Raw genomic sequence first — 72,089 nt, 5'->3', positions numbered from 1 at the left:
AATTTGGAAAATGCAAAAACAAACAAACTTCATTTCATTTGTTAAAATACATCCATTCTTGCATTTCACACATGTAACATATTCCAAAAAAGAAGGGGCAATTTAGGGCTATGTATATATATTAATAATGATGCAATTTTAATCTGGTGATGTCATAGGTTTCTGTAATCATGATTTACATTTACATTACATTTACGGTTTTTAGCAGACGCCCTTATCCAGAGCGACTTACAACGGTGCTTCAAAGTTACTTCAGATATCCAAAGCTAGTTTGTAGACTAGGATCAAGAGATACACAGAGCTTACTGATGTTTAGAAGCCTAGGAAACTTTTTTTTTTTTTTTGGATTAGTCTAGGAACTCTTTGAAAAGATGTGTCTTCAGTCGACGTTTGAAGACCGCGAGTGACTCTGCTGTTCTGACATCCAGTGGAAGTTCATTCCACCACCTTGGTGCCAGCACAGAGAAGAGTCTGGATGTCTGTTTTCTGTGTGTTTTGAGTGAGGTTCGAGCCGAGCCATACTGGAAGCTCTAAGAGCTCTTGGTGCAGATCTGGCTTTGACCATCGCCATCAAGTATGAAGGTGCTTGTCCGTTTTTTTGCCTTGTAGGCCAGCGTCAGGGTTTTGAATCGGATGCAGGCGGCAACAGGAAGCCAGTGGAGGGAATGCAGCAATGATTTGGCTAAAAAGCAGTATATAAGAAAGCATCCAGTATCCATATAGAGCATGGATGTGCGGATAGTGTCCTGTTTGTCAATAAATGTATAAAATAAATATTTAAATATTTAAAAGCAAAATTCCTTGAAGAAAGACTGCAACAGATTTTCATATTTCGTCCTCTATATTGCATAAAATCATTACATGATTCAAGGAATACGGAGGAATTTCAGTGTGTAAAGGGCAAGAGCACAAAGTCTATGCTGAACACCCGTGATGACCTCAGATACTGCGGAAAAGACTGCATTAACAGAACCACAATGCCAAGAGATTACTGTGGCAAACCTGTGTCAAGCAATGCAAAATATAGTTACATTCACAAATGCCACTTAAATCTAGTGTACAAAACAGAAGAGTTATATTAAACATGTCCAGAAACAGTGTCAAATTCTTTATCTAGGTTGAACCTTCACACAGTTGAAATGTTTATAAACCCTGTTAAGTGCTTTTATGTAACTTTGTGTAAACTAAGAAAACAATATGTTTTATTTTCCATACTGTTCAAATTGTCTGAGCTGTTGATGCACTTTACTATCTGCTGGTGAAACACAGGTTTCCTGACCAACAGGAGGCAGTAGGCATAGCTAAGAAAACAACTGTAAGATATCAGGACCCATAGTACTGGAGTGTCACAAGGCTGTGTGCTTTTGTTTCTGCTTTTCAGTCTCTGAAAACCAACTGAACCCAACTGTTGGTTATCAGAGGTTTGCAGGTGACACTGCTATGGTTGGCCTCATAACCGGTATAGATGAGTCTGCATGCAGAAAGGAAGTTAAGCAGCTGGTGTCCTATTGCAACAGAGTATCTTGAAATCTGGTGGGTTGTTCCTGGAATGCAGTGGTAAGAATCTAATCTCAACTGAGACCCAAGAAAAGGACAATTCTATTCATGAACTATTGACAGGCTCATGGCCCAAACCTATACGATCCATGAAGGCCTTCCTCACAACTAAAACTGGAGTGCCAGTTACCACAGGGCACCTTCAGAGGTCTTGTGTTTAATGTCATATATGTGTGCATCCAGATAGCATTAAAAATCTCCCCAAGGTCAGCTAATGTATGGCATCATCCGCTGAGACACAGCATTGGCCATGCAGAATTGGGCTGAATGTGATTTATACCTGGCAACTAAAAGTGTTGTCTGCAACCACAACGTTGGCACAAGTGGCTTGGGCCGATTGCGCCATTATACTCGGCAATCGAGGTGTTGACACATGAAGCACTTGGCCTGAATGTGATCCAAACATTTGAGCCAGAATCAGACCTAAATTTAAAACAAAGCTGTCCCAATGCATAGGATCTGCTGCTAACGTTTTGGGTGTATGGTAGCACAGGGCACCTTCAGAGGTCTTGTTTTACATGTCATACACGTGTGCACCCAGATAGCGCAAACAAGCAGCCCAAGTTTTGGACCAAATGTGGCTTATACTCTGCTATTGATTAGTTTGGCACATGTGGCTTGCGCTGAATGTCATATTATACTTGGCAACCGGAATTTTGGCAGATGCAGCTCAGCATGATAGCTACTAGAAACTCAGTTGACCATGCAACATCTGTATGCTACTGCATTTTCTACAATTTGGAGCACTTGAAAAGTGCAGGCATTATAACTATCAGACTAACGTGTTACGTGTTGTGGCTAATCCATTGCTGTAGGCGTATTGGGACTTCCTGTCCTCCTAAAAACAATGGGACACAAAGTGGGGGGGGGTTGGGTTCTCTGTACAGCGTCTCCAACAGTGGGCCCTGTTGTCGCCTGCTTTAGGCATGAAGGAGGTCATACAGACACAGGTTTGGTGTGAAGCTAGGGCAGTAACTGACCAGCTCCACTATGAACAATGCCCCTTCAGTGTGGAGATGGTGATCCAGGAGACCAGGCCATCTGAGACCAAAGGTCAAGCAGTGAGCTGTTGGTTAACACACATCGTCAATCTACAGATCCAACTTCCATCCTTTGTAAAGATCTGCTGTATTTTGATACGTTCAAAATTTACAGGGTTGACATTATTCTAAGGACTGATTTCAAGCTGTCTTTAAATAACTACTGAATCATGTTGGGCAGGAGTATTTACCAGAAGCAGTTGGTGCACCGCAGTTCCACTGCGTTCCGTTCCACCCCACATCTACCAGCATGTGAAAGCTTAACCACAGACCAAAACAGATTTTTTCCTCATGGAAGACTCAGTCACTCATTCAGATTCTCTGCTGCATTCATCCAAAAGAGAGGGATATTTCTCAATGGCTATGTGGTTAAACTTGCTCTGCACTTTTCTTTTTAGAAAAGTCATAAATCACAGTTCTCTGAAGCAGCATTGTATGCGAAGTTTCTTATTCTTTTTTACTGTGGATTTTATTTTAGCTCATGTTTCTTCCTTCACTGACATGCCATGTCAAGGGAGAGAAACTAGCATTGTGTTCTGTGAAGTTTCCACATTTCATGTAGGGCTGTTTACAAAGACAGTTTTAGCCAGACACCGCCGGTCATGATCATTACCAACAACTGCCTTCTATGACATATTCCTGGTACACATGTGCCAATTGACACTGTGGATCTTCCTAAATAAAATGACATTCATAAATTATTTATTCACTATTTATTAGGCTTTATTCTGTGTTATAAGTGTTATAGGTGCTTAATTAGGGGTCTGTTAAGTGGAAATGATTAATAATGGCTGTATGAGTTCTTATAGTGCACAATAAACAGTTATGTTAGCACCCTGTTAAGCATTATTTAAGATTTAAGATTAAGATTATTAAGCATTAACTATTAGCTAATTCAACATGTTATTAGTGTTATTATAATTGGCAGCAGTTTGATCTATGTGAGTTTGGCAAACTGAATAAACATTTAATCAATCACAGACCCCTAATTAAGCACCAATAACACTTAAAGCCTAATAAGTATTGAATAAATAATTTACAAATGTCTCATTAAGGCTTTATTAAGCAAATAATAAGACATTAATAAGAGCCTAATTTGTGTTCCTTAAAATAAGGTGCTACCAATGAAATGTATCATGTCCGTGACCCAGAGACTGTAAAAAAGATGGACGCTGTGTCACCCATCCCATTCATTCAGTGAAAATGAAGCCAAAATCTTCCGCCATGTTGGCGATTCTGATACCAGAGTCTGCGCAGTAGAGACCAGAGGAGGGAGAAAGACTGTGGAGAGACTACTCATTTGAATAACCCCGCCCCTGAGAGCTGCCTCGCGGTCACAGGCTTCAGAGCGGAGCCGACGGACTGTTATTGGTCCCGCCCATAACCAGCCGTTTTTCAATAACCACACCTGTTTTGAATAGAGCTGAATAACGTTTTAAAAAAACAAATTCTGTGGGGATATAAAAATGTAACAATATAAGCAGTAGAGGTGTGCCAAAAAATCGATTCACATAAGAATCTTGATTCTCATTTACTACGATTCAGAATCGATTTAAAATGTCCCAAAATCGATTCTGAGGGGCGGGTTTTAGACAGATTTTGGGCTGGGTATTTTTGTTGGACCTGGCAACCCTGGGGATAGCGCTTGTCCCTTCAAACGGAGATCTTCCAGACACACACAGAGCGTAGGTGTTTGAGAATCACCGGTAAGATGGCAGAACAAGCATTATATTACCTTAGATTAACGTGTAGTTTCAATGTTTTATGGCAGAATGCTTCATAACAAGCATAAAAAAGATCGCTAGTAGTTAGTTTCAGTAACTGTTAGCTAGCTAACTAGCTAACTTTCCAGTTCCACCTTAAATAACGCTACAGGTGGCAGCGGGCTGCAGCATTTAAGGCGGAACGGAAAAATAACAATAAGCTAATCAGAGCTAATTTCAGCTCCTCATCACAGAGGAATTAAGGAATGGACAATATGAATTAATTTCTCCACCTCCTGCCCCCTTTCTGAAGAAATACAACGGCCTAAAATTAACTAGTTAATCAGCAGCTGCTCCTGAACTTTAGCGCTCCAGTGCTATCATCACATCAGCCCAGCAGCGTCACCTACACACCACCGCTAGTAGCCTGGTAATAAATCAGTGTTATTTATTATTTATTTATTGTTCATTAACGTCATTGTGATATCCCAGTGATTCCTCTGTCACTGAGGACCCACATTCCTGCACATTTTATTGTTTTTGTAACACATTACCTGCTTCAGGACCAGTGTATATTTTGGAGGCTTTTTTCAATAAGATTCATAAGCCAGAAGCAGAAATTTTTATAAATCAAATCGTTTTGAATCAAAAATCGATTTTGAATCGAATCGTGGCCCCCAAAATCGGAATCGAATCGAATCGTGAGATAGTAAACGATTCCCACCCCTAATAAGCAGAGGCTACACTAGCTGTTGTATTTAAATAATGGAGGTAGAATTACAGTTTATTAGAAAAATACGTGATTGAAAGTTGTCTGTTTTGCCATTAAAACCTATGGGGATGGGTGGGTTTAAACAGGTTTTTGCAACCGAACAGCAGGGGGCGCCCAACCTGTGGTGGCCTCACCTTTGAGAGACGATGCTCTGTCCAGCTATACACAGTTTTCACCAGTCTCATGGAAGCTAAAGAATAATACAGTGACCTGTGGATTGTGTGTGTGAGGCCTTCTAAATTAAATTTAGCTGATGGATGAAAGTAAAGCAAGAAAGGAAGTCGGAGGGTACGATCTACTTGTCTGCTCTGGGATCAGTACAGAGATTGCATCACAAGAGCAAAGCTTGCGTCAGAAAGAAGACGAGCTATATGGGCAGGGATAAGATGTATCTTTTGTGTTTTTTGAATGTTCACATCTTATCTTAGTGTCAAGAGTTGTGCCCCAGGGTCTGCCCAGACATGTGTCAGTTTAGTTGTACCAACAAGCCATATTTTCCAGTGGCACAAGATCTGACGTATGCCATATTTGCAACCCAAGAACTCTTGTCCTATTGCACCATAGCATCGTAATTTTACAAATAAAACACATGAAAAGATGACAACCCTTGACAATGAATGGTAAAACTGAAGAAATAAAAAAATTATACATATATACATATTTTACTTCATTTAGACTAAGCAACAACAGTGTACGAGTTGTGAAACTTTATTTGAGCAGGTTTCTCCACCCTCGCCACTCTGTGAAAGTGGCAAGCCACCACACGTTAACAAAGTGCAGAGTGTTCCCTGTGTCCTCAGAAGGTTAAGCACATGTACCAACATAATTTGTTATGACGCTACTCTGGATTTTCCCTGGGCTTGTCATTATTATCATTATTCTGTACACCTGTCTTATTTGTAGCCTTGTTTCCTTATCAGTCCCTCATTTACATCATAACTTATGTCTGTGTCCAGTTACTTTTTTCGGTAAAATAGTTTCAGTTTGTTCCGTATGAGGTCTCGCATTTCTATTGAAGATTTCAAAGCTTTGTATTTCTTAGTTCTTGGTTATTTTGTACTCCTGTTGTTCCTTCTTCTTGGTTCCTGCTTATGATATGAGATATAGATGTTCCTATTATTAGACTGGCGAATAAACAAGCAATTATTTTTTCAATTGGTTGGTTAATCTTATGTGTAGTGGAATGACAATAATTAAAATGATAAACAGGCTGTAGTAACAGGTTGTGATGTTAGTTTATGCTATTATCACATTTGTACACGTCAATTAAAGTAAACCAAGAAACATAAATCATCAGAATAACACTGACAGATAACACATGAAACAAAATTACTACCAGTAACAATTTTTAACATGGGGCAAGGAAGACACTGTTCTTATGGTGTGGTTATCGCTATGCTTCAGTCCTAAGAAAGTGCTCTGGGATGTTTGGGCTTCAAGTGCTTATGTATAGCAGTTTTAGGTGCAGCGTTCTATTCAGATAAATTCATATCTGGGTCAAAAACCTCTCATTTCTATACTTTACTTACTACATTAATACACTTTAAATGGTGGCACAAAGTTCTAATGCAGTGGTTCCCAACCTTTTTCTTCAGGGACCCATATTTTTACCATTGTAAGCTTTGGTGACCCAACATAACCCCGCCCCCCCCCCCCCCCCCAGTTTTATATGACAAATAAAAACTGACATTTACTATAGATGAATAAAATAAACACGTAAAAAAGGAAAAATTGATACATAAAACATAAGGAATTTTTATCTTATGAAGAAAAAAATAATTAGATCAATAAAATAATACAACTATTTAAAATGAATAAAAAATAATTTATATAAAATAAAAACAAACAAAAAAAAAAAGAATAATATCAGTTTTAGTTTCAGTTTCAAATCAGTAAAACAGCTCACCAAAACCTCAACCTGTCCAAATATTGGACAATAATTGATTAACTTTACAGGCCCTCACTCATTTTCATTTATTTAACTAAACTGAGTTTTATATTCTTATATTCTTATATTATTATATTCAGCCTCGCGCTGAATTCAGCTCCGCGCTGCCGGAGAGAGCGCCCGCGCGCGCGCCAGAGAGAGAGAGAGAGACAGAGAGAGCGCAGCGTGGCGAATTTTGCTTACCCTAGACTATATATAGTATTAAAATTAAACCCCTTAAAATCAAGAGGGCTTCGCGACCCATCGTGGATCTTTGGCGACCCATAGGTTGGGTCGCGACCCATAGGTTGGGAACCACTGTTCTAATGTACTATTTAGTGTGGTCATGGGACACAACCTCTGTTTTCAAAGGGTGCGGCCATCTTTGCAATGCATCAACATAATATGGCAATCAACACAATATGGCGGCACAGTGGCTTAGTGGTTAGCACGTTTGGCTCCCAGCACTGGAGTCTTGGGTTCAAGTCATGACTGTGCTCAGGTATTTCTTGGCACTTTCCTGGGTAAATGCTGTAGTTCCTCCAGGTGGACGGTGGTTTCAGGTTGAGAGTACACTGTGCGCTATTGGCTGCCGCTCAGCGTTTATCTCACCAGCGTGTGGATAAACGCTGAGCATGAATGGTTGTGTGTAGTATGTGTAAATTGTAAAGTGTCTTTGGGTTCCTAGAAAGGCGCAATATAAGTTGAACTTTATTCATTAATTAATTCATGTGTTCCATAATATATGACAATGATTTTGTAGGCAAGTCCCTACAGTCCTAACCCAATTTTAAGGGCTGATAACATAAAGTCACCCCTATTAAACCCCTAATAAAGAGGTACCCCTGATGAATTGTCTAAATGAAGGACATTTTAGTTTTTTATTGTAAAATAAGTTGTTCACAATAAAATAAAAATTCTCTCAAATGGGAAAATTGGTTAACCTATGTCTCTGTATTTAATACCTTTCTCTTTTAGGAGGAGTGCTGCAAATGTGAAACAAAAAACGGCTTTAAAGAAACATGTAGGAAAGTATCCTATAACTAAATTATTACACATTTTTTAATGTATGTTTGTACCTGCTGCCAAAGCAAAAGCCGTAGAGCCACTTTGCTCAACTGATAATTGACAAGAAAATACCTATTACAAGTACTGTATCCTTTTACTAGCTTGTCCTTTATTTGCCAGGAATTGAGTGCCAGGTTTAATTAGTCACCCCCACACTGCACACCCTATACAGACTTAAGAAATAAAAGAATAAAGAATTCCAGTTTGTTCTTTGGCCACGTGTCTAAGAGGCCTAACCCAGAGCACAGTCGAACGCAACAGATCAGGGATTTGGTCTTTTCGTTTCCTTACCATCAATTCAATACCAACAATTACAAGGATTAACAGTATCCCTGCCCACCCTTCTCAAACTGGCCTGCAGCCAGATGGGAGAACACAAGCACTGTAATGGGTACTGAGGTCATCGACAAAAGCAAACAGGTAGATCTGCTGTAATACGTTTTTTGTTTTTTCTTACAGGTTTGGGTGGAGTGGAAACAGTCTGCTGCCTAAACATCCCCCAACCTCTTCTAAATGGTGGTCTGGCAAGGTGCTCCCGCCTTCTGGGCAGTGGCACTAAGTAGTTTCATGATCTTTATCACACTTAGAACACTAAAACCTACCTCCAGTCCGTGGGTTAAAAGAACAGGAGATGGTGAAGTGAAGCAAGCGTGCGGCGATGTTCTTCCCTGCATCTTAATTAGTGGTGAAAGATTGAGGGGAGGTTTCCAGCATGAGGAGATCCACAGCCAAAGCAAACAGATCATCTGTTTCTTGAGACTCTGGAGACGGAGAGGGTAACTGAACTGAACGGATTTAAAGCAAATGCTGGAAACAAGCTCAATGAAATATTCAACATTTTGTCAAATAAGATTATACAATAAAAATACATCAGCATTTTGTGGGAAAACTGATCATTTTTTATGTCATTCTGTGGAATCATCAGGTATCTTTTGGCTTTGGGTGCACCTACACAAACTACTAAACTATATATCTCAACCTAGACCTGTGTAATATGACTTCAAATCAATATCATGGCAAATTGAACATTTTACCAAGATAATGACTAATAAATAATTATTTTTATGAACTATGGAAACATCATGATTCTCCAACATGTTTTCATATCACATGGAAAGCATGGACGAGTGGAGTCACGTGACTACACAGGTGGTACAGTTTGCACAGAATTGATGAAAAAAAAAAAACGATACAGGCTCTAAATGTTGGTTTTAAATATTTATTACTTTACATTACATTACATTTGGCAGACGCTTTTGTCCAAAGCGACTTACAATAGTGAAGTACAAAAAGTAATAGAAGTTAAAGGTAAAAAACATTTTTAGATGTTAGGGACTAATAATATGGTAATATACTCTGAGAATTTCAGCCACTTCAACTTTCCAAGTCCATCTGCTGCTATCAGGTATTTATCTATGCACTATATAATTTTACGATGAATTTACTGGGCCGGCTTGAGAGAGGCTCCTTTTTGAGACAATGAACTGAAAACAAGGAGATCCTAAGAATGCAGTAAATTTTTTACAGGCTCTGAATTTTACGCTTTAGCATTTGACACTGACAATGGTTGGCTCCATTGCTGAGGACAATGTCAGGGCTGACACAACGCTAAAGGTCATGCACAGGGACAGATGCCCAAGCTTTTAAGACCAGCACACAGTTGGTCTATGGTCTGTGAGAAAGCATGTTGGGAACCTCACCTACATTTAAAAAGTGGCTTACAGAAGTCGCAAATATGTTGCATACTGAGAGGCTCAGATGCATATTATCAAGTTTAAAAATATGGAACACTTTTTTGGAGTACCAGGCCAATATATATGACCATTGGGTTTGATACCATATCTTTTTTTATTCATGTTGTGTCTATGGTTATAGATATATATTGCTCTTGCATCCTTGCTATATATCCTGATATTGATTCCTGTTTGATTTTTTTTTGTCATTTATTTATATTCATTTTTCTTTTTTTAACTTTATTTTCTTTTTTCTTCTTACTCTTATTTGAATTGCAAAATCATTGTTAATAATATAGAACAATTTGTTATGTAAACACATAAAAAAGATAAAGACACTGGGAAACACTTTGCTTACATATAAGGCAAATTTGAAGGGACATTGCTGAACAATAAGAGATATGCCATAAATCCAGTCATGAGCTACTTAACATTATAAAACTAACTGGTTTTTAAGTGGCACTCTGCAGCATTTCTCAACACAAAGGGCATTCTTACACAATAGTTAATTACAAAAAAATGAAAGTTGCCATATTTTGTTTTTGAAATCAGGACATACTAGTTACATACTTATACAAGTAATGTGCAGAATCATATCACTGTAGAGCCTATTTAACTGGATTGAGACAAAATGAAAAAGAGTTTAGTGGGAAGATGAATCAAAATGTACAATTTGAAATGAGTTTTCCCTTTGGCCCAGAAAGCATGACGACATTTCTAGATGGTGTTGACATAGGGCTTCTTCTCTGGATGATGCAATGTTAATTTGCCTTTGTGGATCGAGTACCAAATTATGCCTATTTTAATATAGTGCCACCTGAGGGCCGAAGATCACCAGCATCCAATACTGACCATTTGCCTTGCCTCTTGCACACAGAAATTACTATTTTATGTTAGGGACCAATGTTATTTAAATTATTTCACAATTTTGAGGTTTACCTCTGCCCATCTTTGCTTGGAGGTCATGTGTGTTTATGAGAATTGCAAAAATGTGCATTCTGATTACATTTCACAGCCTCCCAGCCTTTCTTAAATTGGGTTGTAAATATATTTATTCTCTTCTCTGAGCTTCTTAAAATAATTTTCATAAGCACATGACTCTGTTGACCTTTTTCCTCAAACTTGGAGTCTTGAGTCCCTTGACCAGCCCACAGAAATGCACACCCACCCTTTTGGTGCATCTCGTACCAGATGGAAGTCATCAACTTTTCCACTCATACACAGACACTCACATTATCTGCATTCTGCACCATTATTTGTTGCAATTTGTGTAGAAGACTTTATTCAGTAAGATACTTGCTGTCTCTATTATGATGTTTAGTATTCAAAATTCCTTTAGAAACCATCGTCTTCAGTCTTTTGATTTGTATTTTTATTCCCAGGTCTACCCTTTCTCAGGTTGAGTTGACCTATAAACTACGGTGTAACCAGAGGCCTGTATGTGAGGCCCCTCACAAGCCATGCTGATAGACGCCTGAACCTGACATCATCATACAGGCATGAATGGGGTGGGTCTGTGGATGTGAAATGAAGTGCAGTGGTAAAATATGTATTTTAAGAGTCTGTATATAAGATTGCAGCCAACTTCTTAGATATTAGTAGCCATACATAACCATACATGTTGCTTTGTCTAAAGACGTATATTATATTCACACTGAATTGCTGTCAAATACCAACACATTCTAAATGTAGAGCACAGAAGATTTTTCATAGGGGTTTTATTTCTTTACTATTTAAACACGATTGTTGGAAAATAACCCCAATTTCAAAATATTTTATAACAAGAAAAAAAAAATTACTGATCAAGTAATGTGAGAGCAGAAGCTAGTCAATCCTAAATCGCAGAGCTTCTCTGATATATTTTAAACATTTGATTCTTTAATGACCGAAACCAAGACTGACTCCTCTAGCGTCAGACACAATCCATGAGTGGATGGACAAACTTCAGCCAATAGCAGCCTAGCTGAAGACTGAGCAAAACCTTGCCATTTGCCATCAAAGAAAGACAGAACAGACAAGGAGACAGATTGGGCACAAATTAATTTGACATAAATATAAAAATTATGAATTATGTCATATTATTTTTACAGATACAAAAATTATATTTATTACATTAAAGATATATTTGTTTTTATAAGTTGGGGTGTGGGACAGTTTTGTTATCACTGAAATGAAGTGTAAGACACGCTCTGATTTTATGTTTTATGATATAATTTGCAAAATTATGTAATGTTTGTTTAGCCCAATATATGTAACATGCGAAGGACCAACATTAAGTGTGTAAGAGCGTGCATTGAAACACTTTTATTTTTTATAATTATGCTTTAATGCATTTTGATATCCGATTGGCTGCCTTAAGAGTAATTAAGCGTATAATTTTTAAGGCAGCCAATCGGATATCAAAATGCATTAAAGCATAATTATAAAAAATAAAAGTGTTTCAAAAGCTGCACACAGTTGGCAGTTAAATTTGTTGTGTTTAATAGCAGCATTATATCAAATTTTAACTTAAAAATAACAGTTATTAAATCATGCATATTAAAAAAGGCATCTCTATTCTTTTACAAATAAAAGCATCTCTATTTTTCAGCATGCTGCTAACTGCACTATGGAACTCTGGTGAATCAGGCATATCTGTATCACTCATCTTGTAAAATGCATCTGAAAAGCATGTTCTTTGGAATTAGTTCAAAGCCCAAATTACACTTCTTGACTGTTGGGAGTACAGGAGACAGGAATGTTAATTCTCACATAATGCGGCTTTAAGCTGAAAAGCCACGTTGTTGGTAACGACCCCACATCAATCTTCCAGGAGTTTATCAAGTATAAGGTGAGAAAAATTAGCCTCAACTAAACGACCGCCAATTTACCAACGACCTGAACAAGCTTTCTCACCTCTGCTTTCTGCTCAGATCACCATCAGAGAGTGGAGCTTTGCAAAGCTCTTAAGGGATAAAAGGTGGGAAAAGCTAAAAGGTCTAGTTTTTTTCTCACCATTTACTCTGAATTACTGTGATCAAATATTGTCAGAAATTTGCAAATAAACATTGGCACTTTGTTATAAGACCCCTACCATCATTAAATTCCTCAAAAAGTAAATGTTACACTACAAAATTAACACAGGCCTGGGTGCCCACCTACTATTATAGACTTTCTAACTCTCCAAGGCCACTTGTGGTTTGCATACAGAAAAAACAGTCTGATTAAGGATGCAGTAAAGACTTAGTCTTCCACTTCCTGCTACAGCTTCTCTACAGTCCAGGGATCAGTTCTAGAGTTCTGTTTGTTAGAAAATCAGGCCAGATATCCAAACCTGCAATGCTGGAGTATCAGTAGACTATGTGCTCCCTTTTGTGCTCATCAGTTTTTGCACCAATGACATCCTCTCCAAGGACCCATCTGTGAAGATCTTAAATTTTGCAGACAACACCCCTGGCTATGGTGGGCCTCATAACCAACAGTGACAAAGAGATAGCTGAGCAGCTGGTTTTCTGGTGCAGCAACAACCACCTGTTTCCAAATACACAACAGACGATAGAGACGATTGTGAGACTTCAACCTGCTGCCGGCCCTGACTGTCCTGTTCTACATACTGATGATCGACTTTGTTTTCACATTAACCATAACTTTCAGGTATTGGTGTTGGATATTCAAAAAATAACTTGATGAAACTCCATTACTTTTAAGAAGGCAGTTCCCTTGAGCAAAGATAAAGACCAACTCTTGGCTATCTGATTATTGAAATGCTCAATAATCAGATAGCTACAGACGTGTACACATTCACTAAATACATTTAAGGTACTTTGTGGAGCTTAAAAAAACAGGTCCACTGAAAAACTGGACTTAACGGAATTAAACAGCTCCTGGATGTGGTACAGCACTAATCATGTATTGTTGCAGCAGTAATTGGGAACAGGTGTGCTGGGAATTTGGGATTTGTGACAGGTGTGGTTAAATCTGGTTATAGAGACAGGTTAGGTTGCTATGGGTGTGACAACATTCATTATTAATAATCCTTTAGATACATTAAAACAAATCTGCCCATTAAACGTCTCTCCAGTTATATTTGCTGTCTTTACATTGACATTGACTACTTCATGAAACTCAATATTCATATTTCAAACAAACCCACGGCTACTCCTACGATGGTCTCGTTCCGCCGAAATTTACGAGATATCTCAGCAGACCAGTTTTCCTCGCTGGTGACTGACAACATGCCCCCACCAGGCTCATTTTCATCACTCAATGTAAATGATGCCACCGATACACTCTGCTCCACACTAAGCTCCTGTTTGGACAACCTCTGTCCTCTTACATCTCGAGCCATTAGCTCTAGCAAACCGCAGCCATGGCTAAAAAATAACTCACTGAGGGAACTACGTTCCAAACTCCGAGCTGCCGAAAGAAAATGGCATAAAAACCAAAAACAAGCAGACCTAAAAAACTACCAACTGCTCCTGGCTTCCTTCTCAGCCAGCATCACAACTGCTAAAGCTGAATTTTATCACAATAAATTCAGCTCCCTCACAGACTCCCGGAAACTATTTGCTACTTTTAAATCACTACTGAACCCTCCTCCTCCGGCTACATGCCTTACTGCTGAAACACTTGCATTATTCTTTACTGGAAAAGTGGCAGCTATCAGCAACCAGTTTACTGATGTAACATGTAGCAGTCCTACTCTGCTCTGCAGCCCGGTGTCCCTCCACCGAAGGCGTTGCGCTCTCCTCGTTCACTTCTCTCACTGAGAACGAGACACTGGCTCTCCTAACACGTAGCCGTCCTACTACGTGTCCGCTTGACCCAATTCCCTCAAACTTACTACAAACCATCGCACCTGCAGTACTGGGTCCCCTTCTCTTCTCAATATACACTGCCTCTCTTGGTCAGGTTATCCACTCACATTGCTTTTCCTACCATTGCTTTGCTGATGACACCCAGCTATACCTGTCATTCTCACCTGAAGATAACTCAATCTCTGCACGGATATCGTCGTGTCTCTCTGACATATCCTCTTGGATGAAGGAGCATCACCTTCAATTAAATCTCTCAAAGACTGAACTTGTGGTCATACCAGCAAAACCATCTTTTCAACACAACCTCTCTATAAGCATCGACTCTGTCTCTCTCTCACCGACAAAGGTTGCTAGGAACCTGGGTGTTATGGTTGATGACCAGCTCTCCTTCACGCACCATGTGGCCTCGGTTGCTCGATCCTGCCGCTTCGCGCTTTATAACATCAGGAAAATTAGACAGTTTCTGACGCAACAGGCCACCCAACTCCTGGTACAAGCAGTCGTCATCTCACGCCTCGACTACTGCAATGCCCTGCTAACTGGCCTCCCGGCCTGCGTAGTAAAACCACTCCAAATGATCCAGAATGCAGCAGCACGTCTGGTCTTCAACCAACCAAAACGGGCACATGTCACCCCGCTGCTCATTGAGCTCCACTGGCTACCAGTTGATGCTCGCATCAAATTCAAAACTCTTACAATCGCCTACAAGGTGATGACAGAACAGGCTCCTTCCTACCTGCACTCACTCCTGAAGGCTTACGCTACCTCCCGGCCGCTGCGCTCCTCCAATGAACGTCCCTCGCTTTACCAAACATTCACACAAAGCAATCAAGACTGTTCTCATACAGAGTTGCCCAATGGTGGAACAAACTACCGTCCACTAGCATATCAGAAGAATCTCTCGCTATCTTTAAGAGACTCCTGAAGACAGAGCTCTTCAAAGAGCTCTTACTCTCCTAACACCTCTAACACACTAACTACTTCTAACCCCATTTCCTTCTTCCCCTCCTTCACTTCTCTATCCCTTTATTTCCCTTCGACCTCCTTTAAGCCCTATCTAAAAATGGGTTATCTAAATTCCTATTACTTTTGTACTTCATTATTGTAAGTCGCGTCTGCCAAATGAAATGTAATGTAATGTAATGTATTTACAGCTTTAGTTTTAATTTATTATAACTTTATTGGAGGACAGTGTAAGGTATTGTATATTACAAAAGACATTAATAAAAACAATAATACATTTTTTTTGGTATTATCAATGCATTTTTATAACCATAATCTGCTTGTAGTCTACTACAACTATGACTGCCAAACCTATTTAACATTTAATTATAAAACTGACCTAAATAGGACTATTTTAATAGGGAAATAGTTTTTTTTATAGTTTTTAATTGTTTCTGCTTTTATTAAAAGTTAAGAAAGTTGATGCTTTCAGTTTAGCAGTTAAAGCAAGATTTTCAAATCATTTAATATAATATATACATAGTCAGAAGTTTTTTAAAATCTTAAGATCACCAGCCTAAAAAGCTTATGGTTATCTGCATGTCAACAAAACAAGATTCAAAGATTCAAGATTCAAAGAGTTTATTGTCATGTGCACAGTAAGAAACAAGTTTTCTCGTACAATGAAATTCTTTCTTTGCCCCTCGCCAAGTATGCCGCATAAAGATAAAAATAGAAAATATACAATAAAGAAAGAATAAACTAACAAAATATAAAAATTAAATTGGTGTTAAATTAACATCCATGAAATATATACATGAAAACAGTAATGGGGTATAGAGGTGAAACGATTACTCGAGTAAATCGAGTAACTCGATTCACAAAATTGATCGATTAATTTTCTGTGCCTCGAGTAATCGTTTATTTAATTAATAAACTCAGCGCGCGGTATTTTCGCGACTTTTATTTTGACAACGCGCTCAGGGTTACGTCACCCTGCCCGGGAACAAGGAGACGGAGGTTTGAGCAGCGGCAAAAATGGAAGTGGCGAGAGAAAACAGCGATTTTAAAGGAATAAAAGCATTTTATGTTCGAACTGTGACCTGTACTCGGTGCAGTGCCAAAACAGCGCGTTTTAATGCTGCACCATCTGAGCCGAGGACACCCGAGACGCGAGGACGCCGAGAGAGCAGGTAAATATAACTTATAATAAATCAATGAGATTAACATTAATGTGAATTAATAACAAAACGACAGCGTTTTGGAGTGTGAATTAATAGAAGCACTGTCTATAATGTGTGGTTAGTTTATTAGAACAGAGTTCATACAGGCTTTATGTAAACAGTAAACGCAGCGCTGTGGAGTTCAGAATATAAACAATAAAAATGTTAAAAGTTAGCTAAACTGAAGTTACTTTGGCTGGAAACTAAATGCTTGATTTCTTCATCTAAGAGTACATTTGGCCAGTGAGACAAAAAAGTATGAACACTGTTGTTCATATAAGGAAGTGTGTCTCTTATTTATTGGGTAAAATATTGATTACCACTAGTGTCTAATGTGCCCCAATGCGATAGGTGTCAATCTTAATAAATGCACGGCCATGAACTTATTATTAGAGTTATTAGTCTTAGTGATGTAATTAGACCCAAATAGTCCAACATATAAATAAAGAAAAAAGCAACATTTGTAATACTTGTGTGTCACAATTATTGCACAGGTCCTGATATATTTTGGAGAAGCGGCTTGGTGGTAAAAGAATGCAGCACACTGATCCAACACTGGCAGAACTGACAACGTCTCAGAAGCTAAGATGCACAACACAAAGACGATGTTTATGCCTTTTTTATTGATTTATACCCTATATTTGTTATTTACAAGAAATCCAAATGTGAAAGTAATGTAATTAAATTTATTTTTTTTATTGTGGTATTTATTTATTTATTGTGTTTTATTTATTTGTATTTGCAATTTGGAAATGTTGTGAATTAAAAAATATAACTTATCTAAAAAAGGAAACCAATTGGTCATTCATTATTGAGTAAAATTCCTTTTTAATTGCTCTTTAACAAAAAAAATGTTTTATCCAATTACTCGATTAATCGAATCGATTTTTCAGTAGAGTACCCGATTACAAAAAGAATCGATAGCTGCAGCCCTAATGGGGTATGGATATTATTTACAAGTAAGTACATGTTATCTACAGCAGTGGAATATGAAAAAAGTGCAAAAGGTTCAGCAGTGCAATTATAAAATTTTGCAAAAGTAAAGTGAGCATGTGCCTCTGAGAAATGTCCTTGACATGTAAACGTGTAGAGAGTAATGTGAATGGTTATTTCTGAGGTAGGTTCAAGAGTCTGGTAGCAGTGGGGAAGAAGGAGTTCTTTAGCCTGGTGGTTTAGCATTTCACACTTCTGTACCTCCGGCCTGAAGGCAGAAGAGTGAACAGTCCATGCTGGGGGTGGGTAGAGTCTTTGAGGATGGAGGCAGCTCTCCTGAGGACTCTCTGGTGGTAGATGCTCTGCAGAGAGGGCAGTGGAGTTCTGATTATCTACTCCGCAGTCTTTACCACTCTCTGCAGGCGTGTACTGCTTACTTTACATAAAATAAAATAAAAACTATGGAGGTGCTCTGTGGTATCTGGCACCATGATGTTACAGTGGATCTTCAACTCCTGTGAACTGTGGATCTGACGCAAATCCAGCGCATTCCACAGGGTAATGGTGCATGTATACCCGACTGTCTAAGTGCTGTACTATAAAACAGAACTCATCAGACCAAGTGACTTCTTCTATTGTTCCAAAGTCTTGTCTGGGCACTGTGTGCACAGTGTGAAGGTACTTTGGATGGTGGACAGGACTAAGCATGGGCGCACTGTCTGATCTACAGCTTTGCACCATTATTATCATTTTTTTAAGACCTTAGCTACAGTAGCCTTTTTGTCGGTTCAACAGATGCTTTGAACATTGTGTCAAACATAGTCAAAGTCACTCACCACTCACACCAGTCAACTATCAACTATTCTTTTTGCTCTTCTGTATGCATGTGTATATCGTTCTTGTTTTGCAAAATACATGCACCTCCAAAATTCAACTTCACAGAAGAAGGAGAAAACTTAGGTCTTGTTAATGAAAGTTGATGCACAAATAATGAATTCCATGTCATTTTGGAGCATCTGTTTCTGTCTATTAATATACAATTGTGACATAATGCAAATAAAAAGTGGATCATGTCAAAAATGTCTGACAGCAACAATATGTAATACTCTGTGTAAGAGATATTAATCTGAATTTCATAATATTCTTAATAATATGCTGGTAAATGTTATATTACAAAATGCCAAAATAAAGAGTGCTTCTATTCCTGCCAAATTCCTGACTCTGGTGCAAACTTGGTGCACACTACTAGGTGTGAAAGCAGCCTTAACACAGCCTTCAGAAAAAGCCTATTGCGCAACATTGGCTCAAGTTGGGGCAGCTGTGGAGATCACTTCCAAGCAAACTCTGTCTGTAGCGATGTTTGGAGAACTGGATTGCATAATGTTTTAGCACAAACAGAATTAAGATTGTTATGATTTTTTGTTGAACCTGATCACAAATTGGCTGCCAGAAAAGACTCTTTAAATAAATAAGTCTTACCAAAAATTCTATTCTCTTTGCACTTTTTTTTTTTACCAATGCAGTGTTTTCTCTTTATTTACACTAGTTCAGAGATGTTCTTCATCTGCTGTGATCATTCATCTTTTAGCCGTAAGAGAAGAAGCATCTAGATAATCATCTTTGGGGAATTTCTGGTTAACCCAGGCCCTGAAGTGGCCTACCTCCCGCCATCTGCTCTACTGGTGGGGGTAGTCTGAGGGCAGATCACTATGTTACCATGGCAACCCCCTGCCCCACTGCCTATATAGTCTAAGGGGGTCCATTGTGTCCTGTCCACTTTTCTGCTTGTAACTCAACCACATCTGGGGAACAGAGGGACGACGGGGCAGCAAGCGCCTAAACACCAAAGAATTAGGGACTCACCAATGACCTTCTCGTCTTGCTCTGTCTACCAGTGCAGAAACAACAGAGTGGAGGAACTGTGTAATCTGCCCCACCCCCACTGCCTTGTACCCCCTGCCCCCCAAACACTCTCGCGCTGACGCTGGAAAAAAACAACCCATAGAGAATCGTTCCCCTTGTCTGCTCAAGCTTTTTGTCTGTTTTCCCGCTTTAAATGACCTCTGGAGCCTTTTCCCGCTTTAAATGACCTCTGGAGCCTTTTCCCGCTTTAAATGACCTCGAGATCGTTGTGCCCTTTGTTTAAAAAAACAGGGGTGGAGAAGACCTAACAGCAAAATAAATACGCTTTTAATCAAACAAGTGATTATAGTCCACAATAAAAGGTTTTGTTTGTTATTTGTAATCCATTTGACTACAAATGGCAATGTCTATATTAAAAATTAAATTTGTTTGTATACAATTATAATGTATTGTATAACTTTTATGAAAGTCAATGTAAAAAAAAAAGGATCCATTCATTGTCAAATTTTAATACAAGTTAATGGACTTAACTTAAAGATATAATTTTTTGCTGTAATGCTGCACATGTCACTGTTTATAAAAAAAACATATATAAAGGGCTCTTAGCTTGTATAAACTGGCATTGAAAAGAAATCCTGAGAATTAGTGTTTAATGCCAAATAGGAAAATGTTGTGACAGTACAGATAATGGACTTTTATTTACTGCAGACAGCATGAACCCAACATCTTTTATATTTACCTGGTCAAATTCATTTCATTTATTAATGCTCCTATTCCTATACATTTCAGGCCCACATTCAAAATTTTGGGGAGAGATATTAAAGCATTAACCACTTTGTAATGCTGCTATTCTTGGTCGCTACACTTATCAGAAAAGTTGCAATGAGGAGATCAAGCACTAAAGTGTTTTGGGTGTTATATTGTCCTATTCTTCCTGCAAACACACCCTTAAAGTGTGAAGCAGTATGGGTTCAACATTGTCAAAGAACCCTTTTTCTGCAGCCATGGCTTTGTATAGCATGTGGTTTTTGCATGGAAAAACATGGATGTCCCTGGAAAAGATGCATTTTAAAACAGCATATATATGTTGCACTAGGATTTCAATGTATGTTTTTGCATCAATGTTGCCATACCAGAAGTGTGTCTAATGAAGTCAGGGTAAGATAATTATTTTACAAATATTACTGTCATGCTAGAAGCTTCAGTTTTGTACAGTAAAGTTTTAAGTGGCATTTGTAAATGTAAATGTCTCACCTGTTTTAAACCATATCATTATTATTATTTTACCTAATTTCTATCCCTATATTGCTCCCATGCCAACTTTTTTGGGAATATGTAGCAGACCTGACCAAACAAAACTTGAAAAGGCTTGGGTTTATACTGATTGCAATGAACTAAGGGCAAAGTAAGTGTAAGAAACAATGTGTCTTTTTTGGTGTTTTCAATAAAACAGCAAGTTAACAACACAGATGGTTAAAATTAGTGCGGCTGGCACCTGACTGCACCTCTCTTTAGAACTGTGAATTTAACGGAACAATGAGGTGAATGTTTATGACATTATTTAATTACTTAATCACTTATTTAATCACTTAAACCGGCTCCCTGACTCACGTCTGCAGGTGGTTCTGTTACATGTGCAATCAATAAACACTACCTATGCCCTGGAAAATTACTTCAGATTTTTATTCCTAACATTCAGGATATGATACAGCAGATGTTTTGAATATGAAAGTCTGTTTTCTTGTCAGAAACAGCATGGGGAGCTGTAAAAATGCTGTAAAACAGACCACATTACTTAGGTGTAGTTATCCGGCGAGCTGCCCCTGATATCCAATAGAAATGTCTTGGAAAAAAAAAACCAGTGTGCAAGCAAGAGACAAACGTATCTATCCAGAAGTCTTGGTGCTTCCATTAAATTACCGAAAGTATGCAGTAAATAGCCACTGAAACAGGAATGAAGCAGGAATATTAGCACAAAGACTTATTACAAGGGTTGGCATGGAGATCCTCAAGTATGGAATGCTCCCTAGGAAATATCTCCTCCCCTGCTGCTCAGTTATGCCTCAGCATGACAAGCAGTTTGTACAAGAGTTTCAGGTTTCTGCTATACTTTGTGATGTGGACTGTGTGTTAGGGTCGATGACGGATTTTTAAAGGACAATTTTATTTTTTGTAGAAATTAAAGTATCTTTTAAAATGTTCATACCTTAAAAATGTTGTGTACACATACATTCGTAATAAAATGTTACATTAAGCGGTATTTAATTTAGATTAATTTAATGTTGTGTTACAAAATGTAATGCAGTGCCACCCTGATTAATGATTTATATTAATTCATTTCCTTAACATTTTGTACATTACTACAAGTTCTCAGTACTGTACCTTTTTATTAACAATGCAGTTTCACTCCAGAGTTTTTTGTAAATAGTGTGATCTTATATTTTTATTCAATAATGTCACAGTCAGCTTCTTTACTGTACTTAACAGACTTATGTTTCCTGTAAATCACATAAAATTAATAACATTTTTTTAAAAAACATCAACTTAAGAATACTCTATCAATAATGATCTAGTTTCAGCAACAGAAGCTACATTTTCAAAAATGTATTAGAGTAAGTGCTTATGGGTCGTACCACATGATATTTAACACTTTACATAACAGACAAATTACAAATACCTAAGGTTTTGTGAAGTTATAGTGAATAGCTTTTAGAGAGGCATTATATACCATGTCATTATTTTTTTTAAAACGGAAATAATGCAGTCGGACAGGCATTGTAACTGATTATAAGCACAGAAAGCAGAGAATGCTACTTGGTTTATAATTGTTTGCTTTTCTTTCTTTTTTTTCAGATATTACTTGACTGAAGGCAGAAATTGCATCACCACAAACCACAACTCTTATGACAGGCTGACTAAGCTTAGATAAAAAAAAAATCTGAGCTGTGATGGCATCAGCATAGGAAGTGGATCAGTCACAGGCAGCCAGGCACATTCAGCACAATATCAAAGCCACCCTAAACTGGCTTACTACCAAAGGTGCACAAAACGCAAGTTGTATTTGGAGTACACAAAAAAACTTGCTTAGAGTTTGGTTGGAATAGTCTAGATAGTTGCAACACCACCTTTCTAGTGGCAGACTAGCCTCATTTCTCAATACAAAGTACAGCAATTTTAGTTTAGCCTACTTGACAGTCCAGACTTTGCAAGTTTGACGTGCAAGTACAAACTCCTGAGAATGGAGGAACGCTGCATGGTCTTTCTGCAGTCATTCAACAGGTCATTCAGCACCAGCGTGGTGTGATTATGTGATATTTGGCTATCCACACAAGTCACCCTTTCATTACATACTCAATAACATGGGTGGAGTGCACATCCAGACATTTGGGCTGTACTTGGTGAGATGAGGACAGTGCTTGTGCTAAGTTCACATTTTAAACCTCATTTATCAATTCCAATTTTTGCTTAGACCAGATCTGGCTATCTTGATGGTTCACATTAAAAAATATATGACTACACATATATGTGGTATTAAAATCCTATACGTATCTGATTTGCAGCAATGTGACCTTAAGCCCTATCCGCACAGGATTCGTTTATCAGGGGGTCCAGGGGTAATTTTTTATTTTATGGGGGGCTTCTGTGATTTTATTCCCGTCTGGAGCGACCATGTATGTGTTTTTCTCAGACGACCGCTGAGAAAATCACAGGCTGAATTACCAACTGTTTTTCGCTGAACTCCAGTTAATCCCGTACACATCCACAGATTTCTGAGGAGAAGGCAAAATGGACGAGTAGATAGTAAAACAAATGACAGTGTTATATGATTGTTTTATTGCAGGATAATGAATTAAAAGAGGTGCCGAAGGTTAAGCTGAATTGTTCAGGTCTATCTTACACTGAAAAAAAAGGATGATATTGATTCAGAGTGAAATATGTTCATATCAACATGTGAAATATATGTAATTTGTATATGTTTACTTAAAAATATTTTTTTAAAAATCATTTTTGTTGTACCATTTGTTGTTATTCGGGTAATTATTCCAGTTAACTGCTAGTACCAACATTAAAGCCACTACTACCTCTTTCAATTGAAACTAAAACTCTTAGGGACTGCAGTTTTAAATGTAGGGCTGTTTTCCCTTGTTAAAGTAAAGCATCTTTTGTTGTTTCAATGACCAGAATATGTATAAGCTGTCAATAGCCCATGGTATAATGCAATAAACTCAGCTGTTAACCTCACTTGTCTGCAGTGTGTCACTTTGACATTGATCCCAATCTATAAAATCTATATTTAAAGAGCATAAATGATCAGTGATACATTTCTCTCGCACTGTGTGAGAGAAGACAGTATTGAGAGGTTGATTAGAGGTGAGAGGAAGCCATATATCATTTCATCCTTTGGCAGAATGCAACTCAGGAAAGATCTCAAATAACGATGACTTCCGAACAACCTTTTTGAAAGAAAGGGAGGAAGTTGTTATTGCCACACAAGCATGCCATGCAGCCATGCGAAGCCAGTGGGTAAGTGTGTAAGATCCCTAGTTTAGAGCATTTACACAGTTCCATATTTAGGAAAGCTAGATATATTCTTAATCTTAGATTGCTTTCTTATACAAATCTGTGCTAATTAATACATATTGTGTTCAACTGCATCAGTTTGTTTTTTTGCTGTTTAAGTTCTGGACACACTTCACATTTTGCCAAGCTTCCTCTGCCCTGACACACCTGATTCAACTCATCTGGTAGTAATGAAACTTTTACGAGTTGAGCTGGGTGTGTTAAAACAGGAAAAACATCAAAACATGCAGTTGTTTGAGAGTGTGAAACCACAACAGTAGCTTCCCACAAGTTTTGTTTTTGCTCTTCTAAGGACATTAAAGCACAACCCTTCCAAGCCCTTAAATTAAATTTAGTGTCAATACACTAAAAAACATGGGTTCTGTAAAGAACAAAAAAAAGCATTATTTGCATCAAAACAATAGTGGAACCATTTTTGGTGGTTAATTTCTACTTTTTCAACTGGCAAAGTGCTACTTCATGATTTAAATGGTTCTTTGAATGATCATCATGGCTCTAAATGTAACATTGCATTTACTAAAGAACCTTGTTAAACAAGAAACTTAGAGTGTTGAATTGTATGTGTTTGGGTAAAATTATGACATGTTGAATTCACTCTTGCATACACAAAAGTTTTTTTTTAATAAAGGTAATGGTTCGCTGTCTATTTAAAAGGAAAACAAGGAAAACATGTTTAAAGAACCTTATAAAATATAGTGTTAAAACCTTTCAAGATCCTCTTTTCATTGTGATAAATGAAATAGGTTTGCTTGAAGAGTAGTTATACTACAAGAAAATAATATTCTATACTAGATTGTTTCTGATTATGTGTGCTTTTAATACTTTTATTGTATGAGGGAAAATAAAAAAAAGTTTTGGTACAACCAGTATTTGAAAGTGTGGCTTAAAGATTATAATCAATATGACAAATTAGGTGATAACATCTCAGCCATTAGGTTCAATAGATATGACAATTGACAATTGGTTGGTCAAGCCAGAGTGATTGAAGTGCAAAGTATCTGTGTTAGATACATCTAAATTTGCACACCAATTAGATTTGGTTACATGCTAATCAGCATTTAACTGGTTTGTGCTTGTGATTTCTCAATAGTTCAAACCATGAAACCTTGATTTGTTGCCTTGAATCTTATCTTTTAGCCACACTTTTACAAGTTCTGTTTTACCAAAATCAAACAATATAATCCACATATAATCATGAATCAAAGTAAAAAAATGAAACATTTAATTGGCCTGTACTTGTACTTTCTCAACAACAAAGCTGAATTTATTTGTTTTTAGTCACATTTATTTCCATATCTGAGCTGATCAGATTTGGTCCAAATATTTTCTGAGCCTAAGCACAAATCTGAAGTCATTTGTTAAATTGAAGTATTACTTTATTTGTATATAATCCAGATTTGATCAACTGTGAATGAAAAAAGAAACGTGAAGACACATGGCAAAAGTGTCTGAAATGTTATTACTCTCTGTTGTTGTCAGACACTGTTTAATTCAGCTTCTGAACCAAAAAAACAAATTCATGTTCCCCGACAAATTCATAATCCCTGACAAACGTATAAAAATGAAAAACGTCATTGGAATTATTTTAAAAAACTAAAGCTAAAAGCTGTTTCTAAAGCTAAAAATAAATAAATAAACAGCAACCAGTCCAGATATGTGTTAGTGTTTGGTGTAAAATAAGTAGGAAAGTATCATTTAGTGGGTCATACAATGATCATGAATGAATCAGTGATCTGCTAGACGCTCAGGAAGACTATGGGGTTTCAGTGTTGGGGCCCTGCAGCGGGGGTGGGGTGTCACAGCAGAGCAGGAGCAGGAGGAGGAGGAGGAGAAAAAGGAGGTGGAGAATAAGGGATTTCGGGAGGCTCTTTGTCCACACGGTCCTTATAGCACCCCGTCAGAGCGGGGGAAAGGAGTGGAGTTACCTGAATGGGTTCATAAGGAGTGAGAGTTTCGCGTGGAGGCTGAAAAATATGGTGATTCTTCTGCTTTAGCTTTAAGAAACCAACGGAATCTGACTGAGAATCAGCTCGCTGAGGTAAGACCCTTCTTTCTTTAGCTAGTAGACAAAGCTCAGTTATGTTACAAACAAAAACAGCCGTGTGGTTTAACCTAGCTTAGCTTTAACGTGGGGTTAATAGACGTGGGTAGGTTAACTTGGCTAGACGTTGTTTAAACTAGCTAAGCTAGTTAAGTTAACTATAAACTAGAGTGTTTCTTATCGGAGGAGCCAGTAGTTTGATTAACTTTTATCATTACGTACCTCCAGGTCCACTAGTTCGTCTGAAGCTCGATAACATGTGTTGAAATAACGTTAAGGCCAGTCAGGTCCCTCAGTTTGGCGTGTTTTTGCGGAGGATTGGGGCTTAGTGTAGTCATTCCCGCCTCTGAAGGAGAACAATAGTAAGTCTAGTTAGTTAAATCTTCTCTTCAGCTTTGAGGCTCTTTTTCCACCAGCCGCGAACTAATCAACAATTCAGATATTTTAGACCGATTTTCGTGTTTAATTAAGTTGAGATAGTAAGCTACCTAGCTAGTTAACGTCGAGGCTGGCCGTTGGTTGTGGTATGGATTGAGGGACGGTTGGCTAAGCTAGGTTAGCTAACGTTACTGTTCTAACTGAGGCGACACGTTGCACGCGCCACTCAAGAGCATGGTAACGTTAGTTGCCAGCTAACTAGCTTAGCTACCACAAAACAACAATCAGAGAAAACGTCTATAAAACGCGTTTATATATATTTTTTTTGTTATTTAGAATTGTGAAGGTATTGGATTTAATCTTTTTTTTTTCAATTTTGTGCATTTTAATTTCGCCCGTTTACAAAAACTAGCTGGGCAATTGCAACAATCATTAAACAAATTGTCTTAACCATAATAGCTAGCTAAATAGTAGTTTTGCTTAAGACTGACATATTTGGTTCCCACATAACTAGACAACTTTATTTATATATTATTTGTAGACAAAAAAGTCACAATTTTAAAGTTTCCTTTACATTTTTATTTTAACATCTTAGTGTACCTGTGAAAAAAAGAGTTTAAAAAATTTACCTTGTAAACCTAACCTAACTTAAGCTGCAAACAAGTTTGGTGCATGGTTGTTTTGTTTTCAGTATTTTCAGCATTTATTTTAAGACTTTCTCAGTTCAGGACAGACCTTCCAGCATTTTCTATCAAAAATAGTCCTCAAAACTTCTCAACTTGTTGGGAAATTTGACCAGGGTTGGATAACCTGACAATTTTCTATCGTATTGGTATACGTTTTTCTATAATGATTAGGGTTTGGTGATATGATCCAAAAATATCATCATGATATTTCAGGGTGATGACTGTTTGATTAACATTTGATTAACTTCAGGAATGTGCTACTTTAATAAGTCGTACAGTTTTATTTAATGAATGTTAAACAGTTTTAAAGCTCAGCACTGTTTAAAAAAAAGGTAAGGATAAAAATAGATTAAGTTACCATGTCACGCGCTGAATCTAAACATACAATAAACTGTTAACAGAAGTTTATACTGTAGGTTTTAGACGAATAAATATAGAGTAGCCTGTGTAGGGTTATAAACCGCATTATGGTTCAGTTTAAAGTGCCACTGTGGTCAGTGCACGTCACAGTTTTCAGGGAAAACTGAGCATGTCTGGTTATGGCCTTAAGTCCTTTACCAAAGTGGGTGGATAAATCTTTGCCAGATTGAAAGGAAAATATAGACCTATCAAGTGAAGGAAGTAAAACTCTGAGTTGTTATTTACAGTAACTATTTTACTGTATTGTAAAATGAGCAATCTAAGGTGGACTGTTTAGTTATGGACCACTGTAAGGGTGGTTTAAAATGTGACTGGTCAGTGGGTGTAACATTTCTGAGGAAAGCTCTTAGCATGACTACTTCTGAGTATTCTACAATGGTTGATGGAAAAGGTGCTGTCTATGGTAAGAAAGATTGGCTGTAATGTAAGAGGGTTTTTGGAAGAAATCTGTCAAGTTTTGCGTTTCTTACTGAACCTGAACTGCTTCTGGGACTTCTTGGCTAACTCATGTTGATTCTTTTTTATTTTTGTTTTTCCCTACTCCCCTAGACTGAAATACAGTCCATCTTTGTCTGAACTTGCTTATCTTGTTACATCCTCAGCATTTCTTAGCTCTTGCCCTCCTGTTTGTGCTCTTCCAGATTGTACTACTACCTTACGTTTTTGCCTAAACTTGGTAGGCCATAAGTTATTGGCAGAGGTTGTTTTTCTTGCCTGAAAAGGGCATGGTCACACAGGTTATTACTTTTCCAGAGGCCTCTGTCAGGACTAATATAGCATACAAAAGAGAAAAGCAAACAACTGTGGCCCTGTGAGAAGTTACAAAGTTTTTGACACTAGTGGATGACATTTTTTTTTAGGGGTGGGAATCGTTTACTATCTCACGATTCGATTCGATTCCGATTTTGGGGGCCACGATTCGATTCAAAATCGATTTTTGATTCAAAACGATTTGAATTATAAAAATTTCTGCTTCTGGCTTATGAATCTTATTGAAAAAAAACCCTCCATAATATACACTGGTCCTGGAGCAGGTAATGTGTTACAAAAACAATAAAATGTGCAGGAATGTGGGTCCTCAGTGACAGAGGAATCACTGGGATATCACAATGACGTTAATGAACAATAAATAAAGAATAAATAACACTGCTTTATTACCAGGCTACTAGCGGTGGTGTGTAGGTGACGCTGCTGGGCTGATGTGATGATAGCAGTGGAGCGCTAAAGTTCAGGAGCAGCTGCTGATTAACTAGTTAATTTAAGGTCGTTGTATTTCTTCAGAAAGGGGGCAGGAGGTGGAGAAATTAATTCATATGGTCCATTCCTTAATTCCTCTGTGATGAGGAGCTGAAATTAGCTCTGATTAGCTTATTGTATTTTTCCGTTCCGCCTTAAATGCTGCAGCCCGCTGCCACCTGTAGCGTTATTTAAGGTGGAACTGGAAAGTTAGCTAGTTAGCTAGCTAACAGTTACTGAAACTAACTACTAGCGATCTTTTTTATGCTTGTTATGAAGCATTCTGCCATAAAACATTGAAACTACACGTTAATCTAATGTAATATAGTGCTTGTTCTGCCATCTTACCGGTGATTCTCAAACACCTACGCTCTGTGTGTGTCTGGAAGATCTCCGTTTGAAAGGACAAGCGCTATCCCCAGGGTTGCCAGGTCCAACAAAAATACCCAGCCCAAAATCAGTCTAAAACCCGCCCCTCAGAATCGATTTTGGGACATTTTAAATCGATTCTGAATCGTAGTAAATGAGAATCAAGATTCTTATGTGAATCGATTTTTTGGCACACCTCTATTTTTTTTTCTCCCTGTTTTTTATGTTGGTGTATACTTGGGTGTGTTCACGGTGTAGCAGACTAACAGACTAAACTGTCCAGCACCAGTTTGTGCTACGTTTTGTTATCTAAAAGGCTTTTTTTTAGCTTCTGCTTGAGCTCGGTTTCATCTTCCATCCCAGAGGTAAAACGTCTGGGCTGGAACGTTAACTACTCTCCCAGATGTCTTCCAAAAAGCCGCTCTGTTTCTGTGAAGTTAATGCTTACGCTCATGGTTCGTAATGGTCACCCTTCTAGCCTTTGCTGAACTGCTGTAAAAAGTGAGGTCTTTCAGAAGTGGTGCTTAAAATAAAGGTTGCCTTCATCAGTGAAGAGCTGAAATTCAGAATGAACTAAGCTTTTTGAGCAGTTCTTCCCAGGGTAGCTGCTTAAAAAAAAGTTTTGTCTTTTTGATATGACCATCAGTTTTGAATTAGGAGTTTATATATTAGTTTATATTTTAAGTTTATTTTCTTTACGACTTTTATAGTGAAAGCTTGTAAAATCTACCCATCTGGTTTCTTTTTGTTTAAGGAAATTAATGCTTCCCCCTCGTTCTTTTGAGGCTTTCAGTGGGATGTATCAGAGGCTTGTTGTAAGGCTGCCCATCTGTAAACAGTGCAGCAGTAGAGTAGTGTTAGAAGTTGAGAGACTGGTTTGGCCTGGAGTCATATTGGATTGGAGGGCCAACGGGCACCAGCTGTGGGTGTAGTTTTATGTCAAAACTAGTTCATTGTACTGCTGAATTCCGAATGGATGTGTCCCTTTTGCTTTACATACAAATTGCTGTGATTTGGTGCCTATTTCAGAACACAGCAGGATTTTTACTGCGCTGACACTGAGCCTCCAATAAATCCTACAACCTCACACTCAGACTGCGGTTTTACCCTTAGCATCACCATTGACTGTAGCTATTTAAATGGCCCCCACCTCAAACAGTCTTGCCTTCATCCTTATTTTACTGTGTGCTGAACAGCTTTGAAGTAGGCATTTGTACCACAGAAATTAGAAGACAGTATTTATAGTGAGCTTAGACTGTGGATAAGAAAGCCGGTCCTGGGCTTCCTTTAGACTTGCTGCTACTTGTCCTGGGAGGGGATGGCATTCCTGCTTCCTGAATTTTCTCAACTCTGGCACAAGTTGATGGCTGTAGGCCATAGGGTTGTGCGGGTGTAGAGGAACCACAACAGAAAGGTATTTAAGTATAGACTGCAGAATAACTGCTTGCTGTGGATGCTGGTGGTCAACCTATAGACACAGTCTAGTGTTACTCATACAGTGGAAACTGTTACCTTCCAAAGGAGGAGTCAGTCTTTTTTTTTTTTTCTCTCTCTCTCTCTCTTCTTTTCTGAGGAGGTGTTTGCTTGGTAAATATGTGGAAACAGCTGCACAAACCCACGCTTCAGTTAAACCTGTGTTTCTCATTCCTCTGCGAGACTGCTCTTTTCAGTTTGTCAGTACACACTTGCAAACTGGCTGGCTCTTTTGAACTTGCTTCAGCAAGTAGGTGAAACCCACATTGGTCAGGAAGCACCAAAAGGTCAAATGCCTCAGTCAAAGGGTGTTTTTGACACAGTGGTGTCATCTCCTGAAGAATTTCAGTCGTACTTAAGATTGCCCTCATTTGCCCACTCCCAAGGCATAAATATTTCCAAAAGTCAGTGTTGTGACGGTGTGTTTTTACAGCATTGTGGTGGCTCCACCTAGTGGAAGAACTGACATGAAAAACGGACCTTTATTGCATAATCGTTTCAGTGATTTGGTCTTTTTGGTGAAACGTTCTATCCAGTCCCTATCTTTTTTTTTTTCTTCTTTTTTTTTTTTTTTTAAAGCATGTTTGTTCCTGTGTCCTGGTGTTTGCTCTTGAGAGCCGGTATTTACAAAGATTCTCCAACTGAGCAAAATTTTAAAATAATTTAATTTAAACTAAAGTTTGGAAAAGGATAACATTTTTAAAAAGTAGAGATGCCTCAATCTATTTGTTTCTTTTAATTAAACTACCTTTGTTGAATATAGACTCATGTGTCTACACTATTTTTGTATAAAATGCTACACTGTACAACTATTGCAATTATAAGTATGACTCCTGTGTTAACGCATGTCTAATATAACTGCATCACTGGGTAAAAACTAAGTAGGGCCCAGTTTAACAAACTAGTCCTATTACTAATTTTGTTTTTCTTTCTTTTTCAGTACTGAAAGGTGGTGAAACGGTGATAACATGAGCTGGAGTTTCTTAACACGACTCCTGGAGGAGATCTCCAACCATTCCACCTTCGTGGGGAAGATCTGGCTCACGCTGCTTATAGTGTTCCGAATCGTCTTGTGTGTAGTAGGCGGCGAGTCTATATACTATGATGAACAGAGTAAATTTGTGTGCAACACGGGGCAACCTGGTTGCGAGAACGTGTGCTATGACGCATTTGCGCCACTTTCACACGTCAGGTTCTGGGTCTTCCAGATCATCATGATCACCACCCCCACCATCATGTACTTGGGCTTCGCCATGCATAAGATTGCCCGCATGGACGATGATGAGTACAGGCCCCGCGGGCGCAAACGAATGCCCATGATCAACCGTGGCACCAACAGAGACTATGAGGAGGCGGAGGACAACGGCGAGGAGGACCCCATGATTTGTGAGGAGATCGAGCCTGAGAAAGATAAGGAGCCTGAGAAGCCTTCGAAAAAGCACGACGGACGGCGGCGCATCCAACGTGATGGCCTGATGAAGGTCTACGTATTCCAGCTGCTTTCCCGTGTCGCCTTTGAGGTGTCCTTTCTTTTCGGACAGTATATCTTGTTCGGCTTTGAGGTGGCGCCCTCATACGTGTGCACACGGAGCCCGTGCCCCCACACCGTGGACTGTTTTGTCTCTCGCCCCACCGAGAAGACAATCTTCCTACTGATCATGTATGCAGTGAGTGCCCTCTGTTTGTTACTCACAGTGCTTGAAATTCTCCACCTGGGTTTCAGCGGCATTCGTGATGCTTTCCGCAGACGGGCTCGCCGCCACCACCACATGCCTATGCCCATGACCGGCCCAAAGCCCTTGATGTGCAGCCGGGTTCCAACAGCGCCACCTGGTTACAACACTGCCTTAAAAAAGGACAACACTGGTAAACTTGCCATGGGCATGAAGCCTGACTACAACCTGGGCGACTCGGGTCGGGAGTCATTTGGCGACGAGTCGTCTTCCCGTGACCTGGAAAGGCTGCGAAGGCACTTGAAACTGGCCCAGCAGCATCTGGATCTGGCCTACCAGAGTGAAGAGGGGAGCCCGTCAAGAAGCAGCAGCCCAGAGTCTAATGGCACGGCTGTCGAACAGAACAGATTGAACTTCGAAAAGCAGGAGAAGCAGGGAAGCACCTGTGGTAAAGGTAAACCATGATCAGTTTTTATTTGACTTGATGCAAGTGATTCCCCAATGCTTTTCTCATTTAATGAAGTCAAAGCAGCTTTTGTATTTATTATAAGCTCTGAGTGGTCAAGCTGACTAAAATGTTTCCATAAGCAGCAGGAACCTGAGCTGGGGCTTTTTTTGCCTCACATTATTTCAGACTAATGCTGGCTGGAAAGGACATCTGTTTGCTGAGACATCAGCACTGAGCCCTTTCCTCAGAATGTTTGTTCAATAGGGGTGTTGCATTGGTGTCGGATTAAAAAGTGTCAGTTTTGGAGTCATTGCATGTGATGGTGGAAGAGTATTAATGATTGGGTTGGGTTATTGGTTCTCAAAAATTAAGCAGGGATGTTGGATTTAAAAAATGTAAATTATCTTGCATTGCATTGATTGTCGTCTTTTGCCCTCTCTTTCTTTTTAGGTCTCAGAGCCTGAGTCTGACGTTTCCACTACTTTCTTGACTGCCAAACTCCGTCCATTGGTTGGGTTGGACATCTACGGGAATGGATGTTTTTGAATGGTTTTGTAGGATTCTTTGTAAAACAATGACACACTTGTTGTTTTTGTGAGCACTATAACAACATGCTGTGCAGTATTATAGCAGGAAAGAACATTTCAGCAGCCAGTTATACTTGAGGACCAGTCTGCCTAACATTCCAAAGTACTCAAGTAAAACCTTTCCTTTTTGTAGCCAACTGAGCAGAGTGTTTATCCTTTTTTTTGTTTGTTTGTTTTCGTCGTAGGAAAAGATTTCTTCCATATATTTAACACTTCTTATGAAGTGCCAAGGTTTGCATCTCAAAAATGCCTTAATTTTTAAACTGGACTGTACTTTTTTTTTTTTTTTATTCTCATTTCAAAACGTAACGGACAAGCCAGTGTAAAACCACATTAGAATTTTTGGTTATGTAGGTACGAATATAGTAGTAGGTTTTGTGTTTAGTAGTGAACCGTAATTAGTACTTGCATGTATCTGTGAACCAGTGTCAGCCAAGGGCTTCTTATTGTCTAAGATGGTACGTTGTTTTTTGTAGAGTTTGGTTGGGGAAGGTTGATTTGTTCTAATAGTATCAACCAAGGACCAAGTTCACAAGAAGGTTGAGGTACGATGCCAGACCAAAATCACTGTCTGATAAAGCTATTATTATTTATAGGCATCCAAGTGGCCCCAGTTTCACTGTTCAGACTAACTATTCAATTACTATAGATCATGTTTGAGCTGGTTAATGATGTTGCACAACAAACCAGGTCAAATCTTATTAAAATGAAAAGCGGCACTTCATATGTAGCCTGTAATCTCAGCCAATCCCCTTAAGGCTTAAGCCAAACAAGTTGCTGCTGTTGGCATTTTTTATGTCTATGAAAGGGTTTGTACATTAAGAAAATACATCTCTGTTTCTGGTTTTTGGGAGACTTCTCTGGGTGAACTGGAATCCAATGTGGTCGGAGAGGAAATGTAACAGATAGCAACATGCTGCGCAGGCCTGTAGCTGTATCTGTAGTAGCAGTCGTTGTGCTGAAATGCAGTCTCGGCCTCTGCTTAAGTTTTTGCTGTTCTGCAATATCAAAGCCACTTTTTGGTGCCTTTTGTCTGAATGATCAAAACAATGAAAACCTGGAAATGCTTGAATACTTGTGAATCTTAATTGCTGACCTACAAGGAAGCTTTTGATATGTTCTTCCGTTTTGTGTGAGGTGTGTGTATACGGGGATTTTATTGCCACATTAATATAACAATGACGAAAAGGCTTCTCTGTGAAGTACAAAAGGTTTACAGGACTTTTTGTTTGGTGTAATTTTTTTTTTTAATATATAATTGTTTACTGCTCCACATAATGTCTCTTTGTTTGGCCTGATGTGGATCTGTCTGGCTTTTGTTGTTCTGTGTTTTAGTTCAGACAGCTGTGCGCCAGCTCATTTGTTCTAATGATGGGAGTTACAAGTCTTGAGCGAGGTCACATTTTCTTATTGTATGAATATATTTCTTGAATATTTTATGGTTATTTTCCTTTATCTTTTAATTTTGTTGCTTCTCTATGCAAATTGATTCAAGCTGTTCCAAATGCATCTGTTGGAGGTTCAGGGCTAACTGGGCCTGGTGTGCTACAAGCCCGATGGAGCTTTAAGATCTTTTATATAGTGGTTAAGTTAGTATCCTTTTTACAGCAGTTAAATGTAACCCTGCAGTGCGAACAGTGCAGTTAACAACATTCATATAGTGAAGCAACAGTCAAGACCTCATCTAGGACATGAAAAGTTAACATGGGCAAAATGTGCAAAATCAAACTTGAGACATCAATCATTTTCCTGTCCTTTTTTTTGTTTTCCCGTACACTAACACAAAACAATCCTGTTACACTATTGATTTAGACACAAAGTTTAGCTCACACTCTTTAAAAGATGTTGATCTCATTTAAGATGCAAAAACGCTGGTAATAGACAAACATATAAAAGTGCAAAGAACCTTTACATCAAGTTATGATTTAACATCTGTTACATTTATGGTTATTTATGGAATTCTATGATCTTTCTAAGAAGTTTTCTATGATATTTTCAGCCAACTTTTTTGTAGCTTTTTTTTTTTCCTCTTTTTTTTTTTTTTTTTTGAGTAACCCGAAACACACTTCAGAAATCCCTTATACACAGTATAGCTTGGTCTAAGTGGACTATTTTTGTTTTGTCCTCACCCGTTTCGAAAACTTACCCAAAGTAAAGGGCTCTAATTGTTTGTACGTGGCAAAAGAATGCAGTCTGCCCCGTCTTGTTTCAGCATTAGTTCAGAGGAAAGTTCTGGAGTTTGTTATTGCAAGAGTGTGTTCTGTTTGTTTTTTAAACTTTTGTATTCCATGTTTTTTATACTTTTTGTACAAATAGTATTTTTGTGCAAGTTAAATATGAATAAAACTGAAATTGAAGTCTTTCTCTCCTTGTCTTTTTATTAAATTTTTCATGGGCAGCATTATTTTGGGTCCTGTTAAAAGCTGGCATTTCTAATTAAAACTGGTCTTTATATTTAATATTGAGAAATTATTAGGGAATTTGTGTTAATTTGTGAAAACCTTTAGCTTAATTAAACCTACAGTTCTGTTAAGAAGTACGAAGAGGATCATTAGACCCACTCCCTTATTTTGTAAAGGGCCATTAACAACAGGGCAAAGGGTCAAGCTACAACACGCATCAGAATAGTGTTTACGACTCCACATGTTACTGATACAGATGTGTAAACACTGCACACATAGCTTGTCTAGTCCATGCAGAGAAGAACTACCAATAGAATAGAACACTGTTCTTCAGAGCAGATGATAAACAGGAGCCTATTGTCTCAGTGACCAATTCTAGGCGTGGGCTGAGAGAATATAAATTCCCCAGCATTGAGCTGTGAAGCAGTGGAACCAACTCCAATCCAATCAGATTCTCACAGCAGTGCTCCAAAACCTTATGAGAGTGGTCCCTTCGATGGTAGAGACTGTAGTTATTCCAATAAAAGCTGGATACATATATTTATTATATAATACCCTTAATTTCAGAAAAACAATGTAAAAAATTGGCAAAAAAAATGTTTAAATATAATTAGAATTATATTCTGAAAAAAATGTTTAAATTCTAAAATGTATATTTATATAGGGTGAGGTCAGCTAGAATAGGCCACATTTTGGTTAATTACTTAAATGTCAAAAACTTTGTATGAGATCTAATAGTTTCAAAAATTGACATGGATCTTTTAACCCCTCAACAGGCCAGGATTTTTGTCAATGGTCTGGCGGACACCTCTAAATCTTGAGGATTTCTATTCAAGCATTACATAAAAAGCTTTTATGTTTGATAAGGAGCATTACTGTGAAGCATGATTAGAACTGTAAAAGAAAATGTTATTTATTTTTTAAGTGAATCTGCTTAAATGCTGCTTAAATTATGTAAAAATATATAATATATATATTATATAAAATATATAACATAATATATATATATAATGAAGAAAATAATAAAATTGCCTCTTTCCTGAACAAAAATTTAAATCAATATTTTCCTGAATACAAATCAAACAGTTCATGTCCTCCAAACCTTTAGTTTTGTTTGTATAGTTTTTAAATCTATGTTCAAACATGCAGAATTTGGGTTGATTCCTGTTACTGATCTGGAATTATTAATTGTAGAAGAGAGTGACCAGGCAGCTTCCCCAAGTGTCCTGTAGAAGATTTAAAAGCCCTCAAAGTTTCAGAATGTAAAGAAGTTATTTTACTGCAGAAAAAAGGGTTTTGTATCACATACACTTGTAGCACTTGTATATGGGACAAGGCATTTTAAGGGGGGTTAAATAATTAAGTATAATTAAGTGTATATATAAGTGTATTCAGAGGTTATTTAAAACCAAAGAGAGCAATAAGTAACTATGAACTTGGGGGTATAGGTATGTTTAAAAAAATAAAAAATATATACCGTATATCTTAATTCTCATGAGGAATTAAGAATGTGTAGTTTGCTTGACAAATACCAAAAATGTTTAAAAACAGGAACATAAACAATCACTATAAAACTGAGGAATGATCATTTTATATATGAAATTTTGACAGCACACATCCTGTGTGCAGAATTCTGGGACCACTGATAAAGGAATATAGGAATAATGTCTTTGATTATTTTACATCTACAAGGTGGAGCAGCTTGATAGGAGTGTTTAAAATAGAGTGGAGGACAGTAAATGAACACAGTGTTTAAAAACTCAAGCAGCACTGCTGTGTCTGATTCACTCGTACCAACACAACACAAACTAACACACCACCACTACCACCATGTGATCATAATGTTATGCATGATCAGTGGATGTTATGAGAACAAAGCTGTAATGAACAAATGCTTTATGCTCTTCTTTACGTGTGAAGTGTCATCATTGTTTTATCTAAATATGGCCCTTACTGACCGTTATCAATTATCTAAGGTCATAGTCTATCTGCTGTTATCAGCCTTAACTGCACTAAACAGTCTAACATACCAATCTAACCTGCTGTATTGTATGATTATGAAACCAATAATCCACCTTCAGACTTGAGAAGTGCATTTGTGTATAAATGGCTTTCAGAGGACCATCTTCTGGTGAAGCTTTTCCAGAATGAAGATGAAGGGCTGGGGGACGGTTCTTCTTCTGTGGCTGTTGAGCTTCTCCCGGAGCTCTTGCGATGAGAAACCTTCGCAGGACTTCATGCTCTTCGCAGGTCCTTTAACCAAGCAGTTTCTCAATTACCTGAAAACCAATCCGTTTGCCAGTCAAACTTTTCAGGCTTCAGGTGCCTCAGTTGCCGAAGATGTCTTCGACTGCAGAGAGCCTCTCCCAGCACTGTCCAGAGAATACTTCCAGTACCTGCAGAGCCGAGGGGTGACCCATTTCAAGGTTCCTCTGTCCTGGTTAAACATCCTTCCAACAGGACAGTCCAGCCAGCCCCATGAAGACACCGTGAGATGCTACAGGACCCTCATAAAGGAACTCACAGACTCAGGCATCCAGCCTCTGCTGGAGCTCCACCGATCTGAAGTACCAGAAGGCCTGAGGCAAAGATATGGAGACTGGACGAACCCTGCCATGACACAGGCCTTCCAGGACTATGCTGTTTTTATCCACACTACATTTAAGGATCAGGTCAAGACATACATGACATTTAGCCACATACACGAGCTCCAAAATTCACCACAGCTACGCCACGCCTTGCAGGCTCACACAGCGGTGTATAATATCTATCATCAGATGTCTAAAGGTAAGATATTTTATATTTGCATGTTGTTTATTAATACAGAAGGAATATTTATCCCCTTTAAACAAACATCTGCTGCTATCCAGTGCTATACTCATCAGTGCTATGAGTGGCATCAGGATCATTTGGAATGTTGTTTGTGATCCATAACTACCTATAATACTAGTGCATCTTTAAAAAAAAAAAAAAAAAAAGAATATCATTGAAAAGTTACTTTATTTCAGTAATTCAGTTAAAAAAATATGAACTTCATATATTATATAGATGTATTACACATAGAGTGGTCTATCTTATTTATTTATTTATTTATTTTTCATTTATTTATTGTTGATAATTATGGCTTACCACCAGTGAAAACCCAAAAATTTTATACATTTTTATAGAATTTAATTTTGGAAAATTAAGGGAGCAGAGTCTGGAGGAAGAGTGGAGAGACACAGTTCTAGTGTAAAGTTTCCACCAATCAGTGATGGTTTGGAGATTAATAATAATAATAATAATAATAATAATAATAATAATAATAAATATTATTATTATTATTATTATTATTATTATTATTATTATTATTATTATTATTATTATTATTATTATTATGATGATAATAAAAAAATAAAAAACACATAAAACCATAACCATCCTCTGTCATTTCTGCCACTCCCACTTCAACTTTCAACTTTATTACATTACATTTTGTGAGATGTGTCATTAGATTGCATCAACAGAATAATTGATTTTCCAAATATAGAAGAAAAAAATCAATAAAATTAGCAAACCTTCAAGAAAAATAAGCAATCTGAATCTTCACACAAAACAGAACAAAGGCAGATTTTTGGTAATAAATATAAAATCAATTTCATTTTCAAATCGGTTAAGCATTAATTGAAAGTTATTCACAAAGCACTAATGAGTAATGTGTAATGTCTCCATCATCTGAATTTACTGAGTTTTATACTGTTAGCTGCCAACATCAGTGTTTTTACTGTCAACTGTTTTTTTATTACTAATTAATTCATTTATAAATCATTTCTCTGCGCCCCTCAGGGGGCAGACTTCCAACAAATCCAACATAGGAATCAAGCAAGATTAAAACATTACAAAATATAAGAAAATGCATTTTTGAACTAGGTAAAAATAAAATAAATGCTGTATGTCTAATAGGTTTTTAAACCAATAAGATATGATGCAGCAAAGAAGTGCAAAGAAAAATGCTGCTATGTTTATTGGGATTCAATAAGTCATTTTAAAGGTAAATCTAAGTGTAGTCTTGCATGCTTATAAAATATAGGGATAAAAAATGCTCAGACTTTGCACTGGGTCACATACGTACCAGTATGTGTAAACAATGAGTGTTAACTAGTAGTGAAATGCCATAATAACTCTACAATCACACAAAGAAATATATATATAAAAAAGAAATATACAAATATAATGTTCAAAACACAGAAATACAGTACCAGACTGTACAAGTTTGAACACCTCTTTTCAATCAATGTATTTTCTTTATTTCTTTATTGAATTTATTTTCTACATTGTAAATTAATATGAAAGGCAAAAAAACTATTAAGGGGAACATATACATATGGAATTACATAGTAAAATAAAAGTGTTAGTCCTTCACAATCCCTTGATCTAAACCTGATTAACTGAGATGGTGATTTGAGATGATTAGGGATGAGCTGGAGCTTCACCATGTAAAGAAAAAGCAGCAACTATTGTTCAGCACCTCCAGAAACTCCTTCCTTTAAGACGCTGAGAAAACTATTTCAGGTGACTCTCCCTCATGAAGACACTGAGATTAAAATACAAAGAGTGTGCAGATCTGTCCTCAAAGATAAATGTGCTATTTTGAATAATCTAAACTATAAAACATATTCTGGTTTGTTTAACATTTTTCGTTTACAGGTTATTTCTGCTTGTGTTCCTGTTTAACTTTAATGTAGTCTTCAATATCAAATATATAATGTAAAACAAAAATCATAAAAACTCATTGAATGAGAAAAAGGTGTATCCAAACTTTTGTAGAGGTAATAAATAGATTCATAGAAATGTGAATAGAAATGTATAGATGCAGGTTATTTAATATGTTTACTACTGTATAACCAGCTATGATGTGTGTGTTTGTATTAATTTAACACTATAATTGGTGACATCACTGTTTTTTTTAGATGTCCGTGTCTCCATTGGAGCGAGAGCCAGTGATGTCGCGGGTCTATACCATGTAAGCCCCGTGTACATGGTAAGAATTGCAAGTTATATCATATTGTATAGGGCAGGGGTGTCCAAACTTTTTTTGTTGGGGGCCAGCAGGAGAAAATTATTTGAAGTCACTGGCCACAGACTCTGTAATAAAACAAATAATGAAATATACCACTTTAAATAATACATTTTCCTGATTATTTTATTTACACACCATTTTACTTGACTAGCTATCTTTATCTTTGACAGTGTTGTGTAAACTAAGATTTTTCAAATTGATGTTTAATTTCATGATGTCTCTTAAAATAAAACTCCTTCATTACGGCAACTTTTAGACTCTTTGGCTCGTTTTTCTGCACTAGAAATGCGCACTCTCTCCGCTTTTAGACTCTTTGGCCCGTTTCTCTGCTCTAGAAAAGCGCACCCTCTCCGCTTTTAAACTCTTTTGCCCTGTTTTGCCCCGTTTTTCTGCGCTAGAAATGCGTTCTCTATCCGCTTTTAGACTCTTTGCCCCGTTTTTCTGCGCTAGAAATATGCACTCTCTCCGTTTTTAGACCCTTTTGCCCTGTTTTGCCCTGTTTTTCTGCGCTAGAAATACACACTCTCTCCACTTTTAGACTCTTTGCCCCGTTTTTCTGCGCTAGAAATGCGCACCCTCTCCGCTTTTAGAATCTTTTGCCCCGTTTTTTTTGCGCTAGAAATGCGCACTCTCTCCGCTTTTGGACTTTTTTGCCACGTTTTTCTGCGCTAGAAATGCGCACTCTCTCCACTTTTGGACTCTTTGGCCCGTTTTTCTGCGCTAGAAATACGCACCCTCTCCGCTTTTAGACTCTTTTGCCAGTTTTTCTGCGCTATGGCCCTCGGGCCGTAGTTTGGACACCCCTGGTATTGGGGAGTCAAACATCTCAGAAAACCCTTTTATTTTAGAAGAAAACAGGGGAATAAAAAAAAAGGAAACTGAAAGGGAACGGGAAAACATCAGCAAGTAATGGGTGAGGTGGTCTATAGTTTATTAGTCTACATCTTAAAAGCTGCTATATTTTAGTTCTATTATAAAAGGGTGTCCTGTGGCCTTTGACTATACCCTGTATGTTTTATTTTCCTATAGGTTAAATGTATATAAAAAGTGTTTTACTCTTGTGAATGACCATTTTATTTTCTGTTCAGAGATATATCGATTTAATATCTGTGTATATGGAGTATGACTGCACCAGCAAAACCAGCCTGACTGAGGCACTTACCGACACTCAGGTAATTCACCTGTCCATCTTCTACAATTCTCTTACAGCACAGTACCACCTTCTCATTTATATTTATTCTCAATTGTATCATTTGTTACATTGTAGATTAATATTATAGACTTAAAAACTATTAAGGAACTCAAGGCATTTAGGAAGTAGGCCTGTCACGATAAATTTTTTTTATGGACAATATATTATCCCAGAAATTATAGTGATTGTTGTCATTTAGAGCATTTATTTGCAGAAAATGAGAAATGGCTGAAATAATAAAAAAAAGATGCAGCGCTTTTAGATCTCAAATAATGCAAAGAAAACGCAAAAGTTCTTATTGATAAAGTTTTAAGAGATCAGAAATTAATCAATTTGGTGGAATAATCCTGGTTTTTAATCACAGTTTTCATGCATCTCGACATGTTCTCCTCCACCAGTCTTACACACTGCTTTTGGATAACTTTATGCCTTTACTCCTGATGCTAAAATTCAAGCAGTTCAGCTTGGTTTGATGGCTTGTGATCATCCGTCTTCTTCTTGATTATATTCCAGAGGTTTTCAATTTGGTAAAATCAAAGAAACTCATTTTTAAGTGGTCTCATTTTTTTCCAGAGCTGTATATACTATTTTCTTCACATACTGCAGTCCACACTTTTAGCGCTTTTCCACCGTTGTGAAACCGGTACTGTTCTTTTTCACAAACCTGGTTTTAAACCTTTTTATTCGTGATTTCAGCAACAAAAGTAGGTTCCGTTACAAGGAACATTCGTTTTCAGAGGGAAACGAAGAATTCTAGGTTCTTCAATGCAAACCGTGACAATGACGTTTGATAGGACATTTTGACGGTTCCAATAAAACCACATGGAAAAGCGCACCATGGTTATAAGCCCAAAGGAACTGGTTCAAGAACCAGAGTTCTTTTGGTGGAAAAGCGCTCTCTGTGTATGAGTCACAGTTATTGAAGCTTTGGTCACTTATTAAAGCATCACTGGCCAAAATACTGTTCACTATAATATATGTGCACAAACATACAAATAAACACAATAGAAGATATTACAATTATCAAATATTATTGAGGTCGCATCCATTTATTGCATGATAAATCGATAATTAATTGATAATTGGTAATTATTTTGACAGGTATCGTGACAAGGTAGCAGACAAAAAATTGTTTTGCCTTCAGAAACACTGATATAAAAATGCACCCCAGGTGGTTTGGGATGAGTTGGAGCAGGGCAGAGTGAAGGAAAAGCAGTGAATGAGAGCTTTTTTTTATTTGTCAAAAGATAAAATTACACTTAGCAAGGTTTATAAAAGTAAAGACTTTCTACTTTCTAGTTCTTAATGTGTAGTATAAATAATAGAATTTTAATATCATTTAGTCTGATCATATTAAATGTATTACTGTTTAATGTATTTGTGGAAACTGTGGTCTATTCCACTTTGAAATAAATAGTGTGTTGATTGGTTTCAGCTGCAGATTGGTCAGCGCTCTATTCTGATGTATCAGATGAGGACTAAGAACTGTGCTGACAGCAGCTTTCAGCCTCTCATCAGCGTTCTTGAAGGTAAAGGTCTTTAAATACTACATAATGATTATAGTGTGGTGATTTATGGAATCCACCCTTGTAACAATTGCTCACAAGATAATTTTCCAGCCACACAAATCTCTAAAATGATAACAGATCATAAACTGTACGGGGTTCAGAGTGCTGATCTATCCAGTCTTAGTGCTTATTTTCTTTTACGCTCCAGAGGTCAATCGTTTGCAGTAATGATCAACTGTAGACAGCCCAAAGACAGAAAAAGAACATGCACTGTGTGTTTATATTTAGGCATGTCATTGTCTGAAGACTGTCTAAAGCCTGTTTTTATTAATAAACAGAGCTGCACGAAAAAAAGAAATTAACTAGAATGTTCATTAAATTTGTTTAATGAGTACTGATAAACTATGAATAATATACAACATGTCTTATTGGATGTGCACATTTTTTTTTTTTGCTGTTTAACATTTTTGTACATCCCCTGAACAGTTTTTACTATACACACCTGTAAAATGAAATATTTAACTCTTATATGTTAAATTAAACTGTAAATAACTGCAATAGATTTTAGTAGTCAGATTGACCAAGTGCAGGTTCAATGTGTAAAAACAGTATGTTTTCTCCACACATATCACCTTTAGCCTAATTACTTTTAATGTATTTTTCCCTTTTAGGGAAAATACAATGCCATTGCATTGTTTCTCCATTTGAAAAAGAAATCAAGTAAATTTTGGTCATAGTTTTAGTCTAAATGTTCCATTTTTACTCTTTGTATCCTGAAGTCAATGTTCTATATGTCCCAAATCCCAGTCATTTTCCATTTCAAATGATATTAATTAAGCCCAGCAATAAAATGTTTTATGCTCCAAAAATACTTTCCCTGAATTTCCAAACTTTAAAAAATGTCAATTTTAAAAAAAATTAAGAGACCACTTCAGTTTCTGAATCAGTTTCTCTGATTTTGCTATTTATAGGTAGATGTTTGAGTTAAATGAACATTGTTTTTTTATTCTGTAAACTTCTTACAACATTTCTCCCAAATTCCAAATTAAAATATTGTAATTTAGAGCATTTAGAGCATTTATTTGCAGAAAATGAGAAAAGGCTGAAATAACAAAAAAACAGAGCTTTTAGACCTCAAATAATGCAAAGAAAACAAGTTTATATTCATAAAGTTTTAAGAGTTCAAAAATTAAAAAAATAAAATTTGTTTTTTAATATTAATGACCCTGGTTCTTAATCAAAATTTTAATGCATTTTGGCATGCTCTCCTCCACCAGTCTTACACATTGCTTTTAGACATCTTCATGCCGCTCCTGGTGCAAAAAATCAAGCAGTTGGCTTATGATCATTAAGAAACTCATCATTTTTAAGTGGTCTCTTATTTTTTTATTTTTACTCCACTGCTGTAAATACAAATCACACTTTGGCCATTCAGTCAATCAGTTACTGTAAGACAATTGTTATTTTGTCTATCATCACAGCTCTTATCATTGTGTTTATCTTTGAATTTCACATCACCATAAACAATAAAATATAATTTGATTTATGATTTATTGTGCAACCCTACTGATAAAGCTGCTCTATATAAACATATAACCATCCTGATTTATGCTGTAGTTCAAATGTTAAAGGAATAAAAGAGATATAAAGATAAATACTTTAACACTTTAATTTCATTGTTTCAGCTTTGAAAAACACAGAAGTTCATCTTATTGGCTGTGATATCACTGACCTCCTAGGGAAGCTTGATCACACAGATGAAAGGTAAAACAAAACAAAAAAACAACACTGGGATAATATTTACACTAATTGTCAATAAAATAGTTGCATTCAGGAGGAATCAACCAACAGGTGTGAAATTTGCAACCAGTGCCTTTTCTGAATGCATATTCCAGTACCATATTCCAACAGGACAATGCTTGTCCACATACTGCTGACATGAGATTGTGTTATGGACAGTCACATTGACAGAAATATTTTTTTATTGAAAATGAGTGGGATGCTATTGAACGTCTGCTGGAACTGCAAGAAGATTCAAGCTGCATGGGATGGATTAAAACAGGACACCATTAGAAACCAGGACATGCATTACACACTTTTTCTGTATGTGTAGCTCAATAAATATGACCAAGTATTGCTCATATCAGTCTAATTTTAATAATGTATTCTTGTTCTTGGTAACATTTTATCTTCCATCCAACTGGCATTGCAATCCGACACTTCCTTCTGGGTGCAACTATTCTTAAAATGACCAAACCAGTCAAAAGTGTGGGCAAATCTTCTCATTCAATGTTTTAATTTATTTTTCTTACATTGTAAATGAATACTGAATTCATCCAGACTGTGAAGGAACACATACGGAATAATGTAGAAAACTTAAAAGTGTTAAACAAACCAAAATACTCATTGGGTACTGCATTTATGTGGCTCTTATCTGGGGTGCTGGTAACTTACTAAGCAGATTCTGAGACTGGTAAAGCTAATGAACTTATCCTGTGTTTCCTGGGGCATTCCTGATGAGAGCCAGTTCCATCATAACGTTTTTGATGGTCTTTGCGACTGCAGTTTTTGATTCACTGACCTTAATTTCTTAAAGTTATGTTTTCTTTACTTAGTTAGGTAGTTGTAAGTAGTTCTTCCACAAAATTGATTAGAACATTACTCAACTTGGGTTATTCACTGTATACCTATAACTCTACCTCTTCACAACTGATGCTCTCAAACTAACATTAAGAGACAAGAAATTGAAGTAATTAACTCTTTTGACAAGTTCAGCACAGCTGTTAACTGAAAGTCTGAATTCCAGGGCCAAGATGTGTTAAGCTGTCTCTATCTAAGCAAGAGGTGCTACTTTGAAATAAGTCCATATGTTTTTCTTCATAGTTTGAATGACTTTATAATTAATCGACAATGCAGAAAAAAATAATTAAAAACATTTTTGTCCAACTTTTTGACTGATACTGTATGATTTTTTTTGTAACAATGAAACATTTTATGCATTTTAAACTATGTACCTTTTTATTCCTCAAATGTTGTAGTGTGCAGACTGATGACTCAAAGTCCCACGACAAGGAGCAAAGAACATCTTCACTCTCTTATCAGAACGTCTGGGACAAATTCAAAACTCAAACCCCAGCTGAAAGAGATCTGTTCATCAATGGTTCCTTCCCTCATAGCTTCCAATGGGCAGTCTCCACTGACTCTTTCAAGGTGGAGGGTGGCTGGTCTGAACATGGGAAAGGGGAAACTATCTGGGATCGCTTTGGTCATGAAGGCAAAGTCTCTGATAATCAGACAGCCGATGTGGCGTGTGATAGCTACCACAAAGTGGAGTACGATATGTACCTGCTCAGAGGCATTCACGCTCCTAACTATCAGTTCTCAATTTCTTGGGCTCGCATTTTCCCCACCGGTACAAAGGAAAGTCTGCTTGAAAAGGGAGCGCTTTATTATGACAAGCTGATCGACGCACTCCTCAAATCTGGTGTTGAACCTACAGTCACGTTACATTCTGGGGACCTGCCTCAAGCTCTGCAGGACTATGGAGGTTGGACCAACAGCTCCATTGTGGAGATCTTCAAAGAGTTTGCTGACTTTTGCTTCTTCAGATATGGAAACAGAGTGAAGACCTGGAACACTTTTAGCAGTCCTTGGGTGATCAGTAACTTTGGGTATGGTACAGGGGAACATCCTCCAGGTATTAAGGACCCAACTTCAGCTCCTTACCAGGTAAACCTCTCAGAATCTTTTGTTTTTATGACCTAAAACTTTAGTTGTAAATGTTTTAGTATTACACAGACATTTCAATATACTGTTTCTTTACAAACACTGTGTAACAAATTTATTCAGAATTAACACCTTATTACAACTATAGAGAAAAATAAATTAGCTTCATTTTAAAGTACTTTATTTATACAGTTTTATTTGAAGCCATGGTGTTTTTTTTGTTTTTTTTGCCATGTCCGCAGTGCTGCCTGGTTAACCTATAATAGCCCAGACCCACTTCTAAATATTAATGACAAATTCAAAATTACATCAGAAAAACTGAGTGAGCAGCTCATTCATGCTTTTTTCTTACTGTGGGCACATGACTGTAATATTTTGAGGTTAAAATCCTGATGCAACACAAATGACACAACAGGAATTTAATAACTTGTATTTCAACATTTTGTTCCAGAATTAGGGTCAAAACTAGTTCTGTTGATCATAAAACATTTCATCGAATCATTTATATTATTAAACGGCTGAGCTAATTTTAACTCTAGCACTAAGCCAGCACTCATGCATTCTGTAAATAAGATCAAATGCACAAAGGCACATTCATAAACTGTCCTGTGATGCACTTTGTATGTTCAGTATGTGTCACCATGAGTTAAGATATCATGAGTTAAAATAGCAGACTGTTGAGTGCTGTTTCTATGAATGCGGATTTCATTTCCCAGCAGGACTTGGCACACTGCCAAAAATATTCCAATTTTCTGAGACACTGACTTGTGTTTTCATTGGCTGTAAGCCAGGATTATCAACAATAAAAGAAAATATAGCCGCAAGCGGCAATCATCGGGTTCAAGCACCAACTTGCACAATGGTGCCTACTGGAGCATTGAATGGTGATGTGTAAGAAGGTCTAATATGATTGGAGATGCCCTGTCACATTTAGAAATTATCAAGTTTTTCACCTGTTATTAATGTTGAGCAGAGGCCTTTCAACCTGATCAGTGCTTAAATTCACATGTAAATCTAGTGAACTTTGTAGGATATTCATTAAGTGAGTTAGAACTAGTCAAAAGGTGTCTACTTGTTATTGGTATTGATCAGGTGGCTTCAACCAGAATGTTCACAAAGTGGTATTCAGATTGACCTTTGAACCTTTGCAGAACAAGCTGAAATGTTTGACCAAACAAGTTTAAATTAACACAAAGGAGTGAATGTTCTGATATGACATGTAATTACGAAGTTATTATAAATCTAGTTCTGAATTAAATGGCGCTTCATCAAGCACCAACTAGCACAATGGTGCCTACTAGAGCATAGGATGGTGATGTGTAAGAAGGTCTAACACAATTGGAGACATTCTGTCACATTTAGAAACGATCAAAAGTCTTTCACCTGTTATTAATGTTGAGAAGAGGCACAAAGGAGTGAATGTTCTGATATGACATGTAATGTCAAGTTATTCTTAATCTAGTTCTGTATTAAATGGCGCTTCATCAGAGTGATATTGTACAGAGGTCTTTAACATTGTGAGATTACAGCAAATACTGCAGAGTTACAGCAATTTAGGTTAGAAATTCCAAGGACGCACAGATTGCTTGATGCCTGGAGAGTATTGTATGTGAAATTTTCACAAATGTTTTTAATGAACATTTACCTAGAGACTCTACAGTGTGCAGCAAGACTGAAATGGAGGTGATAGGCCAAATATCCAGAGAGTAGTTTCAATATAGCTATTTTCAAACAATTAGCAATTATGAATGAACAAAGCACTTTTTAAACATAGTTGTATTGAGAAATTTGTCAGAGCCACTGTACTAAATATGGCAAAAACAATTAGATGTCAAAATAGTACAGCATGATTGACATATACTCGTTTTTTTGGAACAGCGCCCCCCAGTGGGCGGATTGTTTCAGCACTTTGCAGGTCACTACAGTGTCTCCACCTGAACATAACTGCCAAATATCATCCAGATTGGGCAACATTCAGCCTGCCAAAATGTCTGCTGAATGCTGATTGGCTGATGGTGTTCAGCCATGTTGATTGATTAAGTTGCCCTTTGAACATCCTTTAGAGGCTGTATGATAGATTCTGCATGCAAAGTTTCAACTTGCTAGGTTGCACGGTTGCTGAGAAACAGTGCTCCAAATTTACCTCTTGAAGTGAATGGGGCATATATCCGGAAGGACTAATTTGCATATGGCGGCCATATTGTTTACATATTTCAACTTTTTCTTAATGAATATTGAAGCGCATGCTCTCACGAGTGTTTTGATACCAAACATGCCAGGATTGGTCAAAATTCCTAGGACTAGTTTGCAAAAGTAGGTTTTGCATATTATGCAAATTAGCAAAAAATCTATATGGACGGAAGTGCATGGTCCAAATTGGAAAGTTGTTGGTATTGACCCAAGGAATCCACCAAAAAAAGAATTTTGAATGTAGGTCTTATGGTTTTTGAGTTATTGAGAAAATTGTGAAAAATGAATTTCCTTGTTTATAGCGCCACCACTGATGCACTGATCCTACATCTACCTACCAAGTTTCATTTCTCTATGACTTACGGTTTAGGCTGCACAACTGTTTTTTCAGGAGAAAAAGAATAATAATAATAAGAAGAAGAAGAAGAAGAAAAATCTTAGCAAAAACAATAGGGTTCTACGCACCTTCGGTGCTTGAACCCTAATAAACGCTTAAAATAGATCACTCTGTGGGAAATACATCTATATAATATAAGAGTTTCACATTTTAAACTTAATTATTGAAATGAAGTACCTTTTCAATGATATTCAAATTTTTGAGATGCACCTGTACTTCTCAAAGTCTTTTATACCTGGCTAAGATAAAGCTTAAGCTGTTCACTCTGCTGTGGTAAAGTATCAAGGTAATTAAAATTCTTTTAGAAAAATGTACATTTGAAACAAACATCTACCATTTAATCAAATGGCAATCAATTTGATAGATTTGTCCACTCTGTTGTGCAGCTTACTATAAAAGGGTGGACTCATGTACAGCACAAAATAATGAAAAAAGTGAAAATTTTAAGTGATCAGACTGGGAAAAACAGATGATTTCTCTGTAGACTGAAGTCTTATAAATATGATAAATATTAAAAGGAGTTGAAAAAAATCTTTTTTTGTTTTACTGCAGTATTGCTAAAATATAATGTAATAAAATATTTATTAACACGTAATTATGAGCATTTTTGTTTGTTTGTTTGTTTGTTTGCTTGTTTATCTCAGGTGACACACAACATAATAAAATCTCATGCAGAGGCCTTTCATGTCTACAATGATAAATACAGAAAGTTGCAGGATGGGAAAGTGGGCATCGCTCTCAACTCAGACTGGGCAGAGCCACATAACCTTGACAGTCCCCCGGATGTAGAAGCTGCAGAACGCTACCTGACCTTCATGCTGGGATGGTTCGCTCATCCCATATTTGTAGATGGGGATTATCCTGCGCTGCTGAAAACACAGATCGAGCTGAAGAACACTAGATGTGGTGCAGAGCTAGCTGTTCTTCCAGTGTTTACAGAAGATGAGAAGCGGAGGATTAAAGGCACGGCTGATTTCTTTGGGATAAATCACCACACATCCCGTCTCATCAACGAGAGCCGGGGAAGCTGTGTCGCAGGACCAGGCAGTGTCGGGGACTTTGAGAGTCATATTGACTCAACGTGGCCAACAACAGCATCAAGCCAAATCCAATCTGTGCCATGGGGGCTTCGCCGATTGCTGAATTATATTTATGAGGAGTTCACATCAGTGGCCAGAGTGCCTATTTACATCACTGGAAATGGGATGCCAACAGAATATAGTAGTGATATCTTCAACGACACTCAACGTGTAGAGTTCCTCAAGGCGTACATCAACGAGGCAATGAAAGGTAATTTATTAATAAAGCCAAAACAATAAAACTGATTTGGATGAATGCATTATCACCCACAACCATTTAGAATATGGGGGACAGTAAGAAAAATGCAAAGAAAAGAAATACAGATTTACATTTTTTATATTTTTATTTAATTGCAGACAATATTAACCAAAGATATTTCATGTATTTTTTCTAATCATTTCTTTTGCTAATGTACATCAGTTCCTGCATTTCAGGCATTTAAAGCAACACATTCTAAAAACAAATTGTAACGTTGTAATGGAAAAAATAAATAAATTATGTAATTTGTAATCATGATTTGGTACAAAATCAGTATCGAATTTATATATTATATATACCTTTGTCAAGCACTTCAATACAGAGTTACATGCATTTACTTAGCAAAACTTATGTTAACCTTATGTCCTGAAGTGACAGTGATTCATCTTGAATAAATGTGTATTGTTGTGAGGTCAATCAATATTCCAGATCTTTTTTTGGAAGAAATGGGTGCCATATGCTCCATATTAAAGACTAAAAGGAAATATTACAAAGGCGTGGCTGCAGCAGAAGATAGTATGAGTACTGGACTGGCCTGCACAACTTAAAACATGTTTGCAGGAAGAATGGGACAAATACTAACACCTGAAATATATTGGGTTTATACTGTCTGCAATTAAAGTAAGAATAAAAGGAAACATATGCATTACTGCATTAGTTATTGTACTGTATTGATTTGGGCTTATATATGTAGGACTCTTAAGAATATTCTACATGTTTTAGAATAGGTAAAACTGATTTGCTAATAAAGGTGTGTCCTTTTTAAGGAGTCTAATCCTCTCTACTCAATCTGTCAATACAGCCATTCTCCTGGACAGTGTTGCTGTACAGCGATTCACAGTACAGTCCCTGATCGATGGCTTTGAGGGTCCTCAAGGCTACAGTGAAAGATATGGATTGCATTACGTCAATTTCGAAGATCCCGACAGACCCAGAACTCCAAAAGCTTCAGCTTACTACTTCTCTCAGGTCATTGAAAGAAACGGTTTCGGAGAGAAAACAGTGACCTCTTCTGGACAGACCATTGCCACAAGGTACCAGGAAAGTTCCAGACGTGTCAGTCTACCACCATCTGAAGTCCCTTCAAAGTCTAAAGTTGTTTGGGAGAAGTTCTCACCACAATCCAGATTCCAGAAAAAGCTTTATCACTATGGAACTTTTCCAGAAGATTTCCAATGGGGCGTTTCAACCTCAGCATATCAAATCGAAGGTGGCTGGGACGCTGATGGTAAGGGACCTAGTGTGTGGGATACCTTCACCCACACGCCTGGGAGCATCAAAAACGATGACACTGGTGACGTGGCTTGTGATAGCTATAATAAACTGGAAGAAGATCTCTACATGTTGAGAGCTCTTAAAGTGAAAGCGTACAGGTTCTCTCTATCTTGGCCCAGGATATTCCCTGATGGTTATAGAACGTCTCTAAACCAGAAGGGGGTTGACTATTACAATCGACTCATAGATGGTCTCATAGCAAATAACATCACGCCAATGGTAACACTTTTCCACTGGGACCTCCCTCAAGCTCTACAAGACATTGATGGCTGGGACAATGTTGCTATGATTGAAATATTCAATGACTACGCCGACTTCTGCTATGAAACCTTTGGAGACAGAGTGAAGTTCTGGATGACCTTTAATGAGCCTTTTGTAACTTCTTGGGTAGGCTATGGACCGGGTATAGTTCCTCCTAATATCAAGAGCCCTGGTGATGCTCCTTATAGGGTGACACATAACATTTTAAAGGCTCATGCTAAAGCATATCACACATATGATGATAAGTATCGAAAAACCCAACACGGGCTGGTGTCCATTAGTCTGAACACTGAGTGGATTGAGCCTCTGGATGTAAACGTACCTCGAGAGATTGCAGCTGCTGACAGGGCCCTCCAGTTCCAGCTTGGATGGTTTGCCCATCCCATCTTTAAGAACGGAGACTATCCTGATGCCATGAAGTGGCAGGTGGGCAACAAGAGTGAACTTCAAGGCTTGGCAGAATCCAGGTTGCCCACTTTTACCGAAGAAGAGAAGGCCTACATCCAAGGCACTGCTGATGTCTTCTGCCTCAATACTTACAGTGCCAGACAGGCTCGTCATGTGACTGCCAGGCTCTCGCCCAGATCTTATGAGTACGATCAGGATATTGCTGCAGACGACGTGTCAGACTCTCAAGCCACTGCGATGAAGGAATTGAGGGCAGCAGCTTGGGGACTGAGGAGACTCCTCAACTGGATAAAGGAGGAGTATGGGGACCCTGAAATTTACATTACAGAGAATGGAGTCTCTACAGATACGTCCATAACAGTGGATGACACCGACAGGATATTCTACCTGAAGACCTACATTGATGAAGCTCTCAAAGGTACAGTGATACCATAAAGTGTCCTATACCCATACTTTGTTTTGAACTCAAATAAGTCAATTTAAGTCTGTATTTTATGTAAAAATAGATATTTCCAAACATTTGCAACCACAAAAGTATACATTCAAATGGAACCTTTGAGTTGAATCAGCTCACGATACCTGAAATTAGTCTGTTGCACCATCTATTTGCTTACTAGATTTATCCCCCAGTTCCTGACACTTACCTTCATTGTGTAGTCATTCCCCTCAGCCTACCTTACGTAAACTTGTAGATCAAACTTGGTCTTAAAGTTATAGGTGAGATCATAACTCTCTGTTGGCTGTGTGTTTATGAGTATTTTATATCTACTGTATATTTTAGTAAAACAAAACCAAAATGTAGATTTATTGTACAAATTAATTGATATAACAAAAAAATTGAATTGATTAATTGAATTGATGCTTAACGTTTTAAGTTTATTTAACTCAAGTTTAAAGAAAATATTACTTAAAAAAAAAGTAAGGCAGCTGAGTTCCGAAAATTGTGAGTATTTTTTATCTTATCCCAGCCAACCTGCTCATGTCAAGATTACATGGGTGAAACATGGACTAAGCGGGTTCCAGGGTGGCCTGGACCCTGAATTGGGCTTCCCAAATGGTTACCCACCATTACAGCCCACCTTGATCGCACATTGGTGCCTTCTAGATGCAGTGTACAACCAAGATGGCCGAAAGCTCCAAATTAAAGCAATAAATGTTCAATAGGAGATTTTGTTTGTGCTCTTTTTTTATTTTCATTTAGCACACAACCTAGATGCAGTACGCCTCAAGGGCTATACAGCTTGGTCACTCATGGACAATTTTGAGTGGATTAATGGCTACAGTGTTGGCTTTGGGCTTCACCATGTGGATTTCAAACAACCCGATCGTCCAAGGACTCCAAAACGCAGTACTCACTATTACTACAAAGTCATGAGAGACAACGGTTTTCCACTGCCGGAGGAGGAGAAGCCTCTGTACGGTCACTTCCGTGAAGGATTTGCATGGAGTGTAGCTACAGCATCTTACCAGGTAAACTAATCATGGAATAGTATTGTGCAAAGATTTAAATACATACAGCTCTGGAAAAAAATAAGAGACCACTTAAAAATGGTGAGTCTCTTTGATTTTACCAAATTGAAAACCTCTGGAATACAATCAAGAGGAAGATGTGGAATGATCTCAAGCCATCAAATCAAGCTAAACTGCTTGAATTTTTGCACCAGGAGTGGCACATAAAATTATACAAAAACAGTGTGTCAGACTGGTGGAGGAGAACATGCCAAGATGCATGAAAACTGTGATTAAAATATTTGGTGGTTATTTCTCATTTTCTGCAAATAAATGCTCTAAATGGCAATATTTTTATTCGGAATTTGGGTGAAATGTTGTTGGTAGTTTATAGAATTAAACAACAATGTTCATTTTACTTAAACATATACCAATAAATAGCAAAATCAGAGAAAAATGATTCAGAAACTGAAGTGGTCTCTTAATTTTTTTCTGAGCTGATTGATTTAATCATGAAGTGTTACATAAGGGGATGGCATTGGAACACAAACATCGTTCTAAGCTGTGAGGTGTTATCTTGTGAGTGAGACATTAGCCAATGTGCTCATGGCAAGGCGATATGAGCTATGGGATTTTAAGCAAGCTCTGATAGTGGGTGTCAGATAGGTGGATGGGATATAACATTTTCCTCAATTTTCCTCGATGGTTACATATGACACGTATATTTGGGATGTTGTCTTAGAAGCCATTGCCACCCACAGTGTACCTACAGTGCAGTGAGTGGTAATGATCATGTCTTCTGGCTACCATTGTTTATGCAAACAGACAATCCACATTTAATACAGATGCCCCACATGCATATCTGGCAGGACAGCACAGTATTCTTTAGCTTCCATGGAACATGGCAAAAGTCATGGAACATGATACATGTTTCTGTCCAGAACATGTTGCATGCCAGTGTATTATGCAGTTGCAGTTCATGCCTTTCTTGCATGTCTTATCAATTTTCCTGTGCTTTATTTATACTGTATTTTTCCTCCTAACTTTAGATCGAGGGAGGCTGGAGAGCAGATGGGAAAGGTTTGAGCATCTGGGACACGTTTGCTCATACGCCTCTCAGAGTGGGAAATGACGACACTGGAGACATTGCTTGTGATAGCTACAACAAAATCAGTGAAGATGTTGAAATGCTCAAAAAGCTCAAGGTCAGCCACTACCGTTTCTCCATATCGTGGCCGAGAATCATGCCTGATGGGACTACAAGCACAATCAACGAGGCAGGACTGAACTATTATCATCGGCTTGTGGACGCACTGTTGAAAGCCAACATAAAGCCTCAGGTGAACAGAAAACTCAATATTAATAGATTACAGACATACATATGATCAGACACATGTAATTGCATAAATGTGCAATAAATTGCTTTAATAAGAAACATTGCCTAATTTACGACACCTAAACTTAACTTAGTGTCAATTAGGGGTGTCACAATTCTAAGCCCTTGATTCGATTTTATTTCCGATTTTAGGGTCATGATTCAATTCGATTCTCGATTTTTTTTTTCTTTTTTCTTTTTTTTTTTACAGCAGAGAGGCCTATGCCAGTTTTAGATTAGTCTATGGTCAGTCATTGGTTTGATTCATCAAATTTACAATATCTTATTTCAAAAGGTGGGCTTGATATAAGTGATGCGAAGTGATACAAGTGACCTGTAATACACCACATTAGGCACTAAAGGTCAAATTTAAATAGTTTAATTAAGATATATATGTAATGCCATCTAGTGGCTTGTTTTGGTAGCAGCAGTGTGCACTATTAAAACAGCAATGTGCAACATAACAAAATAAATTATAAAAAATACAGGAACAGTCATGTACAAAATAATAGAACAATTAGAGCCTTAACAAACTGAACTCTATCCTACTATAACAGTTAAACATGAAAAATAAGACTCGGTCCCTGAGAATGACAAGTTTTTATCTGAGAGAAAGATGCTCCTTAAAGTACCAAAACTTATTTATTGAAACATATTTGAGGCTAGAAAAAACAATTTTTATATTTTTTTAAGTTCTTTAAGAAGATGAGAATGTCCACATTCTCTGGAGGAAGGGTTGCTGTTTGAGCAGTCACAATGTCCGCGGCGTTGGCTACAGTGTGCTGCGCCATTTGCGTAGCGCACGCGTGCTTGCATAGGTTAGAGGGAGGGATCGTCAATCATCTTTTTGACTTGATAAAATAAAATATCGAAATTGTGACACCCCTAGTGTCAATAAAGAACTTTGGGTTTAAACAAACTAGTTGTGATTGCAAGTTAGTTAAATAAGTAAGTAAATAAGCACCTCCTTGTTTTGGGTAAGTGACTAAAATCACACGACAATCTTTCCTTCTGATAAATGTAGTCGTAGGAAGCTTTAAAATGCATGCTCTCATTCTGCAGCCCTGATCTGTCACTAAACAGGACAGCTTGCCATTGCACCTATGACCATACTGTCCTCTATTCCATGCTAACAGGCGACACTGTATCACTGGGACCTCCCTCAGGCTCTGCAGAATGTTCGCGGGTGGGAGAACGACACAATCGTTGAAAGATTTAAGGACTACGCCGACGTTGTCTTTAAAAGTTTAGGAGACAAAGTAAAGTTCTGGATCACAATTAACGAGCCATACAATGTTGCCAACATTGGACATGGTTATGGCACTGCTGCACCAGGTACAGTAATGATTAACAGTTACATACAGGTTTTATTTATCTGTTTATAGACAGATTACAAGAGTACAGTACAGTGAGTAGAGTGAACTAATTTGAGGAGTATTATTAATGTATTTATAAAGCACTATTTAGAAATATATATAATAGCTTATGCACCTGATGGCAAGCTGCATGACCGGCATTCGAACCAGCAATTTTCTGATCATAGTGGCAGCACCTTAGTCAGCTGGCCCACTCGGAGCCTCATATGTATATATATATATATATATATATTATTCATTTTCTTTAACCTTGTCTGTTAAATCTCCACTAGGTAGGATTGAGATTTTGGGCTCGTGGGCTCCCCCTACAGTTGCAGAGTGTAATAAATGTTACAGGTGGATTAGTTTCTCTTTCTCGTTTTCTGGCTTTCACAGACATATTCGGTCTCTTTCCAGCTACTGCCAGAGTGTCTGTATGTTAGTTTGTGAAGTATGAACCTGTAGTCCTTGTAGAACTGTTAGAACTAAAGGTCGGAAAGCAGGTCGCAGTTCTCGCTAGCGTTGGTCGCGGCCGCCTCGGAAAACTTACAGAGTCTGGTTTGAGCTCAGAGGAGCTCCGGCACAGACACGAGAGAAGTGCTATTCCTCCTATTACACCTCAATGCAGCGCTGCAGTGAGTTTCAAGCTGTAATTTTACTTCTTTAAAAAGATTAAAAATCAAGGAAATCCTACCTAGTGGGGCTTTAAGTCTATTAAGTGATTTTGGCTTTGTGAGTTTAGAAGACACACACCCATTAATAAACAGTATATATCAATTTTATAAATTATTTTTTTGAATGAATATAGTTCATTATGTGTGCTAGGAGTGCTCATTTAGGCCTTAAATAATTGTATTTCCCTCTTATATATAGTATCCATGAAGTTTTAATACAGTGTTCAACACTTATTTATCTTTAAAATGTTCTCTATTTAGTATAGCATTCTATGTATTATTCTGAGTAATGGCGTAAGATGCTCATAAATATCCAAATACTGCTTTGTAAATGCACTATTGCTTACAATGCTTATAAATGTGTCATGGAACCCCTATGAAGGTAGACTAATTGTGCAACATCAACAGACAGTAGACATGAAATATTAACATGTATTGATTTCACTGATAATATAAGTAATGGTTCTCAACCTCTGTTCAGGCATAAGTTTACGGCCTGGTACAGCACCCTACATTGTGGCCCACAATCTCATTAAAGCCCACGCTGAAGCCTGGCACCTATACAACGACAAGTACCGTGCCACTCAAGGTGGGATTGTCGGCATCACCATAAACTCAGACTGGGCGGAGCCTAGAAACCCCTACAAACAAGAGGATTATGAAGCAGCCAGGCGTGTTGTGGAGGTAAGAACTTATAATATAATATACTCAAATACACAAACCTGTGTGAAATCTGTGATGTTCTGTTTAATCTCTGAAGCTCTTTGCTATTTGCTGTCGTAATGCAGTTCCAGATTGGCTGGTTTGCTCACCCTGTGTTTAATGGAGATTACAGTGATGTGATGAAGAACAGAATACGAGAAAGAAGCTTGGCCGCTGGTCAGGCCAAATCACGGTAACAAACAATTCCCTTTTGTGAAGCATTTCAATTCAGTTACAGCCAACAGTTGCCTGCATCCAAACAGATCTGTTTAAAATTTCATTCTAAACCTACATGTCTTAACAGTCTTCCAGAATTTACCCCTGAAGAAGTGAAAAGGATAAAAGGCACTTATGATTACTTTGGATTCAACCATTACACCACTATCTTGGCTTTCAACCTGGATTACAAAAATCTTCAGCACTATGATGCAGACAGGTAATGGTTTCATTGCATTTTTTAAAGTGATGGTGTGTACCGTATTTTTCGGACTATAAGGTGAGTATATCAGACTTCATGTTTGCCATGTTAAAACAAGCTGCATGGGACGAACGGCTAGCTGATGATGCCTTGGGTTACCAGAACACTTAGGGTTCCTCAGTCTAGCGCTATCTGGTGGCATTTATGTCCCACAAGTGCTGCAGTTAGTGGCTTATGCTAATGCTGCTGCACCCAGCCTTGCTGGAGAAACTTTACTAAAAAACTCACCCTTAGAAGAAATGTTGGGAATCTAAATGTACTGTAAATGAACCTAAGAATTACAGTTTTCTTTACTTAGGCGCTTCCCCAGCTTCCCTATTAGAAGAGAAACATGGTAACACTCTTAATGTGCCTTATAAACCGGTGATCCTTATGTATGAAAATAGACCAGAAAATAGACTTTCATTGATGGCACGCCTTATAATACGGTGCGCTAGTTGGAATAGTTTATAGTTGGAAAAATACGGTAAGATATGGGAATTTACCTCTCTGGTAAGAATGTGTAATTACAAATGAAAGGTCATGTAAATAAATTGCTGTGTGAAATTCTGTTTTGAGTATATTGTTCTGTTCATTTTGTTTAAGTTATAAAATACTGTCAAAATGTAAAGAGCAATTACATCCTTCAAACCTACCAGACTGCTGGTAATTTAGATATTGCAGGGGTGATCATATTAAGACACTAATACCATTAATTAGAATATTATGCCCTTCCTAATTCATGAAAATTACTTCTTTCGATTTAAAAGAAACAAATCTTAGGGACTGCTGCTTTACCTATTGACACAAACCCTAACACAAAAACTGCTAACCATTACTTATACTTTCCTCTTTCCTCTAATAAAGGGGAGCAGGGACAATTCATGACCGCTCCTGGTTGGACTCTGGATCTTCCTGGCTGAAAGTGACTCCACCTGGATTCAGAACAATCCTGAACTTCATCAAGAATGAGTACGGAAACCCTCCCATCTATATTACAGAGAACGGCATCTCTGAAAGAGGCGATATGGACCTGAATGACATTCACAGAATTCACTACTATGAAAACTACATCAACCAGGCTCTGAAAGGTAAAACTAATGTTTACTTTTATTCAAGATAGCATGTCTGGGAAGTTTGTGAACAGAGTGTTTTATTGGAAAAAAGAGGGTACATACAATGCATGGACAAACGTACTGGGACACCTCCTTTTTTAATTTTTTTTTTTGGAACCAAGGGTATCAAAAAATAGCTCATCCTGCTTTTGTTTGAGTAAATATTTCTACTGCCCAGGAAAGGTTTTCCACTAGATTCTGGAACATTGCTGTGAGGAATTGATTGCATTCAGTGACAAGATTTTTTGTGACCTCAGGATGTTGGTGGGAAAATGTATCATAGTCTGTAACTAGATGTTAACCCTGTCCAGAAATCAATGTTATAATGAGTAGAAATGTTGGATTTCAGTGATATTAAAGATGCTAGTTTTACCTTTTAGCTTATTTGCTTGATGACGTGGACATACGTGGCTACACCGCCTGGACGCTGATGGACAATCTGGAGTGGGCCACTGGATTTGCTGAGAAATTTGGCCTCTTCTATGTTAACCGTTCTGATCCATCTCTGCCACGAATCCCCAAGAAATCTGCCACACACTACGCTACCATCATCAACTGCAACGGCTTCCCAGATCCTAGCCAGGGACCCCATGAATGTCAGACTCTGGAACCTGAAGGTAATCACAGGTTTCATTAGAGCATTTTTATATAGTTATATATATATATAAGTCATTACATTAAAACTGCTCCACTGTGCAGTGTCGATATAACGTCTTTTGTATCTGCAGCATAGTTGTTTAAATTGTATGAAAACACTGTTTAACAATACATTTCAATTTTGTTACTCTGAATTGACATATTATTACAAATAATTAGAGCACTAGGTAGGATTTCCTTGATTTTTGATCTGTTTAAAGAAGTAAAATTACAGCTTGAAACTCACTGCAGCGCTGCATTGAGGTGTAATAGGAGGAATAGCGGTGCTCTCGTGTCTCGTGCCGGAGCTCCTCTGAGCTCAAACCAGACTCTGTAAGTTTTCCGAGGCGGCCGCAACCAACGCTCGCGAGAACTGCGACCTGCTTTCCGACCTTTAGTTCTAACAGTTCTACAAGGACTACTGGTTCATTCTTTACAAACTAACACACAGACACTCTGGCAGAAGCTGGAAAGAGACCGAATATGTCTGTGAAAGCCAGAAAACAAGAAAAAGAAACTAATCCGCCTGAAACATTTATTACACTCTACAACTGTAGGGGGAGCCCACGAGCACAAAATCTCAATCCTACCTAGTGGAGCTTGAAAGCACTTTTTGTGCATTTTATATAGTTTTCAGGTTTTTGCCATGTCTGCAGAGCTGCATGGTTAATTTTTTAAGAATTTAATTCCTTATTAAGCTACCTTAATAAATATATTAAGCTATTTAAATGTGTCTAAGAATTAATATATATATATATATACTTTTTTTATTCATATATATATATATATATTTTTGTTTTTTTTGTTTTGAGATCCAAAGTACTCTGATAATGACCCTAACACTGTCCCACTGTCCACTCTGTTTCTGCAGCAACGAAACTTCCTCCCACTGAAAAACCCATGCCGGTAAATTTTCTGGGTATGGAAGTGTCTGCTCCTGATGCCGAGGTGGCGCTCTACGTCCTCTTCAGTCTCACTATCGCAGGCGTAATCACAGTTGCCATCATCACCTACCAGTGTATTAAAGTGAAGAAGAGATCAAAACATCTCTCAGAGGAGCACATAGCTCTTGAGAGGAAGTTTTAATTTTTTTTTTTTTTTTAGATTTGTTTGTCGTCTCAACTGGAAATTAAGCCCTCAGATACAATGCAGTCATGCCCTGCCATATTTAATAGTCTTGGCATATTTTTTTGTGAATCTTGCCATTAAAAATATATACCTTATTATATTGTTTTTTTTTTAAATAGAAAATGTGAGAAAAAATAATTAGCTGATTTTTCCTTACCAGTTAGAGTCACCCGGGGTGGAGTAACCAGGCCAGGCCATAGTCCAGTAAAGCGAACTTTATTTAAAACAGGAAAGAGTGCAAATGACAGCAAATTAGCAGTGGTTCTCTCATACAACCGGCAGAGACCCTCATTCACCCTCCACCTCAACACTAGGTGGTGAATAATGCCCCATCATTGGAACCAATAGAAAAATATGGTATGTCCCATCCATCTGGCACCCACCATCAGGCTAAACGGAACTTCAGTCAATCCTTTCTTTTAGTAAACTTAATTTATTTTTGCTGAATCAATGTGTTGAGACAGTGTAATATGTGTTTTAACTAAAAATATATATTAAAAAAAATATTATATATTATTGATCATGGATTTTTTAAATAATATTGTATAAATTAAGTAATTGTAATTAGGTAATATTATATGCAGAAATTAAGTAAAGTTTCCTAAAAGAAAGGATAGACTGAAGTTCAGTTCACTGATTTACAATCAAGTTAAAGTATATAATCCTGTCCCATAACTTCAGGCATGTCAGTTTATTCAGGTTGAAATGCTGTGTTTTTCCCTGTATAAGCTGCTGACAGTATTACTACTACAGTAAGCGCATGTGTTTAAAGAGCAGCTCAGAGGCTTCTCATCTGATCCTGGCATGACTGTGAAGGTTTAGCTGTAAATCATTTCAATGTGCGACCCTGGATTCCACGGACCAGTGGAATTTACTTCCTGTGAATTCCTCAGCCAGTAAATAAAATGTCATATTTTATGATGTCCACTAGGTGGAGGTATAAGACCATTGTCCATTACCTTTTTTTTTTTTTTTTGCAAAAACTACAGCCCAGCTCAACACCAGCTTTTGCTGGTAGCTGGGTGTGGATGGTCCAAGCTGGTCGAGGTGGTTGAAAAGCTGGTCATCCAGGTGAAAACATATCTTATACTGGTAATAAAACTGGATAATACTCATGATCAGCATAGTGTAGTTTGCTTTACATTTTGGTGATGCTTTATCATGTTCTGACATTCTGACAAAGGTGTTAAAATGATTAACTTTCAATACTCAAGTAAAAGTATAGATAGTGTTTAAAACAATTCTGTGTAAGTTTAAGTATCAACTCAAGCTTTTTACTCCAGTAAAAGTGTAAAAGTGTTTTGTTTTTTTTGTTTTGTTTTTTCAAAACTACTTAAAATATAAAGTCGGGTGGGCAATATTATATCGTATACAATATATCGTGACAGAAATATCATGATCTTAAAAATCCATATGGTGATAATAGAGATTTTCTGTCTTAAAAGTAGTCTATTATTTACTGTGAAGCTTTAGGTGTATTTATTGTATAATTGTTTTAGTTTGCAGTTTATATGCATGCACTAAATATTCTGCAATATTATTTGCTGCATTATATTATTTTATGCTGTATTATTTATTTTGCCACACTATGATTATACTGTTATACTATTATACTATATTCCTATTATATGATATATTATTATATATTCCTCATATTTTAGTTTTCTATATCGCCAAGTATATCGTTATCACAAAAATACCCTGAAATATCGTGATATTATTTTAGAGCCATATCGCCCACCCCTATTATAAAGGTATTGTATTTTTCGCACTATAAGCTGGACTTAAAATCCTTACATTTTTCCAAAAATGGACTTATAATACGATGTACCTTATGTATGAATTTTAACAGTCAGGTTGTAAGGAGCAGTAAAGCCACTCTGCTGAAGTACAACCTTATAAAGGAGTTTCAGTGAAGTTTTTTCTTCAGCACAGAGACTGAAGCAGCATTAGCATAGCCGCTAACCGTGTTAAGCACTAGTTCTTTCACTGTTCAGAGGTGAGTATATTAGACTGTAGCCTACATGTTTACCGTGTTAAAACAAGCTACGCGGGACAAATCGCTAGCTAATATCGCCCTGGCTTAGCGGAACACTCCAAGTTCCTCAGTGTAGTGCTTTCAGGCGTTATTAGCTAGTTATATGTGCATTAGTAATTAGCATTAGTAACCCATGACTAGCACTAGCAGTTAGCTGATAATGCTAATGCTATTGTACTTAGCCTTAGTAGAAACTTGAAAATCCAAGCTTACTGTAAATAAACAGAAGTTCTTCACTCACCCAAATAAACAGTTTTCAGGAGAGAAATCTGTATAGATTAACAACCAGGGCTCATTTGAAAATAGAACAGAAAATAGACTTTCTTGAAAGTGTGCCTAATAATCCAGTAAGTATAGTGTAAAAAATATGGTAAAAGTAATGTGAGGGGAAAAATTGCTACTAAGAACAAAAGCCTATAATTCCCAACCCCCTTCCCCAAACCCCCTTTATTATTTAATGACTTAAATAACAAAAAAGAGTATTTAACTAAGTAATTATTAATAATATCTTAATATTGGAATTATATTATTGGAGATATAAAATGTAAAAAAAATAAAACATAAATGAAATAAACCATCAAGCTGCCGGCGCTCAGAGGGAGCAAAATTGGCCCTGCTCCCTCCGGGTGGGTAGATGGCGCTCTCTCCCCACTTCACTCCTAAGGTGATGTCGGCAGCACAGGGCATCTGTGAGCTGATGTATCAGAACTGAGTCACTGCGCTGAGTGGCTGACTTCACATGTATCAGAGGAAGCATGTGATAGTCTTCACCCGCCTGTCCTAATGACTGGGTGGGGTAATTGGCTGTGCTAAATTGGGGAGAAATTGGGAAAAAATAGAAATAAAAGTATAAAAATAAAAATTAATTGAATTAAAGCAAGTCGACACACAGACACACTTAAAGGGCTTTTCTAACTAAGTAAACACAATGGACACTATCGATGATGTCTATGTATACAGTAGTATGACAAGTCAATAATGTAATTATTGTGATGGACATGTGAATACAGTTCAGTTGGTTATGTCATAACAGTATTGTAGTTATTCAGGTTATTTGTAGTAGGCTATTTATTTTTATTTTCCCTCATAAAACATCATATCAGATTAGCAGTTTTACACTGTGCAGTGTTTATTACCTTCTATTATCATGTTGAACCTTCAACTCTCCTGGCCAGTGGTGTTGTGAATGACTGTGACTGTCTTAATGTAATTCAGTCAGTGCAGATTATGACTGTGCTATGATCATATATGTAAGATAATGTGATAATTGAAGCAAGGCTTACTTATTAAAGAAATAATTAAATTATGTGTGTATGTGTTTAAATACATTACTTATCTAATGTGTTATGCAGTGAAAACAGAACAGCAGATAAAGATGTATAGAACTGTATGTGATTTTATTTTTTTGCATTGCATTTGTTAAGCCGTCAGATTGCTTTTTCTGTGCAGTGTACAGAAGCTGCCTCAGGCTATTGTTTTGTATTATATTACGTAATTAACAAGAGGTAAATGTATTATTTACAGTAAACTACATTTGTCTGCGCATACAGAGGTGGTTTTCTATATAGCTTTAAGCCAATACATGCTTTTTCTAGCTGTAACATTTGTAAATGATCTTCTGTGCAAGGAATAAAGTACTTTTTTGAAAGTATGTTCTGCAGCTGTCACCATGATCCTTTAGGAATGTGAATGGAAGTGCTTCATTCTTCTCATTCTTGAGTGGAGTCTGTCACACCCAGCAGCGTATGTTTTTCTGCTCTGTCCTTCAGAGTCTTTCTCTCTCCCTCTGAGTGTTTCAGCTCTTTTTCCTGTTTTACAAAATATAGATCCTTTCATAGATGGTTCCAAGTGTCAGATTGATATGTTTTTCAGAAGGAAGATAAAGGTTATCATGGGCAATAAATGAGATTAAAAATGTAGACTGAGCTACACATACAGAAGCAGTGCAGAACTTGTGTGTACAACATGTGTAATGCAACACACCAGGTTGCCAGGTCTCAGCAGTGTGTGGATGAGCATTGTTCTGTTAATGCACCATAGGGAAAAGATGACATAAGTTTACATAACATTGGATTCAGAACCAAAGTCACCAAAATGGTCTGGCATAACTACCCACCATGCCTACAATTATGATAAAGTTACGAGGTGACAGATATATAAAGTATATATAAAATTATATAAAGTATAACATATTTAGGCTGAGCTCATCGATTTGTCATTGTACAATCACATGATCGACAAAGCTAGATTATCATGCTAGTTACAGTATGTTAGTATTAGTGAATTATAGTCTAAGTGAAGCATTTCAGTCTTATGGGTTTTTGGTTAAAAACTGCCTTTTTTACAACAAACAATCCTAAAGTAATTTATTTGTGTGTATTTTTTGTGTCAATCGATTAAAAAATTTAATCAGATTAATCACAACAATATTCTGTGATAAACTGAAATTAATCACACTTGTTCTAGATGTTGTAATTAATTGTGTTTAAAAAAAAATAATCCGTTACTGAGTCCTAATTTTTTTCTATTTTAATTTCTGTGTGGTCTGTGAAATGCAATGTGGTGTATTTGTTATGTGGGCCATAAATTACAAAACCTATTTCTATTGTTATTATTGCTAGTTATATATTTGCTAGTTATATTTCTGCATAATTGCTCCATTGTTGCTGCATCTATACTCTCTCTATATATTTTTCTATCTGCACAGCAAAATTGACAGTGTTAAATTCAACTCTTTAAGTAGATAACATGGTCCCACTCACTTTAGTGTGAAAAAATAACTCTACCACAAGAGTTAAAAATTTAGAGTTAGTTCAACACCGGATGGAGTCATATATTAACTCTATGTAATTTGAAATTGTTTATTAAAGTTTTTTTTAAGTTCGTTTTAATTTATATTCGTATGTTTTCTGAACTTCACCTGAAACTAGTATCTATTAAACATTATACACTGTGAGCTATACCACAGAATAACTAGCTTTTTTATCATATTTAAGCTTTATTTAATACAAGAGAAATGTTTAATCAAAAATTGCCAAAAAAGCTGTGGTTCTCCCATAACACAATAACGCATGGGCGGAGATCCTTATCCAACACACTAAGAGGGTGAATATGAATGCTCCATTAGTGAAACCACCACAACTAAATCCCATTTACCTTCAAACACATATAAGACATACATAATAATCATAAAGAAAGAATAATGATCACTGCAGAGCATCCTGAGAGTGAAACTGAATCGAGAGGTGGAGCCTGTTAGACAGATTTTAATTTTCACTCTAAATAATAATCCCAACTCTGTGGATTGTTTATTAATGAGGTTTGTGAAAGAAAATAAAAAACTCATAGAGAGTTAAAAACATTTTACTCTGTATATCAATTTAAACTGGATTGCACTACCTAAATTACTACCTACTCTAAAAAACATTTTCTATTTGCATTTTTCCTATTTAGTTTTTTTTTCTTTATCCTTCTATCTTTATCCTTCTACTATAACTTTTGAATTCTGTGTTCAGTGTGGTTCTGCTCCTGGATGCCTTAAATTTCCTAACCTATAGTACCCTACCTTACCGACTTATCTACCTACCTACCTACCTATTTATAGTTGGAAACACCTAGGCTAATCAGCTAATCAGATTCCTTATTATCTGTCCCAGCATTCCTCTAGGCCTCAGTAAAGATGTGAAAACCCCATGCAATGCTCCATTAGAGTTGGTCAGTCTGTCTGAAAAATAAATAACAGTGTCAGCCATATTGCCCTGATATAAGAAATGGCCAGGACTTATATAGTGCCTGGCACAGTGATACACTAAACTGCAGTAAAATCACACTGTAGCTTTACACTCTGAAAAAGCTCCCTGTTTGGAATGTAGGGCACACTGTCATCTGCAAAAGCAATTAGTCAGAGTCTTATCGAAGTGCACTGTGTATCAGATAGGGAGACAGTGAAGATTCACCCATGCTATCATATCTTAAGTGCTTGTCGTTACATGGGTTCACACTGAAAATGAGAATTCTTTTATCTCTTTGAATCAAACTCTTGCTGTAAGTTGACACCCAGGACAATGTTGCAGACTGCAGGCATAGTGTACTCAGTGTACTCAGTGTACTCAGGAGAGAACATTCTTGTCTTCTAGAGGCTGCCAGCTGTGTCCAGCTGCTCTATTTTCCACTCTAGAGCATAAAAAAGCCTAAGGTTTGATTAGTAAATGTTTCAAGGTTGTTTGGGTTGTAGTTTGGAGAGAATCCTCACAGCAAGAGTGTCAGTGTTAAATAGACACTGAACACAATACAGTGCAATTTACAAACAGGTTTTAAACCATTTTAGGAACAAAAATTATGTAACAAAACAGACAATTTAAAAAATATATATAACATTTTAGTCTTGAATGTAAGAATATACACTGGTCATTCATAACACTGGTGCCACCTTAATGCATTTCTACACTCATTGTCCATTTTTTAGCTGCACTAAGCATATATGAGCACTTTGTACTTTTATACTATTTCACTGCATATTATACATATTATGCATTTTCTTCCTTTCACCCTGATCTTCAATCATCAGGATCAAAGGCGTTATTATGATTTATTGGCATGTCAATTCTGTTGTATATTTATGTTTACTCCACTCCTTAAAAAAAAAAAAACTTAGTAGCCTTGTGTTCTGTGTTTTTATTTTTTTCTACTGAAAGCACTTCTTATGATGGTGTCCTTTTATAAAATTAATGTAACTTTACCTTTCATATAGATTTTTTACAGCAGTTAATATAGACGTTAGATAACCCAAACCCTCCCAGTCTGTTAGCAGAACAAGACATTACCCAAAAGTCGTTTTTATTGCAGTATATTGTAATTGATGAGATTCGTGCTGTTGTGCCAAATTCAGCACCCCCGCCAGAAAAAGCACCCTCTCTCGGGAGTGCACACCCACATCTTCTTGGCTTTAACTTTACTGAATCTTAAGAAATAAGTAAAAATTAACATGTCACCTGCAGCCTCTCCCACACGTCCCACCCAATATGCATTATATTGTATTGATGTTATTTTTCTAACCCAACTATTTCTATTCTATATTGTGTCAATTTTTGTTTTCCACCTCTAATAGCCTGCATATGTGTTTTGTGACAGAATCCAACAGATGCAACTCAACAGTGAGTTCTGATTCAAGTGTTTCATTTGGTTAACTCTCCTGATAGCCCTTTACTTCTCACAGTCACTTACACGCCCTTATAGCTCTGGTATCTGAATCAACAGGATGGGATAACCAACGTTGAGATGCTCTGCTCGCAGTATGTTTTCTCCATCTCTTCAGCGCTGGATATCTGACACAAACCCTTTCCAGGAAAGAGCGTCAACTCTTCCCACTTGAAACGCAAGAGCATGAAAACATTATTGTAAAAGAGTGGCGTGGGGTGGGACGTGGAACCGGAGCTCCAAACTGGAGGGGGAATATTTTCACTTCAATAATCTGAACATGATACAGGAAGAATGTTGCCAGCTGGAGGCTGGCCTGGCTGAGAGAACAGCCAGCGTAGAGACGTGCGAGGAGAGCCTTCTGAAAAACAATCAGACCTTTTCTGAGGATCTGAGGAGGTTCTGAGAGGGTCAGAAGCTGAAATGATTGCGTTTGTATGGAAAGAGTGGCGACTTATCTGCTGATAGTCTGATGATAGCATTATTGGAAGACCTGTAAAAATATTCTGCTGGAGAAACAGATGGGTTTTGTTCAGAATTGTTATTTTATATGATATGTGATAGTGTATTCAGTGTCTATTCCTTTTCTGAAGGGCTTGTATCCATTTATAGCCTGTAATATAAATAACAGAAAAACAATTCTTTAGCATTTATGTCTACATGTCCCATTAGGCTGGATTTCTCCAGTCCTCAGCGAAGTGGGAGTCCATCATCACTCACATTCTTTCCATACTTGCTTTTTTGCTTCATATAATAGATGGCAGCAGCATGTGGACAAACACTGTCCTGTTGGAGTAGTGCACTGGAGTGTGCCTTCAGAGAAGGTAGAGACACTTGTTGAGGGACCAAATTTACGTAATATTGGGCAGTTAAAAAACCCTATGCAGACTAAGGGCCCTATCGTACACTCTGCGCAAGGTATGTTGCAATGCTCATTGCTATCTTACATCCCGTCAACAGTTTATTTTCACACCTTGCTTCCGCTGCGTTAATATAGCTGTCTGAAAGTGAGGTGTGTTCAGGTAAATTTCTGGCGTTTCTTTCTTGGCGGTGGGAAATACAGGTGCGCCACTGTCCAGTTCAAACCCTGACAACAGTCAGCCACCCAATTGTCACACCTGTACACTCTGCACCTTTAAGATCAGCCTCTCCAGAGTATTAATAAGCTGACTCTGCTCTCGCACACACCTGTGGAACATCAGATAATTAACTGGACTATTTTTACCGGGACTCTTGCTTAGTCTATTCGCAAGATACTACCACTCCTGTGTCTTATCGAGTGTTTTTTACTGTGTTTGTATTTCTGGTTTTTGATCCTTGCTTGCCCTTGACTGTGATTTTTTTATAACGATTTATTTTTTAAATCTCTTCCTGTTTTTGAGGACAATTTTTACCTGGTGTTTTTTTGGATAATAAACCTGCTTTGCATTTGCATCCAAATTATCCTGGTTGGTTCTTACACCACACACATCATGACACCAAATGATAAAATATTAAAATGCAGGCCACAATGTATTGATATACTTTTTTCACCCCAACTATACAGCTTTTGTATATTCTATATTGCACTGTTTTTAATCCCCCACCTCTAATTTACTGTATGCTTTGTATTTTTCCCACTGAGCTGACTTTCTTCAGTGCTCAGTAAAGTGGGAGTCCATCATCACCCACGCTTTCTCCACACTTGCATTCCTTCCATACATACCAAAGCTCCAGATCACTGTATGAATTATACATGATCTCTGATTACCACTACCGCCATAACATTACTTATGCTGATTAAGAATCCCGCAGGAAAGGTCTTCAGAGGTTTTCTGCTGTGGACTTTAATAGATGCTACACGTCATTCTTGTGGCCGTGATATCTTGAACTCTTGCACCTGACCAGCAAATCTCCCCAATAGTCAAGCTCAGAGCAAATCACTGCAAAGATACATATACATTTAAAAAGTGATGGGTTCCAGAAGATAGGGTGGTTTTACATTTGTCTTTTTTTAGTTTGGCTTAAATACTAATGAATTAATAAATAAAGCACAGTAACAGTTAAGCCCAACAAGAGGAATCTACAGTATTAAAACAACACAGGAATCTTTTTTTTTTTTAAATAATGGAATTTCTCAAAACTGAGATACAGTATTTGAGTAGCAGCAGTCTTAAAACATGGCCTTGAATTTAAGATCCACTTATTTCTACTTTCTAAACAATTCTACTATTTGTTTTTTTTTAACCTCTAGCTAAAAATACCTACGTAGGAACAGTTTTTATACTAAAGATTATTAAAGAGTTATAACCAATTTATAATATATAATATATTACTTTATTATGGTAAGAACTGCTTAACTAAGTAAATAAACTTTGAAAGTATCCTTATAAGTGCAGTCATAAAGACCATCAAAAACTTTATGATGAAACTGGCACTCATCAGGACTGCTCCAGGAAAGGGAAACTAATAGGATAAGGTAGCACAGGATAAGTTCATCAGAGTAAGTTTCTACTTGATTCCTTATGGTTTACTTCAAAGTCTGGATGACGTCAGTATTAATTAATTTGTGATGTAGAACAAAATGAAAAATACAGGGTGCAGAATGCTGTATGTGGGATATGTATGGGAAAGTCCGATAGGTGCAGTGTAAAGTAAAGTACAGGGTGCAGTGAGTTTGCACTATAGTGTGCAAATCCAGCCTTTACATCAACAATAAACAGAATAAAGAATAAAATAACATAACATAATTCCCTTAACTGAGCTGCTGGCGAGCCTTC

General features: G+C 37.3%; 2 protein-coding genes and 1 long non-coding RNA gene across 3 annotated transcripts; all 3 read left to right on the top strand.

Moving 5' to 3' along the window:
* The first annotated feature begins 16,374 nt into the window (after nucleotides 1-16,374).
* LOC125804960 (uncharacterized) lies at nucleotides 16,375-17,535 on the top strand. The gene is made up of 2 exons (XR_007441179.1): nucleotides 16,375-16,731; nucleotides 17,256-17,535. It is a non-coding gene; the product is annotated as an uncharacterized LOC125804960 (long non-coding RNA).
* An 8,451-nt stretch (nucleotides 17,536-25,986) lies between these two features.
* On the top strand, nucleotides 25,987-35,806 carry gjc4b (gap junction protein gamma 4b). The gene is made up of 3 exons (XM_007256372.3): nucleotides 25,987-26,176; nucleotides 31,682-32,868; nucleotides 33,313-35,806. The coding sequence occupies exons 2-3, from the start codon at nucleotides 31,710-31,712 to the stop codon at nucleotides 33,324-33,326; spliced, it is 1,173 nt and encodes a 390-aa protein (XP_007256434.2). The 5' UTR covers nucleotides 25,987-26,176; nucleotides 31,682-31,709; the 3' UTR covers nucleotides 33,327-35,806.
* Nucleotides 35,807-37,955: 2,149 nt separating this feature from the next.
* Nucleotides 37,956-62,191, top strand: LOC103029218 (lactase/phlorizin hydrolase). The gene is made up of 17 exons (XM_022680187.2): nucleotides 37,956-38,638; nucleotides 40,801-40,871; nucleotides 41,999-42,082; nucleotides 43,538-43,631; nucleotides 45,296-45,374; nucleotides 46,649-47,339; nucleotides 50,568-51,213; nucleotides 52,064-53,623; nucleotides 54,407-54,675; nucleotides 55,704-55,994; nucleotides 57,166-57,364; nucleotides 58,540-58,742; nucleotides 58,847-58,953; nucleotides 59,065-59,196; nucleotides 60,085-60,308; nucleotides 60,713-60,949; nucleotides 61,840-62,191. Exons 1-17 carry the CDS (start codon nucleotides 37,999-38,001, stop codon nucleotides 62,052-62,054), a joined length of 5,742 nt encoding a protein of 1,913 aa, XP_022535908.2. The 5' UTR covers nucleotides 37,956-37,998; the 3' UTR covers nucleotides 62,055-62,191.
* The last annotated feature ends 9,898 nt before the right edge of the window (nucleotides 62,192-72,089 follow it).

Source organism: Astyanax mexicanus, chromosome 11, assembly GCF_023375975.1.
Source record: "Astyanax mexicanus isolate ESR-SI-001 chromosome 11, AstMex3_surface, whole genome shotgun sequence".
NCBI lineage: Eukaryota > Metazoa > Chordata > Actinopteri > Characiformes > Acestrorhamphidae > Astyanax > Astyanax mexicanus.
This window is presented reverse-complemented; position numbering and strand designations above follow the sequence as displayed.

What these genes read in the sequence shown, in the direction of transcription:
- gjc4b (XM_007256372.3), top strand. Translation starts at nt 31,710, where the DNA reads ATGAGCTGGAGTTTCTTAACACGACTCCTGGAGGAGATCTCCAACCAT.
- LOC103029218 (XM_022680187.2), top strand. Translation starts at nt 37,999, where the DNA reads ATGAAGATGAAGGGCTGGGGGACGGTTCTTCTTCTGTGGCTGTTGAGC. An exon ending in CATCAACGAGGCAATGAAAG is followed by an intron (nt 51,214 to 52,063) that starts GTAATTTATTAA and finishes CTGTCAATACAG; the next exon opens with CCATTCTCCTGGACAGTGTT. An exon ending in TCAGACTCTGGAACCTGAAG is followed by an intron (nt 60,950 to 61,839) that starts GTAATCACAGGT and finishes CTGTTTCTGCAG; the next exon opens with CAACGAAACTTCCTCCCACT.